Raw genomic sequence first — 70,933 nt, forward strand, 5'->3', positions numbered from 1 at the left:
TTACAGACAATTAAGTACTTCTGAAGTGTGGTCGCTGTTGTAATGTGGAGAAAGTGAGCTGTATATCTTTTGCTTTACATATGAAGGAGGATAGTGAGATTATGCCTGACTGCGAAAAGTCTGCAGCGTTTCTTTCTCTATCTCTAAGTAAAACCAGCCCAATTCATAATTCGCAACGAATATACATTCCCTTGAGGAATAAAAACGCCACGGGGAAAAATGGTCCAACCGTGGCTAACAAGAGAAGTTAAAGACAGTGTTAGATGAAAGGAAGAGGCTTATAATGTTGCCAAAAAAGCAGTAAGCCTGAGGATTTTATAATTCAGCAAAGGAGGACCAAGAAATTGATAAAGAAAGGGATAATAGAATATGAGAATAAACTAGCAAGAGACATAAAAACAGACTGTAAAAGTTTCTATAGGTATTGTATAAAAAGGAAAAGGTCAGCGAAAGTAAATGTGGGTCCCTTACAGGCAGAGACAGGAGAAACTATAATGGGGAATAAAGAATTGGCAGAAAAATTAAACGAATACATCGGCCGCAGTATTACCTGAGGAGGGGCGTTGGGGGTGGGACTGCTGGTTTCCGGATTCTAGTCCCATCCCCAGCGACGTCTGATGACCCTACGCTATTTTCCCCTGATTGGCCTTGTTACGCCCGCCAATTAAGGGAAAGCCGGCGTCACATGAAGTCAGTGCATGACGTTTCATCTGCCGGTTTTGTTAAAGTGACAGGCACCATCCTTTTTTGACAGATGAATTGTCAGTGTTTGACAGCATTGAGGTGCTGTCAAACACTGACAATCGCTGTCCAAAGGTGAGCCCTTGCACCCAGGCTCACCAATGACTCTCTCCTTAGGAGAAAACAGATGGCAGCTGCATGTGAGATTGCAGAAGCCACCTGTCAATTCTCCCGATCAGATGAGGCTTCACAGAAACATCAAATCTTATCACCTGCATATACATATGAACAGAATAAAAATATTTCCCACTTCATTCTTTCACCTGTCATACTTACCTGTGCACCATTGCACCCATCACACTACCTCTGCAGCTGTCAATTGCACACAATACTGGAAAGTGTGAGGTTATGCACTTTGGCAGGAAAAATCGTAGAGCAAGTTATTATCTTAATGGCAAGGAACTGGAAAGCACTGAAGTACAAGGGGATCTGGGGGTCCTGGTGCACGAAACTCAAAAAGTTAGTCTGCAGGTGCAGCAAGTGATCAAGAAGGCCAATGGAATGTTCGCTTTTATTGCTAGGGGGATGGAATATAAAAACAGGGAGGTATTGCTTCAGTTGTACAAGGTATTGGTGAGACCGCACCTGGAATACTGCATACAGTTTTGGTGTCCATACTTAAGAAAGGACATACTTGCTCTCGAGTCAGTACAAAGAAGGTTCACTCGGTTAATCCTGGGGATGAGGGGGTGGTCATATGAGGAGAGGTTGAGTAGATTGGGACTCTACTCATTGGAGTTCAGAAGAATGAGAGGCGATCTTATCAAAACATATAAGATTGTGAAGGGGTTGGATCGGGTGGATGCGGTGAGGATGTTCCCAATGATGGGTGAAACTAGAACTAGGGGGCATAATCTTAGAATAAGGGGCTGTTCTTTCAAAACTGAGATGAGGAGAAACTTCTTCACTCAGAGGGTGGTAGGTTTGTGGAATTTGCTGCCCCAGAAAGCTGTGGAAGCTACATCATTAAATAAATTTAAAACAGAAATAGATAGTTTCCTAGAAGTAAAGGGAATTAAGGGTTACGGGGAGCGGGCAGGAATTTGGACATGAGTCTAGGTTCGGAATGGTCATGGCCCTGTGGGTAGTGGAGCGGGCCCAGGGGCCGTGTAGCCTGATCCTGCTCCTACTTCTTGTGTTCTAATTCTGTGTTAGATTTCAGGAGATGGTTCTATTCCTGTTCCTGGCTGGGGTGGAGATCGCCTTTACAGAAAGTAAGTACTGTAGAAAATATAGGGACAGAGTGATCTCCTGGACGAGTTTCGAGCGCCTAGAGGGGTTGGAGAGGAATTTCCCAGATTTTTTCTCCCAAATTGTTCATTGGGTTTTTTATCTGGTTTTTCGCCTCTCCCGGGAGATCACATGGGTTCGGGTGGGATGGAGAGTGATAGAAGATTTGAGGTTAGGATCAGATCAGCCATGATCTTATTGAATGGTGGAGCAGGCTCGAGGGGCCGATTGGCCTACTCCTGCTCCTATTTCTTATGTTCTTACACCGCAGCAGACCCACAGCTCGCCTCGCTGACCCTGGCGGGGTTTCCCGACATCGGGAAGGCCGCAACAGCAGGCTGAAAATGGGGGAAAAGCCTCTAATCCCCTTCCCGTCGCTAGGAGTTGGACCAGCCTCCCGGGAAGATGGTTCGGAGGTCGGTTGGAAGCGGGGTTGGGACCCGCTCCCAATTTTTCCCATTTTCCCAGCAGTCCCACCTCCAAATCCACCTCCTCAGGGCTGGTAAAATCCAGCCCTTTGTATCGGTCTTCACGGACGACACAAAAAACATTCCGGAAATAGTGGAGAACCAAGGGTCTAGCGAGAATGGTAACACAAAGAATTCGACCCAACACAATCGTCGCTAAGCAAAAGGAAAAATACCTGTCATACTGGGCAGAAACAACAAAAACCCAAAGCAAACTCAATTGCTACTTGGCCCTAAACAGACAATACAACATAGCTGATTACCTGACCATGGTAAAGGATAACAAACTGAGAAGAACCTTGACAAGGTACAGACTTAGCGAACATAGCCTAGCGATCGAAAAAGGCAGACACAGGCAGACCAGGCTGCCAAGAGAAGACAGGATATGCTCTCACTGCAGTCAGGGAGTAGTGGAGACAGAGATGCACTTCCTCACAGCCTGTGGAAAATATCAGGGCATCAGGGAGAATTTCTACCAAAAATTCTCACAAATATGCCCTGAATTCAGAAATCTGAATGACAACCAAAAACTCCCATTCCTACTGGGGGAGGAGAGAAGCTGTGTAACACTGGCGGCACACTATGTTACAGCTTGCCATGAACAGCGGGACAACCAGTAAACTAAGACAAGAATATATATAAACAAGGCGAATGTATATTTATAAACTCAGGGATATACCTGTTTATACACTGTATGAATAGAACTGCATTTATGTGCTAAACCATAAATGTATTTTGATGCTTTGGCAACATAAGATGTACCTTATCATGCCAATAAAGCGATTTGTATTGTATTGTATTGTATTGGATGAGGAACTGAAAGATATTAGTATTAGTAAGGAAATCGTACTGGAGAAATTAATGGGACTGAAAGCCGATAAATCCCCTGGACCTGATGGCCTACATCCTAGGGTTTTGAAAGAGTTGGATATAGAGATGGTGGATACATTGGTTGTCATCTTCCAAAATTCCATAGATTCTAGAATGGTTCATGTGGATTGAAAGGTAACAAATGTAACCCCACTATCTAAGAAAGGAGGGAGAGAGAAAACGGGGAACTACAGACCAGTTAGCCTGACATCAGTAGTAGGGAAAATGCTAGAATCTATTATTAAGGACGTGGTAACAGGGCACTTAGAAAATAATAATAGGACTGGTCAGAGTAAACACGGATTTATGAAAGAGAAATCATGTTTGATGAATCTGTGAGAGTTTTTGAGGTTGTAACTAGCAGAATAGATAAGGGGGAACCAGTAGATGTGGTGTATCTGGATTTTCAGAAGGCATTCGCTAAGGTGCAACACAAGAGGTTATTAAACAAAATTAGGGCTCTTGGGATTGGAGGTAATATACTGGCATGGATTGAGGATTGGTTAACAGACAGAAAACAGAGAGTAGGAATAAACGGGTCATTTTTGGGTTGGCAGGCTGTAACTAGTGGGGTACCGCAAGGATCAGTGCTTGGGCCTCAGCTATTCACAATCTACATCAATGATTTGGATGAGGGGACCAAATGTAATATATCCAAGTTTGCTGATGATACAAAGCTGGGTGGGAATGTAAGTTGTGAGGAGGATGCAAGGAGGCTTCAAGGGGATATAGACAGGCTCAGTGAGTGGGCAAGGACATGACAAATGGAATATAATGTGGAGAAATGTGAAGTTATCCACTTTGGTAGGAAAACTAGAAAAGCAGAGTATTTTTTAAATGGTGAGAGATTCGGAAATGTTGGTGTTCAGAGGAACCTGGATGTCCTTGTACACGAATCACTGAAAGTTAACATGCAGGTACAGCAAGCAATTAGGAAAGCACCCCTTCCCCTCCCTTCCAGAACCACGATAGGGTTCCCCTTTCACCCCACCAGCCTCCACATTCAACGGATCATCCTCCGCCATTTCTGCCACCGCCAGCGTGATCCCACCACCAAACGCATCTTCCCCTCACCTCCCCTTTCAGCATTCCGTAGGGACCGCTCCCTCCAAGACACCCTGGTCCACTCCTCTATCACCCCCAACATCCCTTCCCCTTCGCCAGGCACCTTCCCGTGCAAGCGCAGGAGATGCAACACCTGTCCCTATACCTCCCCCCTTCCCACTGTCCAGGGCCCCAAACACCCCTTCCAGGTGGAAACAGCGATTTACTTGTACTTCTTGCAATCTAGTATACTGTATTCACTGCTCACGATGCGGTCTCCTCTACATTGGGGAGACCAAACGCAGATTGGGCGACCGCTTTGCGGAACACCTCCGTTCAGTCCGTAAGGGTGACCCCGAGCTTCCGGTCGCCTGTCGCTTTAATTCTCCGCTTCACTCCCACTCTGATCTCTCTCTGTCCTCGGCCTATTGCATTGTTCCAATGAAGCTCAGCGTAAACTCGAAGAACAGCACCTCATCTTCCGATTAGGCACTTTAAAGCCTTCCGGACTCAATATCGAGTTCAACAATTTCAGATCATAACCTCGGCCCCTATCATACATATATATATTTTTTATCTGCATTTTTTGTTTGTGTCTTTTTTTTCCCTCCCACTCAGCTGTCTTTCATTCTGCCAGCGCATTCACACCTCATCTAGAGCCATCTTTTGTTTCTTAACCTGCCCCATTACCATCTCGTCTCGCCTTCAATATCTCTTAATGTCACTTTTGTGACTCCAGTACGATTTGGACAGGTTGGGTGATTGGGCAGAAACATGGCAAATGCAGTATAATGTGGATAAATGTGAGGTTATCCACTTTGGTGGCAAAAACAGGAAGGCAGATTATTATTTGAATGGCAATAGATTGGGAGAAGGGGAAGTGCAACGAGACCTGGGTGTTCTTGTGCACCAGCCGCTGAAGGTAAGCATGCAGGTGCAGCAGGTGGTTAAGAAGGCAAATGGTATGTTGGCCTTCGTAGCAAGAGGGTTCGAGTACAGGAACAAGGATGTTTTGCGACAGTTGTACAGGGCCTTGGTGAGACCGCACCTTGAGTATTGTGTGCAGTTTTGGTCACCTTACCTGAGGAAGGACGTTCTTGCCATGGAGGGAGTGCAGCGAAGATTCACCAGGCTGATACCTGGGATGGCAGGAATGACATATGAGGAGAGATTGGGTCAATTGGGCTTATACTCACTGGAGTTTAGAAGATTGAGAGGGGATCTCATCGAAACCTATAAAATTCTGTCAGGTCTGGACAGACTAGATGCAGAAAGGATGTTTCTGATGGCCGGGGAGTCCAGAACCAGGGGTCATAGTCTAAGGATAAGGGGTAAGCAATTTAGGACTGAAATGAGGAGGAATTTCTTCACCCAGAGAGTGGTGAACCTGTGGAATTCTCTGCCACAGAGGGCGGTAGAGGCCAATTCATTAAATATAATTCAAGAAGGAGTTAGAAATATTTCTTAAGGCTAAAGGGATCAAGGGATATGGGGAGAAAGCAGGGACAGGGTACTGAATTTGGATGATCAGCCATGATCGCATTGAATGGCGGAGCAGGCTCGAGGGGCCGAATGGCCTACTCCTGCTCCTATCTTCTATGTTTCTATGTTTACTTCTCCTGCCTTCCATCCTATCACAGACCTTCCCTATTGTTCTTTCATCCCCTCCCCCATTTCCCAGCCCCTAAAACCTGCTTTTTTCTCAGTTCTGACGAAGGGTCTTCGACCTGAAACGTTAACTCTGTTTCTCTCTCCGCGGATGCTGTCCTGGCCTGCTGAGTTTTTCCAGTGTTTTCTGTTTTTATTTCAGATTTCCAGCATCCGCAGTATTTTGCTATTGTAGGAAAGCAAATGGTATGTTGGCCTTTATTACAGGAGGATTTGAGTATAAGAGTAAAGACGTCTTACTGCAATTATATAGGGCCCTGGTGAGACCACACCTGGAGTATTGTGTACAATTTTGGTCTCCTTACCTAAGGAAGGATATACTTGCTAAAGAGGGAGTGCAGCGAAGGTTCACCAGACTGATTCCTGGGATGAGGTGAGATTGAGTAGACTAGGCCTATACTCTCCAGAGTTTAGAAGAATGAGAGATGATCTCATTGAAACAGGGTAGATGCAGGGAGGATATTTTCCCCTGGGTGGGGAGTCCAGAACCAGGGGTCACAGTCTCAGGATAAGGGGTCGGCCATTTAGGACTGAGATGAGGAGGAATTTCTTCACTCAGAGGGTGGTGAATCTTTGGAATTCTCTGCCCCAGAGGGCTGTGGAGGCTCCGTCGTTGAGTATATTCAATAGAAACACGGAAGATAGGAGCAGGAGTAGGCCATTCGGCCCCTTGAGCTGGCTCCGCCATTCAACAAGATCACGGCTGATCTTAGAGTTATACAGCACAGAAAGAGGCCCTTCGGCCCATCGTGTCTGCACTGGCCATCAAGCCCTGTCTATTCTAATCCCACTTTCCAGCACTTGGTTCGTAGCCTTGTATGCTATGGCGTTTCAAGTGCTCATCTAAATGCTTCTTGAATGTTGTGAGGGTTACATAGAAACATAGAAGATAGGAGCAGGAGTTGGCCATTCGGCCCCTCGAGCCTGCTCCGCCATTCAATGAGATCATGGCTGATCATCCAAACTCAGTACCCTGTCCCTGCCTTCTCCCCATATCCCTTGATCCCTTTAGCCTTAAGAAAGTCCAGCAGCGCCTATATTTCCTAAGGAGGCTGAAGGGATGTAACCTGTCACCCCTGATCCTCTCTAACTTTTACCGCTGCACAATAGAGAGCATCCTGACGAACTGTATCACAGTATGGTATGGCAGCTGTAGCTACTATGACCGGAAAGCCCTGCAGCGGGTAGTCAAAACTGCCCAATGCATTACCGGCACCCGGCTACCGACCATGGAGCACATATACCAGAAACGCTGTTTACGGAGGTCACGGTCCATCATCAAAGACCCTACCCACCCCAGCCACAGTCTGTTCGCCCTCCTGCCATCTGGGAGACGCTACAGATGCATTCGCACCCGTACGACCAGATTTAGGAACAGCTTCTTTCCCAGGGCTGTCATCCTACTGAACTCCACAAATAAACTCTAAAGCCTGCACATCTGCCAATGCACTTTATTATGGTTATGTTTATGTTAATGTATTACAAGCCAAATGTATGTTGAATGTTTAAATGTCTTAATCTAAATGTACACTCTCGGGAGCCGCAAGCCTACATTTCGTTGTACTGCACTTGTGCACTAACAATGACAATAAAAGTTGATTTGATTTGATTTGATTTTGATTTTGATCCCCTCTCATTCTTCTAAACTCCAGCGAGTATAAGCCCAATCGACCCAATCTCTCCTCATACGTCATTCCTGCCATCCCAGGTATCAGCCTGGTGAAACTTCGCTGCACTCCCTCCATGGCAAGAACATCCTTCCTCAGATAAGGCGACCAAAACTGCAGACAATACTCAAGGTGTGGTCTCACCAAGGCCCTGTACAACTGCAGCAAGACATCCTTGTTCCTGTACTCGAACCCTCTCGCTACGAAGGCCAACATACCATTTGCTTTCTTAACCGCCTGCTGCACCTGCATGCTTACCTTCAGCGACTGGTGCACAAGGACACCCAGGTCTCGTTGCACTTCCCCTTCTCCCAATCTATTGCCATTCAGATAATAATCTGCCTTCTTGTTTTTGACACCCAAGTGTTTATAAGTAGGGATTACGGGGATCGGGTGGGATATGTGTCGGTGCAGGCTCGATGGGCCGAAATGGCCTCTATCTGCACTGTGGGGTTTCTGTGAATGCTGTGAAAAAGTTCTCTCTACCACCTTTTTTAAATAGTGGGGATACATTGAATTTAAGAAAAAAAAAAATTTTTAAATTTTTTTTTGAATTTTCTTTTTGAATTTTTTGAAATTTTTTGAATTTTTTTTTGAATTTTTTTTCTGTCCTGGCGGTTGTTGATGTTGGGATGTTCCATTCGGTTTTGGGGGGGGTGTGTGGGAGCTGATTCCTCCTCCTCCCACAGCCGATGTGGTTCCCCCAGGGAGGGGCGGTGACCGGGTGATAAATTAGATTCAATCCCCTCCTCCAGGCTCTCTCTCTCGGGCTCTCTCTCTTTGGTTAGTGCCGGAGGATTTCAGGCCCATTGTGGATCCCCCCCACCGGGCCGGAGATGGTCGGGTCTGGGCGAGTCCAAGTGCCGGGAGTGGGGGGGGGGGAACCCGGGGATTTGAATCCTCTCAATGGGAGCGGGGAGGGGAGAGTCAGCTCCTGGCCCTGTTAGTGCGGTGCCGGGTGTGAGGCGGTGGGTGGGTGGTGTCCTGCCAGGCCCGCTGTCTCTCTCTCTCTCTCTGTGTAGTTTATTATCTCCCCTTCCCCCCCCCCTCTCTCTGGGGCAGTGGTGCGGTCCGGGGGAGGGGGGCGGGGCCCGGGCGGGCCGGGGTCAGGGTTGAGCGGGTCAGGGGTCAGCCCGCTCTCTGCCGCCGCCATGTCGCCGAGCGGCCGCTGGTTGTAAATAAGGAGCCCGGAGCGGGAGAGCGGGGCCTGGGGAGAGAGAGAGGGGGAGGAGCCTGAGGCCGGGGACACTGAGACAGAGCGGGGCCGGGGACAGTGAGAGAGCCCGCGGGGAGCCGGAGCCGCCATGGAGGCCACTTGGAGCAGCTTCATCTTCCAGGTGAGAGAAAGATCCGGGGCCTGAGACTGGGGGGCGGGGCTAGTGAGACTGGGGCGGGGCTAGTGAGACTGGGGGCGGGGCTAGTGAGACTGGGGGCGGGGCTAGAGAGACTGGGGGCGGGGCTAGAGAGACTGGGGCGGGGCTAGTGAGACTGGGGCGGGGCTAGTGAGACTGGGGGCGGGGCTAGTGAGACTGGGGGCGGGGCTAGAGAGACTGGGGGCGGGGCTAGAGAGACTGGGGGCGGGGCTAGAGAGACTGGGGGCGGGGCTAGAGAGACTGGGGCGGGGCTAGTGAGACTGGGGCGGGGCTAGTGAGACTGGGGCGGGGCTAGAGAGACTGGGGGCGGGGCTAGAGAGACTGGGGGCGGGGCTAGTGAGACTGGGGGCGGGGCTAGAGAGACTGGGGCGGGGCTAGAGAGACTGGGGGCGGGGCTAGTGAGACTGGGGCAGGGCTAGTGAGACTGGGGGCGAGGCTAGAGAGACTGGGGCGGGGCTAGTGAGACTGCAGGGCGGGGCTAGTGAGACTGGGGCGGGGCTAGTGAGACTGGGGGCGGGGCTAGTGAGACTGCAGGGCGGGGCTAGTGAGACTGGGGGCGGGGCTAGAGACTGGGGGCGGGGCTAGTGAGACTGCAGGGCGGGGCTAGTGAGACTGGGGGCGGGGCTAGTGAGACTGGGGGCAGGGCTAGTGAGACTGGGGGCGAGGCTAGAGAGACTGGGGCGGGGCTAGTGAGACTGCAGGGCGGGGCTAGAGAGACTGGGGCGGGGCTAGAGAGACTGGGGGCGGGGCTAGTGAGACTGGGGGCAGGGCTAGTGAGACTGGGGGCGAGGCTAGAGAGACTGGGGCGGGGCTAGTGAGACTGCAGGGCGGGGCTAGTGAGACTGGGGCGGGGCTAGTGAGACTGGGGGCGGGGCTAGTGAGACTGCAGGGCGGGGCTAGTGAGACTGGGGGCGGGGCTAGAGACTGGGGGCGGGGCTAGTGAGACTGCAGGGCGGGGCTAGTGAGACTGGGGGCGGGGCTAGTGAAACTGGGGGCGGGGCTAGAGAGACGGGGCGTGGCTAGTGAGACTGGGGGTGGGGCTAGTGAGACTGCAGGGCGGGGCTAGTGAGACGGGGCAGGCTAGTGAGACTGGGGGCGTGGCTAGTGAGACTGGGGGCGGGGCTAGTGAGACTGGGGGCGTGGCTAGTGAGACGGGGCGGGGCTAGTGAGACTGGGGGCGGGGCTAGTGAGACTGGGGGTCGGGGCTAGTGAGACTGGGGGCGGGGCTAGTGAGACTGGGGCGGGGCTAGAGAGACTGGGGCGGGGCTAGTGAGACTGGGGGCGGGGCTAGTGAGACTGCAGGGCGGGGCTAGTGAGACGGGGCGTGGCTAGTGAGACGGGGCGGGGCTAGTGAGACTGGGGGCGGGGCTAGTGAGACTGGGGGCAGGGCCTGAGACTGGGGGCAGGGCTAGTGAGACTGAGGGCGGGGCCTCGGGACAATGAGGCAGGGCCAAAGATACTGGAGGCGGGGCATGGAGAATGGGGGCGGAGCGTCGGGCGGTGGGGGCGGAGCGGTGGGGGCGGAGTGTCGGGCGGTGGGGGCGGAGCGTCAGGCGTTGGGGGCGGAGCGTTGGGGAGCGTTGTGCGGTGGGGGCGGAGCGCCGGGCAGCGGGGGCGGAGTGTTGGGCGGCGGTTGGTGGAGTGTTGGGCAGCGGGTGGCGGAGCATTGGTTGGCGGGAGCGGAGCGTGGGGGCGGGGCGGTGGGCGCAGCGGTGGTGGCGGAGCATTTGAAATAAGAAATAGGAGCAGGAGTCGGCCATTCGGCCCTTCAAGCTTGCTCTGCCATTCACTGCGATCATGACTGATCATCTCCCTCATCTCCACTTTCCTGAACTATCTCCATCTCCCTTGATTTCTTTAATATTGAAAAATCTGAGGTGGGGTCACAAGGGGTAAAATGTTGCAGGTGCTGGGGTCTGTATGAAAAACAAAAAACAGACAAAAAACATTTTTTTTGCTGGAAATCATAGCATGTCCGGCTGCATCTGTGTAGAGAGAACAAACCAACGACGACTTGAGTCTGGATGATCCTACGTCAGGTGGGGTTACATGTAGCGTGACATGAACCCAAGATCCCGGTTGAGGCCGTCCTCATGAGTGCAGAACTTGGCTATCAGTTTCTGCTCTACGATTTTGCGTTGTGTGTCTCGAAGGCCGCCTTGGAGAATGCTGACTTGAAGATCGGAGGCTGAATGTCCGACCACACCCTTCAACCAGACGAAATTGAAGTTCTCAGCCGAGGGCTCAATTTCTGCCCCACCACCAAAATGGACCCCATCGGTCTCGCGGCAGACACAGAGGAATTCATCAGGAGAATGAGGCTCCGGGAATTCTTCCACAAATCCCAAGATGTCAGCAGCGAACCCAATGAGACAACCAATGATCCGGAACAGCAGACAGAGGGATCCGCAGTGCAGCAACCGAAGAGGAAAGAGTCAAATTGGACCCCTCCGGAGGGTCGCTGCCCTAAGCTTGACATGTACGCTCAAGCTGTCAGGAGATGCATCAACGCCAGATTCATCAGCCGCACTCACAAGACAGTCCAGAATGTCACCCGAGCACAACGCAACGCCATCCACGCTCTCAAGACCAACCGCAACATCGTCATCAAACCAGCAGACGAAGGAGGCGCCATCGTCATACAGAACAGAACGGACTATTGCAAAGAAGCATACCGACAACTGGACAACCAGGAACACTACCGACAGTTACCCGCAGATCCGACCAAAGAACACACCCGCCAACTCAACAGACTGATCAAGACCTTCGATCCAGACCTTCAAAGCATCCTACGCGCTCTCATCCCACGTACTCCCCGCGTGGGAGACTTCTACTGCCTCCCAAAGATACACAAAGCCAACACACCCGGACGTCCTATCGTATCAGGCAACGGAACCCTGTGTGAGAACCTCTCTGGATACGTCGAGGGCATCCTGAAACCCATCGTACAGGGAACCCCCAGCTTCTGTCGCAACACTACAGACTTCTTACAGAAACTCAGCACCCACGGACCAGTTGAACCAGGAACACTCCTCGCCACGATGGCCGTCTCGGCACTCTACACCAGTATCCCCCACGATGACGGCATCGCTGCGACAGCCTCAGTACTCAACACCAACAACAGCCAATCTCCAGACTCCATCCTACAACTCATCCGCTTCATCCTTGACCACAATGTCTTCACCTTCGACAACCAGTTCTTTACCCAAACACACGGAACAGCCACGGGGACCAAATTCGCACCCCAATACGCCAACATCTTCATGCACAAGTTCGAGCAAGACTTCTTCGCTGCACAGGACCTCCAACCAACGCTATACACCAGATACATCGACGACATTTTCTTCCTATGGACCCACGGCGAAGAATCACTGAAAAGACTACACGATAACATCAACAAGTTCCATCCCACCATCAAACTCACCATGGACTACTCCTCAGAATCGGTTTCATTCTTGGACACACGAATCTCCATCAAAGACGAACACCTCAGCACTTCACTCTACCGCAAGCCCACGGACAACCTCACGATGCAACCATCAGAGTACCCTTCGTCGTCCAGTACTTCCCCGGAGCGGCGAAACTACGCCATGTTCTTCACAGCCTTCAACATGTCATAGATGACGACGAACACCTCGCTAAGGCCATTCCCACGCCTCCACTACTTGCCTTCAAACAGCCGCCTAACCTCAAACAGACCATCGTTCACAGCAAATTACCCAGCTTTCAGAACAGCGACCACGACACCACACAACCCTGCCACGGCAACCTCTGCAAGACATGCCAGATCATCAACACAGATACCATCATCACACGTGAGGACACCACCCACCAGGTACATGGTACATACTCATGTGACTCGGCCAACGTTGTCTACCTCATACGTTGCAGGAAAGGATGCCCCGGAGCACGGTACATCGGCGAGACCATGCAGACACTGCGACAACGGATGAACGGACACCGCGCAACTATCACCAGGCAGGAGTGTTCCCTCCCAGTCGGGGAACACTTCAGCAGTCAAGGACATTCAGCCTCCGATCTTCGGGTAAGCATTCTCCAAGGTGGCCTTCGAGACACACGACAACGCAAAATCGTCGAGCAGAAACTGATAGCCAAGTTCTGCACTCATGAGGACGGCCTCAACCGGGATCTTGGGGTCATGTCACGCTACATGTAACCCCACCTGACGTAGGGTCATCCAGACTCGAGTCGACATTGGCTTGTTCTCGCTACACAGATGCGGCCGGACCTGCTGTGATTTCCAGCAAAGAAAATGTTTTTTGTCTGTTTTTTGTTTTTCATACAGACCCCAGCATCTGCAACATTTGACCCCTTGTGACCCCACCTCATTGTTCTCTGATGTAATGTTTTCCTGACTGACCTGTTTGGACACCATTCACACCTTTGACTGCTGTGATTATCTCTCTGCCGAGGTGTGATAAATGGCAGTTAGAAAGATTACCTGTAAACATCTGACATGATTCTCTGACTATATAAGCTGTGTCTTTATGCATCTCTCCACTTCACCTGACGAAGGAGCAGCGCTCCGAAAGCTTGTGATTTCAAATAAAACTGTTAGACTATAACCTGGTGTTGTGTGACTTCTTACATTTGTTTTCATTAGCGCAAAGGAGGTTGAGGGGTGATTTGATAGAGGTGTACAAGATTATGACGGGTTTGGACAGGCTAGACGGGGAAAGGCTGTTCCCACTAGTTGATGGTACAAGGACTAGGGGACACAGAGTTAAGGTTTTGGGCAAGAGATACAGGGGGGATGTGAGGGAAAAACTTTTTTACGCAGCGAGTGGTGAGGACCTGGAACTCGCTGCCGACGGAAGTGGTGGAAGCGGAGACACTCAATGTTTTCAAGGGGCGACTGGATAGTCACTTGAGGGAAATAAACGTGCAGGGCTACAGGGATAGAGCGGGGGAATGGGACTGACTGGATTGTTCTACAGAGAGCCGGCACGGACACCATGGGCCGAATGGCCTCCTTCTGTGCCGTTATGATTCTATGAAGAAATTTCTCCTCATCTCAGTCTTAAATGGCCGACCCCTTATTCTGAGACTGTGACCCCTGGGTCTAGACTCCCAGCCAGGGGAAACATCCTCCCTGCATCTACCCTGTCGAGCCCTGTAAGAATTTTGTATGTTTCAATCCGATCACCTCTCATTCTTCTAAACTCTAGAGAATATAGGCCCAGTCTACTCAATCTGTTCTAACATAGATACATAGAAGATTGGAGCAGGAGTAGGCCATTCGGCCCCTCGAGCCTGCTCCGCCATTTAATGAGATCACGGCTGATCATCCAAATTCAGTACCCTGTCCCTGCTTTCTCCCCATATCCCTTGATCCCTTTAGCCTTAAGAAATATATCCAACTCCTTCTTGAATATATTTAATGAACTGGCCTCCACTGCCTTCTGTGGTAGAGAATTCCACAGGTTCACCACTCTCTGGGTGAAGAAATTCCTCCTCATTTCTGTCCAAAATGGCTTACCCCTTATCCTTAGACTTTGACCCCTGGTTTTGGACTCCCCGGCCATCGGGAACATCCTTCCTGCATCTAGTCTGTCTAGTCCTGTTAGAATTTTATAAGTTTCAATGAGATCCCCTCGGCGAGTATAAGCCCAATTGACCCAATCTCTCCTCATACGTCATTCCTGCAATCCCAGGTATCAGTCTGGTGAACCTTCGTCGCACTCCCTCTATGGCAAGTATATCCTTCCTTAGGTGAGGAGACCAAAACTGTACACAATACTCCAGGTGTGGTTTCACCAGGGCCCGATATAATTGCAGTAAGACGTCTTTGGACAGTGGGGGGCGGAGCCTCTGGGGCAGTGTTGAAGGGACGATTGTGGCAATGGGGATTATAGAGGGACACACTGACACTAACTCCCGTCTCTCTCTCTCTCTCTGCAGACGGCTGGTGCTGACCAGACTCCGGGCGTCCAGGCCGACCTCCTGCCCATGCTCACCACCGCCTCCGTGTCTCAGGAAGCCGCCCGGCCGCCCTCGACCCCCGGGGCCGCGGAGGGGCCGCCGGAGAGGCCCAAGAACCCGCAGCCCCAGGCCCGGCCCGGCCTGGAACCGGACAAGAGCAAGCCCAAGAGCAAGGGGCCCTTCGTCTGCCGGCTCTGCTCGAAGGAGTTCAAGAACAACTACAACCTGCGAAGGCACCAGGGCACCCACTCCGGGGGGGGCGGCCGCAGCCAGCTCCCTGCCAGCGCCAACCCCCCCACCATGGTGCCCATCGCCCTGCTTAGCATGACCATGGCCGCCGTGGGCGGGGCAGGGGGGCCGCTCGGGTCGGCCGAGTCCCTCCCCCCGCCGGCGGGCAGCGGCCTGTCCCCTGCCCCATCGCCCTCGCCCGCCCGGCGGGTGCGCAAGAACCACAGCTGCGAGCTGTGCGGCAAGGCCTTCCGCGACGTCTACCATCTCAACCGCCACAAGCTCTCGCACTCCGACGAGAAGCCCTTCGAGTGTCCCGTCTGCCAGCAGCGCTTCAAGCGCAAGGACCGCATGAGCTACCACGTGCGCTCCCACGAGGGCGGCGTCAACAAGCCCTACATCTGCAGCCACTGCGGGAAGGGCTTCTCCAGGTAGAGCAACAGGCGGAGTCCCCCTTAACACAGGCTCTCCCACCGTCTCGGGACATCCCCTAGGACCTACCGCCCCCTGGCGACGTCCCCTAGGCCCCACCGCCCCCTGGTGACGTCCCCTAGGCCCCACCGCCCCCTGGTGACGTCCCCTAGGCCCCACCGCCCCCTGGTGACGTCCCCTAGGCCCCACCGCCCCCTGGTGACGTCCCCTAGGCCCCACCGCCCCCTGGTGACGTCCCCTAGGCCCCACCGCCCCCTGGTGACGTCCCCTAGGCCCCACCGCCCCCTGGTGACGTCCCCTAGGCCCCACCGCCCCCTGGTGACGTCCCCTAGGCCCCACCGCCCCCTGGTGACGTCCCCTAGGCCCCACCGCCCCCTGGTGACGTCCCCTAGGCCCCACCGCCCCCTGGTGACGTCCCCTAGGCCCCACCGCCCCCTGGTGACGTCCCCTAGGCCCCACCGCCCCCTGGTGACGTCCCCGAGGCCCCACCGCCCCCTGGTGACGTCCCCTAGGCCCCACCGCCCCCTGGTGACGTCCCCTAGGCCCCACCGCCCCCTGGTGACGTCCCCTAGGCCCCACCGCCCCCTGGTGACGTCCCCTAGGCCCTACTGCCCCCTGGTGACGTCCCAAAACCCCTTTCACCACCTCAGGACGTCCCAAAGCCCCTTTCACCACCTCAGGACGTCCCAAAGCCCCTTTCACCACCTCAGGACGTCCCAAAGCCCCTTTCACCATCTCAGGACGTCCCAAAGCCATATAGAGGGAGCTTTACTATTTGTCTAAACGGTGCTGCACCTACCCTGTGGATGCTTTATGTGGTGGTTTCAAGAGAGCTTTACTCTGTATCGATCCTGTGCTGTATTTGTGCTGGTAGTGTTTGATGGGACAGTGTAGAGGGAGCCTTACTCTCTATCTAACACCGTGCTGTACCTGCCCTGGGAGTGTTTGATGGGACAGTGTAGAGGGAGCTTTACTCTCTATCTAACACCGTGCTGTACCTGCCCTGGGAGTGTTTGATGGGACAGTGTAGAGGGAGCTTTACTCTGTATCTAACCTGTGCTGTACCTGCCCTGGGAGTGTTTGATGGGACAGTGTAGAGGGAGCTTTACTCTGTATCTAACCTGTGCTACCTGCCCTGGGAGTGTTTGATGGGACAGTGTAAAGGGAGCTTTACTCTGTACCTAACCCGTGCTGTACCTGCCCTGGGAGAGTTTGATGGGGACAGTGTAGAGGGAGCTTTACTCTGTATCTAACCCGTGCTGTACCTGCCCTGGGAGTGTTTGATGGGACAGTGTAGAGGGAGCTTTACTCTGTATCTAAACCGTGCTGTACCTGCCCTGGGAGTGTTTGATGGGACAGTGTAGAGGGAGCTTTACTTTGTATCTAACCCGTGCTGTACCTGCCCTGGGAGTGTTTGATGGGGACAGTGTAGAGGGAGGTTTACTCTGTATCTGACCCGTGCTGTACCTGCCCTGGGAGTGTTTGATGGGACAGTGTAGAGGGAGCTTTACTCTGTATCTAACCCGTGCTGTACCTGCCCTGGGAGTGTTTGATGGGGCAGTGTAGAGGGAGCTTTACTCTGTATCTAACCCGTGCTGTACCTGCCCTGGGAGTGTTTGATGGGACAGTGTAGAGGGAGGTTTACTCTGTATCTAACCCGTGCTGTACCTGCCCTGGGAGTGTTTGATGGGACAGTGTAGAGGGAGCTTTACTCTGTATCTAACCCGTGCTGTACCTGCCCTGGGAGTGTTTGATGGGGACAGTGTAGAGGGAGGTTTACTCTGTATCTGACCCGTGCTGTACCTGCCCTGGGAGTGTTTGATGGGACAGTGTAGAGGGAGCTTTACTCTGTATCTAACCCGTGCTGTACCTGCCCTGGGAGTGTTTGATGGGGCAGTGTAGAGGGAGCTTTACTCTGTATCTAACCCGTGCTGTACCTGCCCTGGGAGTGTTTGATGGGACAGTGTAGAGGGAGCTTTACTCTGTATCTAACCCGTGCTGTACCTGCCCTGGGAGTGTTTGATGGGACATTGTAGAGGGAGCTTTACTCTGTATCTAACCCGTGCAGTACCTGCCCTGGGAGTGTTTGATGGGACAGTGTAGAGGGAGCTTTACCCTGTATCTAACCCGTGCTGTACCTGCCCTGGGAGTGTTTGATGGGACAGTGTAGAGGGAGCTTTACTCTGTACCTAACCCCGTGCTGTACCTGCCCTGGGAGTGTTTGATGGGACAGTGTAGAGGGAGCTTTACTCTGCATCTAACCCGTGCTGTACCTGCCCTGGGAATGTTTGATGGGACAGTGTAGAGGGAGCTTTACTCTGTATCTAACCCCGTGCTCTACCTGCCCTGGGAGTGTTTGATGGGACAGTGTAGAGGGAGCTTTACTCTGTATCTACCCCGTGCTGTACCTGCCCTGGGAGTGTTTGATGGGACAGTGTAGAGGGAGCTTTACTCTATATCTAACCCGTGCTGTACCTGCCCTGGGAGTGTTTGATGGGACAGTGTCGAGGGAGCTTTACTCTGTATCTAACTCGTGCTGTACCTGCCCTGGGAGTGTTTGATGGGACAGTGTAGAGGGAGCTTTACTCTGTATCTAACCTGTGCTGTACCTGCCCTGGGAGTGTTTGATGGGACAGTGTAGAGGGAGCTTTACTCTGTATCTAACCCGTGCTGTACCTGCCCTGGGAGAGTTTGATGGGGACAGTGTAGAGGGAGCTTTACTCTGTATCTAACCTGTGCTGTACCTGCCCTGAGAGTGTTTGATGGGACAGTGTAGAGGGAGCTTTACTCTGTATCTAACCCGTGTTGTACCTGTCCTGGGAGTGTTTGATGGGACTGTATAGAGGAGCTTTACTCTGTATCTAACCCTGTGCTGTTCCTGCCCTGGGAGTGTTTGATGGGGCAGTGTAGAGGGAGCTTTACTCTGTATCTAACCCGTGCTGTCCCTGCCCTGGGAGTGTTTGATGGGACAGTGTAGAGGGAGCTTTATTCTGTATCTAACCCGTGCTGTTCCTGCCCTGGGAGTGTTTGATGGGGACAGTGTAGTGGGAGGTTTACTCTGTATCTGACCCGTGCTGTACCTGCCCTGGGAGTGTTTGATGGGGCAGTGTAGAGGGAGCTTTACTCTGTATCTAACCTGTGCTGTACCTGCCCTGGGAGTGTTTGATGGGACAGTGTAGAGGGAGCTTTACTCTGCATCTAACCCGTGCTGTACCTGCCCTGGGAGTGTTTGCTGGGACAGTGTAGAGGGAGCTTTACTCTGTATCTACCCCGTGCTGTACCTGCCCTGGGAGTGTTTGATGGGACAGTGTGGAGGGAGCTTTACTCTGTATCTAACCCGTGCTGTACCTGCCCTGGGAGAGTTTGATGGGGACAGTGTAGAGGGAGCTTTACTCTGTATCTAACCTGTGCTGTACCTGCCCTGAGAGTGTTTGATGGGACAGTGTAGAGGGAGCTATACTCTGTATCTAACCCGTGCTGTTCCTGCCCTGGGAGTGTTTGTTGGGGCAGTGTAGAGGGAGCTTTACTCTGTATCTAACCCGTGCTGTCCATGCCCTGGGAGTGTTTGATGGGACAGTGTAGAGCGAGCTTTATTCTGTATCTAACCCGTGCTGTTCCTGCCCTGGGAGTGTTTGATGGGGACAGTGTAGTGGGAGGTTTACTCTGTATCTGACCCGTGCTGTACCTGCCCTGGGAGTGTTTGATGGGGCAGTGTAGAGGGAGCTTTACTCTGTATCTAACCTGTGCTGTACCTGCCCTGGGAGTGTTTGATGGGACAGTGTAGAGGGAGCTTTACCCTGTATCTAACCCGTGCTGCACCTGCCCTGGGAGTGTTTGATGGGACAGTGTAGAGGGAGCTTTACTCTGTACCTGCCCTGGGAGTGTTTGATGGGACAGTGTCGAGGGAGCTTTACTCTGCATCTAACCCGTGCTGTACCTGCCCTGGGAGTGTTTGATGGGACAGTGTAGAGGGAGCTTTACTGTGTATCTAACCCGTGCTGTACCTGCCCTGGGAGTGTTTGATGGGACAGTGTAGAGGGAGCTTTACTCTGTATCTAACCCGTGCTGTACCTGCCCTGGGAGTGTTTGATGGGACAGTGTAGAGGGAGCTTTACTCTGTATCTAACCCGCGCTGTACCTGCCCTGGGAGTGTTTGATGGGACAGTGTAGAGGGAGCTTTACTGTGTATCTAACCCGTGCTGTACCTGCCCTGGGAGTGTTTGATGGGGACAGTGTAGAGGGAGCTTTACTCTGTATCTAACCCGTGCTGTACCTGCCCTGGGAGTGTTTGATGGGACAGTGTCGAGGGAGCTTTACTCTGTATCTAACCCGCGCTGTACCTGCCCTGGGAGTGTTTGATGGGACAGTGTAGAGGGAGCTTTACTCTGTATCTAACCCATGCTGTACCTGCCCTGGGAGTGTTTGATGGGACAGTGTAGAGGGAGCTTTACTCTGTATCTAACCCATGCTGTACCTGCCCTGGGATTGTTTGATGGGGACAGTGTAGAGGGAGCTTTACTCTGTATCTAACCCATGCTGTACCTGCCCTGGGAGTGTTTGATGGGACAGTGTAGAGGGAGCTTTACTCTGTATCTAACCCATGCTGTACCTGCCCTGGGATTGTTTGATGGGGACAGTGTAGAGGGAGCTTTACTCTGTATCTAACCCATGCTGTACCTGCCCTGGGAGTGTTTGATGGGACAGTGTAGAGGGAGCTTTACTGTGTATCTAACCTGTGCTGTACCTGCCCTGGGAGTGTTTGATGGGACAGTGTAGAGGGAGCTTTACTCTGTATCTAACCCATGCTGTACCTGCCCTGGGATTGTTTGATGGGGACAGTGTAGAGGGAGCTTTACTCTGTATCTAACCCGTGCTGTACCTGCCCTGGGAGTGTTTGATGGGACAGTGTAGAGGGAGCTTAACTCTGTATCTAACCCGTGCTGTACCTGCCCTGGGAGTGTTTGATGGGACAGTGTAGAGGGAGCTTTACTCTGTATCTAACCCCGTGCTGTACCTGCCCTGGGAGAGTTTGATGGGCAGTGTAGAGGGAGCTTTACTCTGTATCTTACCCTGTGCTGTACCTGCCCTGGGAGTGTTTGATGGGACAGTGTAGAGGGAGCTTAACTCTGTATCTAACCCGTGCTGTACCTGCCCTGGGAGTGTTTGATGGGACAGTGTAGAGGGAGCTTTACTCTGTATCTAACCCGTGCTGTACCTGCCCTGGGAGTGTTTGATGGGACAGTGTAGAGGGAGCTTTACTCTGTATCTAACCCGTGCTGTACCTGCCCTGGGAGTGTTTGATGGGACAGTGTAGAGGGAGCTTTACTCTGTATCTAACCCCGTGCTCTACCTGCCCTGGGAGTGTTTGATGGGACAGTGTAGACGGAGCTTTACACTGTATCTAACCCGTGCTGTACCTGCCCTGGGAGTGTTTGATGGGACAGTGTAGAGGGAGATTTACTCTTTATCTAACCCGTGCTGTACCTGTCCTGGGAGTGTTTGATGGGACAGTGTAGAGGGAGCTTTACTCTGTATCTAACCCGTGCTGTACCTGCCCTGGGAGTGTTTGATGGGACAGTGTACAGGGACCTTTACTCTGTATCTAACCCGTGCTGTACCTGCCCTGGGAGTGTTTGATGGGACAGTGTAGAGGGAGCTTTACTCTGTATCTAACCCGCGCTGTACCTGCCCTGGGAGTGTTTGATGGGACAACGTAAACAGGGAGTTCTGGGACCAATGTCCTCATGGGGAGGACATAATGGTGCCTCATAATAGACTTGTTAGCAAAATTGAAGCTCATGGGATTAAACAAGCAGTCGCCAAGTGATTACATCATTTATTGAGAGAGAGCGAAAGCAGAGAGCAGTGTGAACGCTTGTTTATCGGACTGGAGGGAGGGATACAGTGGTGTTCCCCAGGGGTCGGTGTTAGCACCATTGCTCTTTTTGATATATATATATTGTTGACCTGGACTTGGGTATAGAAGCATAGAATCATAGAAAGTTACAGCACAGAAGGAGGCCATTCGGCCCATCGTGTCTGTGCCGGCCGACAAAGAGCCCTCCACCCTAATCCCACTTTCCAGCTCTTGGTCCGTAGCCCTGTAGGTTACGTCACTTCAGGTGCATATCCAAGTACTTTTTAAATGTGATGAGGGTTTCTGCCTCTCCCACCCTTTCAGGCAGTGAGTTCCAGACCCCCACCACCCTCTTGGTGAAAAATTTCTCCTCAAATCCCCTCTAAACTTCAGACCAATTACTTTAAACCTGTGCCCCCTGGTTATCGACCCTTCTGCTAAGGGAAATAGGTCCTTCCTGTCCACTCTATCTGGGCCCCTCATAATTTTATACACCTCAATCAAGTCTCCCCTCAGCCTCCTCTGTTCCAAACAACCCCAGCCTATCCAATCTTTTCTCATAGCTAAAATTCCCCAGCCCAGGCAACATCCTTGTAAATCTCCTCTGCACCCTCTCTAGTGCAATCACATCCTTCCTGTAATGTGGTGACCAGAACTGCACACAGTATTCTAGCTGAGGCCTAAGTATAGTGTTTTATACAGTTCAAACATAACCTTGCTCTTATATTCAATGCTTCGGCTAATAAAGGCAAGTATCCCGTATGCCTTCTCAACCACCTTATCGACCTGTCCTGCTACCTTCAGGAATCTGTGGACATGCACTCCAAGGTCCCTCTGATCCTCTACACTACTCAGTGTCTTACCATGTATAGTGTATTTCCTTGACTGTAAAAGCTTTTATAGATACGTGAAGAGAAAAAGATTGGTCAAGTCAAGCGTAGGTCCCTTGCAGTCAGAATCAGGGGAATTTATAATGGGGAACAAAGAAATGGCAGACCAATTAAATACATATTTTGGTTCAGTTCACAAAGGAGGACACAAATAACCTCCCAGAGATGTCGGGGAACATGGGGTCTAATAAGAGGGAGGAACTGAATGAAATCAGTATTTGTAGGGAAATGGTGTTAGGGAAATTGACGGGATTGAAGGCCGATAAATCCCCAGGGCCTGATAATCTACATCCTAGGGTACTTAAGGAAGTGGCCCTAGAAATAGTAAATGCATTGCTGGTCATCTTCCAAAATTCGATAGACTCTGGCACAGTTCCCATGGATTGGAGGGTAGCTAATGTAACCCCACTATTTAAAAAAGGTGGTAGAGAAAAAACGGGGAATTATAGACCGGTAAGCCTGACATCGGTAGTGGGGAAAATGCTAGAGTCCAGGATTAATTAAAAATGTCCTAGTAAAGGATCCCCTTGGAATGAGTGACCATAACATGGTTGAATTCCATATTCAATTAGAGGGTGAGAAGGTTGGATCTCAAACAAGTGTGCTAAGCTTGAATAAAGGAGACTATGAAGGTATGAGAGCGGAATTGAGTAGAGTGGATTGGGAAAATAGATTAAAGGGTAAGACGATACATGATCAGTGCTGTACATTTAAGGAGTTATTTTACAACTTCCAAAAAATATATATTCCACTGAGAAGAAAAGGGTGTAAAAGAAAAGACAGCCATCCGTGGCGAAGTAAAGAAATTAAGGATAGTATTCGACTAAAAACAAGGGCATATAAGGTAGCCAAATCTAGTGGGAGGATAGAGGATTGGGAAAACTTTAAAAGACAGCAAAAAATAACAAAAAGATTGATTAAGAAAGGGAAGATAGATTATGAAAGTAAATTAGCAAAAAATATAAAAACAGATAGTAAGAGTTTTTATAGTTATATAAAAAGAAAAAGGGTGGCTAAAGTAAATGTTGGTCCCTTAGAGGATGAGACCGGGAAATTAATGGTGGGAAATATAGAGATGGCAAAAACACTGAATGAATATTTTGTATCAGTCTTTACAGTAGAGGACACTAAGAATATCCCAACACTGGACAAACAGGGGGCTAAAGGGGGGGAGGAGCTAAACACGATCAAAATCACGAAGGAAGTGGTACTCGGTAAAATAATGGGACTCAAGGCGGATAAATCACCTGGACCTGATGGCTTACATCCTAGGGTCTTGAGGGAAGTGGCGGTAGGGATTGTGGATGCATTGGTAATAATTTTCCAAAACTCCCTGGACTCAGCAAAGGTCCCGGCAGACTGGAAAACTGCTAATGTAACACCCTTATTTAAAAAGGGCAGTAGACAGAAGGCTGGAAACTATAGACCGGTTAGCCTAACATCTGTGGTAGGTAAAATTTTGGAGTCCATTATTAAGGAGACAGTAACAGGACATTTGGATAATCATAATTTAATAGGACAAAGTCAGCATGGTTTTATGAAGGGGAAGTCATGTTTGATAAATTTGCTGGAGTTCTTTGAGGAAGTAACATATAGGGTGGATCAAGGGGAACCAGTGGACGTAGTGTATTTAGACTTCCAAAAGGCATTTGACAAGGTGCCACACAAAAGATTATTGCTTAAGATAAAAAATCACGGGATTGGGGGTAATATTCTGGCATGGATAGAGGAGAGGATTGGCTATCTAACAGAAGGCAGAGAGTTGGGATAAATGGTTCATTCTCAGACTGGCAATCAGTAACTAGTGGTGTTCCGCAGGGGTCAGTGCTGGGTCCCCAACTCTTTACAATCTATATTAACGATTTGGAGGAGGGGACCGAGTGTAACATATCAAAGTTTGCAGATGATACTAAGATGGGAGGGAAAGTAGTGAGTGAGGAGGACATAAAAAACCTGCAAGGGGACATAGACAGGCTAAGTAAGTGGGCAGAGATTTGGCAGATGGAATACAATACTGGAAAGTGTGAGGTTATGCACTTTGGCAGGAAAAATCGTAGAGCAAGTTATTATCTTAATGGCAAGAAACTGGAAAGTACTGAAGTACAAAGGGATCTGGGGGCCCTGGTGCACGAAACTCAAAAGGTTAGTATGCAGGTGCAGCAAGTGATTAAGAAGGCCAATGGAATGTTGGCTTTCATTGCTAGGGGGATAGAATATAAAAATAGGGAGGTATTGCTTCAGTTGTACAAGGTATTGGTGAGACCGCACCTGGAATACTGCGTACAGTTTTGGTGTCCATACTTAAGAAAGGACATACTTGCTCTCGAGTCAGTACAAAGAAGGTTCACTCGGTTAATCCCGGGGATGAGGGGATGGACATATGAGGAGAGGTTGAGTAGATTGGGACTCTACTCATTGGAGTTCAGAAGAATGAGAGGCGATCTTATTGAAACATATAAGATTGTGAAGGGGTTGGATCGGGTGGATGCGGGGAGGATGTTCCCGATGATGGGTGAAACTAGAACTAGGGGGCATAGTCTTAGAATAAGGGGCTGCTCTTTCAAAACTGAGATGAGGAGGAACTACTTCACTCAGAGGGTGGTAGGTCCATGGAATATGCTGCCCCAAAAAGCTGTAGAAGCTACATCATTACATAAATTTAAAACAGAAATAGACAGTTTCCTAGAAGTAAAGGGAATTAAGGGTTATGGGGAGCGGGCAGGAATTTGGACATGAGTCTAGGTTCGGATCGGTCATGGCCCTGTGGGTAGCGGAGCGGGCCCAGGGACCGTGTAGCCTGATCCTGCTCCTATTTCGTGTGTCTAATTCTGTTAGATTCAGGAGATGGTTCTGTGATAGTAGATTGGCGGTTAGGATCAGATCAGCCATGATCTTATTGAATGGCGGAGCAGGCTCGAGGGGCCGATTGGCCTACTCCTGCTCCTATTTCTTACGTTCTTATAAAAAATGTAATAGCAGAGCACTTGGAAAACAGTGACAGGATCGGACAAAGTCAGCATGGATTTACAAAAGGTAAATCGTGCTTGACTAATCTACTGGAATTTTTTGAGGATGTAACTGGTAGAATAGATAAGTGAGAACCAGTGGATGTGGTGTATTTGGACTTTGAGGCTTTCGATAAGGTCCCGCATAAGAGATTAGCGTGCAAAGGTAAAGCACATGGGATTGGGGGTAAGGTACTGACTTGGATAGAGAACTGATTGGCAGACAGGAAGCAAAGAGTTGGAATAAACGGGTCTTTTTCCGAGTGGCAGGCAGTGACTAGTTGGGTACCGCAGGGATCGGTGCTAGGACCCCAGCTATTCACAATATATATTAATGATCTAGACGAGGGAACTAGATGTAATATCTCCAAGTTTGCAGACGACACAAAGCTGGGTGGGCGTGTGTGCTGTGAGGAGGATGCCGAGAAACTCCAGTATGATTTGGACAGGTTGGGTGATATGGCAGATGCAGTATAATGTGGATAAATGCGAGGTTATCCACTTTGGTGGCAAAAACAGGAAGGCAGATTATTATCTGAACGGCAATAGATTGGGAGAATGGGAAGTGCAACAAGACCTGGGTGTCCTTGTGCATCAGCCGCTGAAGGTAAGCATGCAGGTGCAGCAGGCGGTTAAGAAAGCAAATGGTATGTTGGCCTTCATAGCGAGAGGATTCAAGTACAGGAACAAGGATGTCTTGCTGCAGTTGTAGAGGGCCTTGGTGAGACCACACCTTGAGTATTGTGTGCAGTTTTGGTCGCCTTATCTGAGGAAGGATGTTCTTGCCATGGAGGGAGTGCAGCGAAGATTCACCAGGCTGATACCTGGGATGGCAGGAATGACGTATGAGGAGAGATTGGGCCGATTGGGCTTATATTCGCTAGAGTTTAGACGAATGAGAGGGGATCTCATTGAAACCTATAAAATTCTAACAGGACTAGACAGACTAGATGCAGGAAGGATGTTCCCGATGGTCGGGGAGTCCAGAACCAGGTGTCACAGTCTAAGGATAAGGGGTAAGCCATTTAGGACAGAGATGAGGAGGAATTTCTTCACCCAGAGAGTGGTGAACCTGTGGAATTCTCTACCACACAAGGCAGTTGAGGCCAGTTCATTAAATATATTCAAGAAGGAGTCAGATATATTTCTTAAGGCTAAAGGGATCAAGGGATAAGGGACAGGGTACTGAATTTGGATGATCAGCCATGATCTCATTGAATGGCAGAGCACGCTTGAGGGGCCGAATGGCCTACTCCTGCTCCTATCTTCTATGTTTCTATGTTTACCTCTATTTGCGCAGCTAATTCATCCACCTTATTACAAATGCTCCTCGCATTAAGACACAAAGCCTGCAGGCTTGTTTTTTTAACGCTCTTAGACCTATTAGAATTATTATTTACTGTGGCCATGTTTGATTTAAACCGTTGATTTCTCTGACTGCCACTTTTGTTTTTCTCCTTCCTATCTTTTGCTTTTATACTTGTTTCCCTTTCCTCTGTCTCCCTGCTCAGGTTCCCAACCCCCTGCCATTTTAGTTTAAACCCTCCCCCAGAGCACTAGCAAACACTCCCCCTAGGACATCGGTCCCGGCCCTGCCCAGGTGCAAACCGTCCGGTTTGAACTGGTCCCACCTCCCCCAGAACCGGTTCCAATGTCCCAGGAATTTGAATCCCTCCCCCTCACACCATTCCTCTAGCCACGTATTCATCTGAAATATCCTTCTATTTCTACTCTGACTAGCACATGGCACTGGTAGCAATCCTGAGATTACTACCTTTGAGGTCCTATTTTTTAATTTACCTCCTAACTCCCTATATTCAGCTTTTAGGACCTCATCCCGTTTTTTACCTATATCGTTGGTACCTATATGCACCACGACAACTGGCTGTTCACCCTCCCCCTCCAGAATGTCCTGCAGCCGCTCAGAGACATCCTTGACCCTTGCACCAGGGAGGCAACACACCATCCTGGAGTCTCGTTTGCGGCCGCAGAAACACCTATCTATTCCCTTTACAATAAAATCCCCTATTACGATAGCTCTACCCCTCTTTTTCCTCCTGTCCTGTGCAGCAGAGCCACCCCTGGTGCCAGGAAGTTGGCTGCTGCTGCCTTCCTCTGATAAGCCATCCCCCCCAACAGTACTCAAAGTGGTGTATCTGTTTGAGAGGGGGATGTCCACAGGGGACCCCTGCACTACCTGCCTGCACCTAGTACTCTGTCTGTTGGTCACCCCTTCCCTTTCTGCCTGTCCAACCTTTGCCTGCGGTGTGACCAACTGATTAAACGTGCTATTCACGACGTCCTCAGCATTGCAAATGGTCCAGTATGTATCCAATCGCAGCTCCAGCGCCGCAATGCGGTCTGCCAGTAGCTGCAGCTGGATACACTTCCTGCACACATAGTTGAGTTCCCACATATCGCAGGAGGAGCATACCACGTGGCCGGGCTGTCCTGCCATGACTTACCCTTTAATTAATTGAAATTAAATTAAATCAAATCAATCCCACCAATTACACTACAGTTAAATGGTATATTTAAGGGCCCTGGTTTACCAAGTCCCCGCTGCACCACAGAGAGCTTAGAAACTATAAACCAGAGAGTTTAAGTTAAAAAAGAGAGAAATACTCACCAACCAATCACTTACCTGCTTTCTGGTGACGTCGCACTTCGATTACTTTTTACTTCTCTCCCTCTCTCTGAGATTGGAGATTAGTACGCTCTGAGGCCTACCTGGTCTCTTGGAGCCTCTTTTATAGTCACTCCGCTGCTCCTAGATTCCCGCCACCGCTCGCGCCGCCCTGAGGCCTACCTGGTCTCTTGGAGCCTCTTTTATACTAACTCCGCCGCTCCGAGATTCCCACCGCCGCTCGCGCCGCTCTGAGGCCTACCTGGTCTCTTGGAGCCTCTTTTATACTCACTCCACTGCGCCAAGATTCCCGTCGCCACTCGCGCCGCTCTGAGGCCTACTAGGGGAATTTATAATGGGGAACAAAGAAATGGCAGACCAATTAAATACATATTTTGGTTCTGTCTTCACAACGGAGGACACAAATAACCTCCCAGAGATGTCGGGGAACATAGGGACTAATGAGAGGGCAGCACGGTGGCATAGTGGTTAGCACTGTTGCCTCACAGCGCCAGGGACCCGGGTTCGAATCCAGCCTCGGGCGACTGTCTGTGTGGAGTTTGCACGTTCTCCCCGTGTTTGCGTGGGTTTACTCCGGGTGCTCCGGTTTCCTCCCACAGTCCAAAGATGTGCGGGTTATGTTGATTGGCTATGATAAATTGACCCTTAGTGTTAGGGGGATTAAATACGTGGGGTTACGGGGATAGGGTGGGATATGTGTTGGTGTAGGGGTTACGGGGATCGGGTGGGATGTGTGTCGGTGAAGGCTCGATGGGCCGAGATGGCCTCTGTCTGCACTGTGTGGTTTCTGTGATTTCTGTGAACTGAAATAAATCAGTATTTGTAGGGAAATGGTGTTGGAGAAGTTGATGGGATTGAAGGCCGATAAATCCTCAGGGCCTGATAATCTACATCCTAGGGTACTTAAGGAAGTGGCCCTAGAGATAGATGCATTGCTGGTCATCTTCCAGAACCTGATAGACTCTGGAACAGTACCCATGGATTGGAGGGTAGCTAATGTTACCCCACTATTCAAAAAAGGTGGTCGAGAAAAAGCGGGGAATTATAAGCCTGACATCGGTAGTGGGGAAAATGCTAGAGCCCATTATAAAAGATGTAACAGCAGAGCACTTGGAAAGCAGTGACAGGATCGGACAAAGTCAACATGGTCGTGCTTGACTAATCTACTGGAATTTTTTGAGGATGTAACTGGTAGAATAGATAAAGGAGAACCAGTGGATGTGGTGTATTTGGACTTTCAGAAAGCTTTCGATAAGGTCCCGCATAAGAGATTAGCTTGCAAAATTAAGGGACATGGGATTGGGGGCAAAGTATTGACTTGAATAGAGAACTGGTTGGCAGATAGAAAGCAAAGAGTTGGAATAAACGGGTCGTTTTCCGAGTGGCAGGCAGTGACTAGCGGGGTACCGCAAGGATCGGTCCTAGGACCCCAGCTGTTCACAATATATATTAATGATCTGGACGAGGGAATTGAATGTAATATCTCCAAATTTGCAGACGACACAAAGTTGGGTGGGCGTGTGCTGTGAGGAGGATGTCGTGAAACTCCAGTACGATTTGGACAGGTTGGGTGATTGGGCAGGAACATGGCAAATGCAGTATAATGTGGATAAATGTGAGGTTATCCACTTTGGTGGCAAAAACAGGAAGGCAGATTATTATTTGAATGGCAATAGATTGGGAGAAGGGGAAGTGCAAAGAGACCTGGGTGATCTTGTGCACCAGTCGCTGAAGGTAAGCATGCAGGTGCAGCAGGCGGTTAAGAAGGCAAATGGTATGTTGGCCTTCGTAGCAAGAGGGTTCGAGTACAGGAACAAGGATGTCTTGCTGCAGTTGTACAAGGCCTTGGTGAGACCACACCTTGAGTATTGTGTGCAGTTTTGGTCGCCTTATCTGAGGAAGGATGTTCTTGCCATGGAAGGAGTGCAGCGAAGATTCACCAGGCTGATACCTGGGATGGCAGGAATGACGTATGAGGAGAGATTGGGTCGATTGGGCTTATACTCGCTGGAGTTTAGAAGAATGAGAGGGGATCTCATTGAAACTTATAAAATTCTGACAGGACTGGACAGACTAGATGCAGGAAGGATGTTCCCGATGGCCGGGGAGTCCAGAACCAGGGGTCACAGTCTAAGGATAAGGGGTAAGCCATTTAGGACAGAGATGAGGAGGAATTTCTTCACCCAGAGAGTGGTGAACCTGTGGAATTCTCTGCCACAGAGGGCGGTGGAGGCCAATTCATTAAATATATTCAAGAAGGAGTTAGATATATTTCTTAAGGCTAAAGGGATCAAGGGATATGGGGAGAAGGCAGGGACAGGGTACTGAATTTGGATGATCAGCCATGATCGCATTGAATGGCGGAGCAGGCTCGAGGGGCCAAATGGCTTACTCCTGCTCCTATCTTCTATGTTCCTATGTTTGCCTTGTTAGCCTTCCCCAAATGCATTACCTCACACTTCTCTGGATTGAATTCCATTTGCCACTGTTCTGCCCACCTGACCGGTCCATTGATATCTTCCTGCAGTCTACAGCTCCCTGCCTCACTATCAACCACACGGCCAATTTTAATATCATCTGCAAACTTCTTAATCATGCTTCCTACATTCAAGTCCAAATCATTGATATGTATCACAAAAAGCAAGGGACCTAGTACTGAGCCCTGCGGAACCCCACTGGAAACAACCTTCCAGTCACAAAAACACCCATCAACCATTACCCTCTGCTTCCTGTCTCCGAGCCCGTTTTGAATCCAACTTGACACTTTGCCCTGGATCCCAGGGGCTTTTAACTTCGTGACCAGTCTGCCATGTGGAACCTTATCAAAAGCCTTGCTAAAGTCCATATACACTGCATCAAACGCACTACCCTCGTCTACCCTCCTTGTTACCTCCTCAAAAAATTCAATCAAGTTAATCAGACACGACCTCCCCTTAACAAATCCATGCTGACTATCCCTGATTAATCCGTGCCTTTCTAAATGAAGATTTATCCTGTCCTTCAGAATTCTTTCCAATAATTTTCCCACCACCGAGGTTAGGCCTGTAATCACTCAGTCTATCCGTTACTCCCTTTTTAAACAACGGTACCACGTTAACAGTCCTCCAGTCCTCTGGCACCGCACCTGTAGCCAGAGAGGATTGGAAAATGATGGTCAGAGCCTCTGCTATTTCCTCTCTCACTTCTCTTAACAGTCTGGGATACATTTCATCCGGGCCTGGGGATTTATCCACTTTCAAAGATGCTAAACCCCTTAATACTTCCTCTCTCACTATGTTTATTTCATCTAATATTTCATAGAATCAGAGAAAGTTACAGCACGGAAGGAGGCCATTTCGGCCCATCGTGTCCGCGCCGGACAACAAAGAGTTATCCGGCCTAATCCCACTCCCCAGCTCTTGGTCCGTAGCCCTGCAGGTTACAGCATCCCAAGTGCACATCCAAGTACTGTTTAAATGTGGTTCGGGTTCCTGCCTCTACCACCCTTTCAGGCAGTGAGTTCCAGACCCCCACAACCCTCTGGGTGAAGACATTTCCTCTCAAATCCCCTCTAAACCTTCCCCCAATTACTTTAAATCTGTGCCCCCTGATTTTTGACCCCTCTGCTAAGGGAAATAGGTCCTTTCTATCCACTTTATCTAGGCCCCTCATAATTTTATACACCTCAATAAGGTCTCTCCTCAGCCTCCTCTGTTCCAAGGAAAACAGACCCAGCCTATCCAGTCTTTCCTCATAGCTAAGATTCTCTACTCCCGGTAACATCCTTGTAAATCTCCTCTGTACCATCTCTAGTGCAGTCACATCTTTCCTGTATTGTGGTGACCAGAACTGCACGCAGTACTCTAGCTGAGGCCTAACCAGTGTTTTATACTGTTGAAGCATAACCCCCCCAGCTCTTATATTCTATGCCACGGCTAATAAAGGCAAGCATTCCGTATACCTTCTCAATCACCTTATCTACCTGGCCTGCTACCTTCGGGGATCTGTGGACATACACTCCAAGGTCCCTTTGTTCCTCTACACTACTCAGTGTCCTACCATTTAATGTGTATTCCCTTTCCTTGTTAGCCCTCCCCAAATGCATTAATTCACACTTCTCCGGATTGAATTCCATTTGTTACTGTTCTGCCCACCTGACCAATTTATTGATATCTTCCTGCAGTCTACAGCTTCCTTCTTCAGTATCAACCACACAGTCGATTTTAGTATCATCTGCAAACTTCTTAATCATACCCCCTATATTGAAGTCAAGATCGTTGATATATACCACAAAAAGCAAGGGCCCTAGTACTGAGCCCTGCGGAACCCCACTGGAAACAGCCTTCCAGTCACAAAAACACCCATCAACCATTACCCTCTGCTTCCTGTCTCCGAGCCAGTTTTGAATCCAACTTGACACTTTGCCCTGGATCCCATGGGCTTTTAACTTCGTGACCAGTCTGCCATGTGGAACCTTATCAAAAGCCTTGCTAAAGTCCTTATACACTACATCAAACGCACTACCCTTATCTACCCTCCTTGTTACCTCCTCAAAAAATTCAATCAAGTTATTTCCCGCACTTCTGCCCTCACCCCTGCCCCTCCCTCCCAGAACCACGATAGGGTTCTCCTTGTCCTCACCTTTCACCCCACCAGCCTCCACATTCAACGGATCATCCTCCGCCATTTCCGCCACCTCCAGTGTGATCCCACCACCAAACGCATCTTCCCCTCACCTCCCCTTTCAGCATTCCGAAGGGACCGCTCCCTCCGCGACACCCTGGTCCACTCCTCTATCACCCCCAACAGCCCTGCTCCTTCACCTGGCACCTTCCCGTGCAAGCGCAGGAGATGCAACACCTGCCCTTTTACCTCCTCCCTTCCCACTGTCCAGGGCCCCAAATACCCCTTCCAGGTGAAACAGCGATTTACTTGTACTTCTTGCAATTTAATATACTGTATTCGCTGCTCACGATGTGGTCTCCTCTACATTGGGGAGACCAAACACAGATTGGGTGACCGCTTTGCGGAACACCTCCGTTCAGTCCGTACGGGTGACCCTGAGCTTCCGGTCGCCTGTCACTTTAATTCACCGCTTCACTCCCACTCTGATCTCTCTGTCCTCGGCCTATTACATTGTTCCAATGAAGCTCAACGTAAGCTCGAGGAACAGCACCTCATCTTTCGATTGGGCACTTTGCAGCCTGCCGGACTCAACATTGAGTTCAACAATTTCAGATAATTATCCCTGCCCCCATTTTTCATGCTGTATGATTTTTGCCATTCCCATTTGTAACATTTTATCTTTCCTGCCTCTTACAAAAGTACAGGAGGTTCTTTCAATTCCCTCCTCCCCTCCTAACCCCCCCCCCCCCCGTCTCTGCACCGGCTTAATATCTGTTACATCTCCAGCTTTTTCCAGTTCTGATGAAGGGTCCCAGACCTGAAACGTTAACTCTGTTTCTCTCTCCACGGATGCTGCCTGGCCTGCTGAGTGTTTCCAGCAGTTTCTGTTGTTTTGTCAGACACGACCTTCCCTTAACAAATCCGTGCTGACTGTCCTTGATTAATCCGTGTCTTTCTAAACGAAGATTTATCCTGTCCTTCAGAATTCTTTCCAATAATTTTCCCACCACCAAGGTTAGGCTGACTGGCCTGTAATTACTCGGTCTATCCCTTTCTCCCTTTTCACACTCCTTCTCCCTGATTGCAATGTCTGCATCGTCCCTCTCTTTTGTGAAAACAGACGCCAACTATTCATTAAGAACCATACCCATGTCTTCCGCCTCCACCCACAGGTTACCTTGATGGTCCCTAATAGGCCCCACTCTTACTTTAGTTATCCTCTTGCTCTCAATGTATTTATAAAACATCTTTGGGTTTTCCTTGCCAATATTTTTTCATGCCCTCTCTTTGCTTTCCGAATTTCCTTTTTAATTTCACCCCTGCACTTTCTATACTCTCGGCTTTCTGCAGTATTGAGTCCTCGGTATCTGTCATAAGCTTCCCTTTTTTTCTTTATCCTACTCTGTGCGCCCCTTGACATCCAGGGAGCTCTAGATTTGTTAGTCCCACCCTTTTTCTTTAAGGGAACATACATGCTCTGAACCCTCACTATCTCCTCCTTGAATGCCTCCCACTGCTCTGACACTGATTTACCTCCAGGTTTCTGTCTCCAGTCCACTTTGGCTAAATCACCTCTCGGCTTAGTAAAATCAGCTTTTCCCCGATTGAGAACTTTTATTCCTGGTCTATCCTTGTCCTTTTCCATAACTACCCTAAATCTAACTGAATTATGATTTGGACAGGTTGGGTGATTGGGCAGAAACATGGCAAATGTACTATAATGTGGATAAATGTGAGGTTATCCACTTTGGTGGCAAAAACAGGAAGGCAGATTATTATTTGAATGGCAATAGATTGGGAGAAGGGGAAGTGCAACGAGACCTGGGTGTCCTTGTGCACCAGTCGCTGAAGGTAAGCATGCAGGTGCAGCAGGCGGTTAAGAAGGCAAATGGTATGTTGGCCTTCGTAGCGAGAGGGTTCGAGTACAGGAACAAGGATGTCTTGCTGCAGTTGTACAGGGCCTTGGTGAGACCACACCTTGAGTATTGTGTGCAGTTTTGGTCGCCTTACCTGAGGAAGGACGTTCTTGCCATGGAAGGAGTGCAGCGAAGATTCACCAGGCTGATACCTGGGATGGCAGGAATGACGTATGAGGAGAGATTGGGCCGATTGGGCTTGTACTCGCTGGAGTTTAGAAGATTGAGAGGGGATCTCATCGAAACCTATAAAATTCTGTCAGGCCTGGACAGATTAGATGCAGGAAGGATGTTTCTGATGGCGGGGGAGTCCAGAACCAGGGGTCACAGTCTAAGGATAAGGGGTAGGACATTTAGGACAGAAATGAGGAGGAATTTCTTCACCCAAAGAGTGGTGAACCTGTGGAATTCTCTACCACAGAGGGCGGTGGAGGCCAGTTCATTAAATATATTCAAGAAAGAGTTGGATATATTTCTTAAGGCTAAAGGGATCAAGGGATATGGGGAGAAAGCAGGGACAGGGTACTGAATTTGGATGATCAGCCATGATCTCGGTGAATGGCGGAGCAGGCTCGAGGGGCCGAATGGCCTACTCCTGCTCCTATCTTCTATGTTTCTATGTTTCTGTGATCACTACCACCAATATGCTCTCCCACTGATACCCTTTCCACCTGCCCAGCTTCATTCCCTAAATCTAGGTCCAGAACCGCTCCCTCTCTAGTTGGGCTTGCTACGTACTGGCTAAAAAAGGTATAGAGCCATGGAGGAAAAATTCAGTATCGCCCCGTTTGGGGCGCCATTATCGGCCGTGCGCAAAGTTTAGCGCCTGGCGCTAATTATCGCCTCCGACGGCAAACTTGGCTTTTATCGCCCCTGGAGGTGATTGGAGCGCTAAATCAGGCGCTTCACACCTCTCTTAAGGCGCAAAGGCCGAGGAGCGAGGCGCTACCTCAGAGCGCTGGCGAAGCAAGGAAGGGCAAATCAAAATGAACCTGCAAAGTGCTGCTCGGTACTCAAAACTCCTTCACACAGCGTTGAATCTCTCCAGAAGTCTCTCTCTCTCTCTCAGAATGCGTGGTGCAAACATGTCACCAACAAAAAAAGGCAGGAAGCGGTCGCCTTTAAATAGCGCTCCCCCAGTCCCTTTCTGACTGCATAACACTCCCCTCAACCTGTCGTTGCTAGCGGCAGGCGGTAAGGTAGGGGGCGCCACTCAATATCCGGTCCGGGGCGTTGCGCACTCGACTGACGTCACAATCTGCCAGCGCAGGAGATCGTGACGGTAGTATTTAGCGCCGCCGCAAAATGTCTAGTTAATTTTGCGAGCGGCGCAGATATCGCCGCGCCCAGGCGCTAGTTGCTTTGCGCCCCATTAGCGCCCTCAAGGTTCCTATGAGTAACTGATCCCAGTCCACTTTGGCCAGATCCTGCCTTATACTAAAATCGGCCTTCACCCCCAGTTTAGAACCTTTATTTCCGGGCCGTCTTTGTCCTTTTCCATGACTACCTTAAATCTCACCGAATTATGGTCACTGTCAACAAAATGCTCTCCTGACACTTCTACCACTTGCCTGGCTACATTCCTTAGAATTAGGTCCAGTACCGCCCCCTCTCTTGTAGGACTTTCTACATGCTGGCTCAAAAAGCTCTCCTGGATGCACTTTAAGAATTCCGCACCCTCTAAGCCTTTCACACTCTGACTATCCCAATTTATATTGGGGAAGTTGAAATCCCCCACTATTATCACCCTATTATTTCTACACTTGTCTGAGATTTGCCTACATATCTGTTCCTCTATCTCCCCCTGACTGTTTGGGGGCCTATAGTACACTCCCAGCAAAGTGCTTGCCCCTTTTTGTTTTTAAGTTATACCCATATGGCCTCATTAGAGGAACCTGCTAAGATATCATCCCTCCTTACAGCAGTAATTGACTCCTTGATTAATATTGCAACACCCCCTCCTCTTTTACACCCCCCTCTGTCTCGCCTGAAGATTCTATACCCCGGAATATTGAGCTGCCAGTCTTGCCCCTCCCTCAACCATGTCTCTTGTGATAGCAACAATATCGTACTCCCGTGTTCATCAACACCTTCAATTCATCTGCCTTACTCGCAAGACTCCGTGCATTAAAATAAATGCCATCCAGCCTTGCCATACTCCCTTGTGCCGTTACATATTTGCTCTGCCTTCCAGGCTGTCTTGTTTTTTCCTCTATATTTGGCTGTGCATCATCCCCTACTATAGCTCCATTCCGTATCCCATCCCCCTGCCAAGTTAGTTTAAACCCCCCGCCCCCCCCAACAGTACTAGCAAACCTCCCCGCAAGGATGTTGGTCCGGTTCAGGTGCAACCCGTCCGACTTGTGCAGGTCCCACCTTTATAAATACAGCCATATAAATACTGTGGCTACAAGAGCAGGCCAGAGGCTGGGAATTCTGCGGCGAGTGTCTCACCTCCTGACTCCCCAAAGCCTTTCCACCATCTACAAGGCACAAGTCAGGAGTGTGATGGAATACTCCCCACTTGCCTGGATGAGTGCAGCTCCAACAACACTCAAGAAGCTCGACACCATTCAGGATAAAGCAGCCCGCTTGATTGGCACTCCATCCACCACCTTCAACATTCACTCCCTCCACCACCGGCGCACTGTGGCTGCAGTGTGTACCATCTACAAGATGCACTGCAGCAACTCGCCAAAGCTCCTTCAACAGCACCTTCCAAACCCGCGACCTCTACCACTTAGAAGGACAAGGGCAGCAGACGCATGGTAACATCACCACCTACAAGTTCCCCTCCAAGTCACACACCATCCTGACTTGGACCTGTATCGCCGTTCCTTCACTGTCGCTGGGCCAAAATCCTGGAACTTCCTAACAGCATTGTGGGTGTACCTACACCGTATGGACTGCAGCGGTTCAAGAAGGCGGCTCACCACCATCTTCTCAAGGGCAATTAGGGATGGGCACTAAATGCAGGCCTAGCCAGCGACGCCCACATCCCATCAGTGAATAAAAAAAAAAGCAGACCCAGTGATCCAGGAAACTAAAGCCCTCCCTCCTGCACCAACTCTTCCGCCACGCATTCATCTGCTCTATCCTCCTATCCCTATATTCATTAGCACGTGGCACCGGGAGTAATCCAGAGATTACAATCTTTGAGGTCCTGCTTTTTAATCTGCTACCTAGCTCCCTAAATTCTTGCTGCAGGACCTCATCCCTCTTTCTACCCATGTCGTTGGTACCGATATGGACCACGACCTCTGGCTGTTCACCCTCCCCCCTCAGAGTGTCCTGCAGCCGTTCAGTGACATCCTTGACCCTGGCACCAGGGAGGCAACATACCATCCTGGAGTCACGTCTACGGCCGCAGAAACGCCAATCTATTCCCCTAACTATCGAATCCCCTACCACTATTGCTCTCCCACTCTTCTTCCTCCCCATCTGTGCAGCTGAGCCACCTGTGGTGCCGTGGACTTTGCTCTGGCTGCACTTCCCAGAGGAACCGTCGCTCTCACCAGTATTTACTGGTTAGCAAGCGAGATGCACTCAGGGGACTCCTGCACGACCCGTCTGGTCCTCCTCTTCTGTCTGGCGGTCACCCATTCCCTCTCTGCCTTCACACTCTTAAGCTCCACCTCCAGAAACGTGCTATCCAGGGCAGCACGGTGGCATAGTGGTTAGCACTGTTGCCTCACAGCACCAGGGACCCGGGTTCGAATCCGGCCTCGGGTGACTGTCTGTGTGGAGTTTGCACATTCTCCCCGTGTTTGCGTGGGTTTCCTCCGGGTGCTCCGGTTCCTCCCACAGGCCAAAGATGTGCGGGTTAGGTTGATTGGCTATGATAAATTGACCCTTAGTGTTAGGGGGATTAAATACGTGGGGTTACGGGGATAGGGTGGGATATGTGTTGATGTAGGGGTTATGGGGATCGGGTGGGATATGTGTCGGTGCAGGCTCGATGGGCCGAAATGGCCTCTATCTGCACTGTGGGGTTGCTGTGATTCTTGCTGTGATTCTAACTCTCAGCCTCGCAGATGAACTGCAGTGACTCCAGCCGCCGCTCAAACTCCGAACTGGAGCTGCTGTAGCTGGCGACACATCCCGCACACGTGGTCGTCCAGGCGGAGAATGGTTGGATGAAAGTGAGTGTGTGAGAGAGTGAGCCTTGTGAGTGAGTGTGGGATTGGGATGTGGATTTCGGTGAAGTGTGAGATTGGAATGACCTCACTGTTTCTCTCTGTTGCAGGCCTGACCACCTGAACAGTCACGTCCGACAGGTTCATTCCACAGAACGACCCTTCAAGTGTCAGGTACGTTTCCCGGGGGAGGGGGACTGACTGGTCACAGGCAAACCGGTGCCCAGGGGTCACGGGCTGACGGGTGCCCAGGGGTCACAGGCTGACCGGTGCCCAGGGGTCACGGGCTGACCGTTGCCTAGCGGTCACGAGCTGACCCAGGTTTGAGCGGTTCTTTGCCAGTTTCAAAGGACAGGCGAGAGGGGCAGTGATTCTGAGACAGACGCTGGAGCGGGGAGTGAAGGTGGTGAGGTTTCAGCGGTGCTCGAAACTGCGATCTCGGCGGGGTGGGGGGGGGCGGCGGTGGCGATCTCGGGGGCGGGGGCGATCTCGGGGCGGCGGCGACCTCGGGACAGTGATCTCAGGGGCGATCTCGGGGCGAGGGGCGGCGGGGTTGATGACTGGTTGGTTACGTGATGATGTGGTTAATTCCTCTATCTTGGGGACCCCTTGCAATCCCCTGAGACCCTGGCGGCGATCTCGGGGCGGCGGCGCCGATCTTGGGGGCAACCACGATCTCGTAGCGGCGGCGATCTTGGGGGCGACCACGATCTCGGGGGCGGGGGCGATCTCGGGGCGGCGGCGACCTCGGGACAGTGATCTCGGGAGCGGGGGCGATTTCGGGGCGAGGGGCGACGATCTCAGGGCGGCGGGGTTGATGACTGGTTGGTTACGTGATGATGTGGTTAATTCCTCTATCTTGGGGACCCCTCACAATCCCCTGAGACCCTGGCGGCGATCTCGGGGCGGCGGCGATCTCGGGGCGGCAGCGATGTCGGGGGTGGGTGGCGGCGCCGATCTTGGGGGCGACCACGATCTCGGGGTGGCGGCGATCTCGGGGCAGCGGCGATCACGAGCCGACCCCGATCTCAGGGCGGCGGCAATCTCAGGGTGGCGCCGATCTCGAGGGGGGCGGGGTTGATGACGGGTTGGTTACGTGATGATGTGGTGAATTGCTCTATCTCGGGGACCCCTCGCAATCCCGAGACACTGGTGTGCAGTCTCTAACCTGCTCTCCTTCCTCTCCGCCCAGACCTGCGAGGCTGCCTTCGCCACCAAGGACCGACTGCGCGCCCACATGATCCGACACGAGGAGAAGGTGCCATGCCACGTGTGCGGGAAGCTGCTGAGTGCCGCCTACATCACCGATCACATGAAGGTCCACAGTGAGGGTCCAAACCACACCTGCGACATCTGCAGCAAGGGTGAGCGGGGCGAGGGAACTGAGAGGCGTTGTCCTTACTCTGGGACAGTGTAGAGGGAGCTTTATTCTGTATCTAACCCGTGCTGTACCTGCCCTGGGAGTGTGTGATGGGACAGTGTAGAGGGAGCTTTACTCTGTATCTAACCCGTGCTGTACCTGCCCTGGGAGTGTGTGATGGGACAGTGTAGAGGGAGCTTTACTCTGTATCTAACATGTGCTGTACCTGCCCTGGGAGTGTTTGATGGGACAGTGCAGAGGGAGCTTTACTCTGTATCTAACCCGTGATGTACCTGTCCTGGGAGTGTTTGATGGGATAGTGTAGTGGGAGCTTTACTCTGTATCTAACCTGTGCTGTACCTGCCCTGGGAGTGTTTGATGGGACAGTGCAGAGGGAGATTTACTCTGTATCTAACCCGTGCTGTACCTGCCCTGGGAGTGTTTGATGGGACAGTGTAGAGGGAGCGTTACTCTGTATCTAACCCGTGCTGTACCTGCCCTGGGAGTGTTTGATGGGACAGTGCAGAGGGAGCTTTACTCTGTATCTAACCCGTGCTGTACCTGCCCTGGGAGTGTGTGATGGGACAGTGTAGAGGGAGCTTTACTCTGTATCTAACCCGTGCTGTACCTGCCCTGGGAGTGTTTGATGGGACAGTGTAGAGGGAGCTTTACTCTGTATCTAACCCGTGCTGTACCTGCCCTGGGAGTGTTTGATGGGACAGTGTAGAGGGAGCTTTACTCTGTATCTAACCCGTGCTGTACCTGCCCTGGGAGTGTTTGATGGGACAGTGTAGAGGGAGCTTTACTCTGTATCTAACCCGTGCTGTACCTGCCCTGGGAGTGTTTGATGGGACAGTGTAGAGGGAGCTTTACTCTGTATCTAACCCGTGCTGTACCTGCCCTGGGAGTGTTTGATGGGACAGTGCAGAGGGAGCTTTACTCTGTATCTAACCCGTGATGTACCTGCCCTGGGAGTGTTTGATGGGATAGTGTAGTGGGAGCTTTACTCTGTATCTAACCTGTGCTGTACCTGCCCTGGGAGTGTTTGATGGGGCAGTGTAGAGGGAGCTTTACTCTGTATCTAACCCGTGCTGTACCTGCCCTGGGAGTGTTTGATGGGATAGTGTAGTGGGAGCTTTACTCTGTATCTAACCTGTGCTGTACCTGCCCTGGGAGTGTTTGATGGGACAGTGTAGTGGGAGCTTTACTCTGTATCTAACCCGTGCTGTACCTGCCCTGGGAGTGTTTGATGGGACAGTGTAGAGGGAGCTTTACTCTGTATCTAACCCGTGATGTACCTGCCCTGGGAGTGTTTGATGGGATAGTGTAGTGGGAGCTTTACTCTGTATCTAACCTGTGCTGTACCTGCCCTGGGAGTGTTTGATGGGGCAGTGTAGAGGGAGCTTTACTCTGTATCTAACCCGTGCTGTACCTGCCCTGGGAGTGTTTGATGGGATAGTGTAGTGGGAGCTTTACTCTGTATCTAACCTGTGCTGTACCTGCCCTGGGAGTGTTTGATGGGACAGTGTAGTGGGAGCTTTACTCTGTATCTAACCCGTGCTGTACCTGCCGTGGGAGTGTTTGATGGGACAGTGCAGAGGGAGCTTTACTCTGTATATAACCCGTGCTGTACCTGCCCTGGTAGTGTTTGATGGGACAGTTTAGAGGGAGCTTTACTCTGTATTAAGCCTCTGCTGCACCTGCCCTGGGAGTGTTTAGTGTGTTAATTCTATATCTGCACAAACACACAAAGTAATACCGTAATATCTGTGCATTAATTGGTGTCTCTCAGGAGCAGGAACCCTGGCTGATTTCCCTCTCTCTCTAACCCAGGGGTCACTGGACAGTGATCAGGAGCAGGAACCCTGGCTGATTTCCCCTCTCTCTAACCCAGGGGTCACTGGGCAGTGATCAGGAGCAGGAACCCTGGCTGATTTCCCTCTCTCTCTAACCCAGGGGTCACTGGACAGTGATCAGGAGCAGGAACCCTGACTGATTTCCCCTCTCTCTAACCCAGGGGTCACTGGACAATGATCAGGAGCAGGAACCCTGGCTGATTTCCCCTCTCTCTAACCCAGGGGTCACTGGGCAGTGATCAGGAGCAGGAACCCTGGCAGATTTCCCCTCTCTCTCTAACCCAGGGGTCACTGGGCAGTGATCAGGAGCAGGAACCCTGGCTGATTTCCCCTCTCTCTAACCCAGGGGTCACTGGACAATGATCAGGAGCAGGAACCCTGGCTGATTTCCCCTCTCTCTAACCCAGGGGTCACTGGACAGTGATCAGGAGCAGGAACCCTGACTGATTTCCCCTCTCTCTAACCCAGGGGTCACTGGACAATGATCAGGAGCAGGAACCCTGGCTGATTTCCCCTCTCTCTAACCCAGGGGTCACTGGGCAGTGATCAGGAGCAGGAACCCTGGCTGATTTCCCCTCTCTCTAACCCAGGGGTCACTGGACAGAGATCAGGAGCAGGAACCCTGGCTGATTTCCCCTCTCTCTAACCCAGGGGTCACTGGACAGTGATCAGGAGCAGGAACCCTGGCTGATTTCCTCTCTCTCTAACCCAGGGGTCACTGGACAGAGATCAGGAGCAGGAACCCTGGCTGATTTCCCCTCTCTCTAACCCAGGGGTCACTGGACAGAGATCAGGAGCAGGAACCCTGGCTGATTTCCCCTCTCTCTAACCCAGGGGTCACTGGACAGAGATCAGGAGCAGGAACCCTGGCTGATTTCCCCTCTCTCTAACCCAGGGGTCACTGGACAATGATCAGGAGCAGGAACCCTGGCTGATTTCCCCTCTCTCTAACCCAGGGGTCACTGGGCAGTGATCAGGAGCAGGAACCCTGGCAGATTTCCCCTCTCTCTCTAACCCAGGGGTCACTGGGCAGTGATCAGGAGCAGGAACCCTGGCTGATTTCCCCTCTCTCTAACCCAGGGGTCACTGGACAATGATCAGGAGCAGGAACCCTGGCTGATTTCCCCTCTCTCTAACCCAGGGGTCACTGGACAGTGATCAGGAGCAGGAACCCTGACTGATTTCCCCTCTCTCTAACCCAGGGGTCACTGGACAATGATCAGGAGCAGGAACCCTGGCTGATTTCCCCTCTCTCTAACCCAGGGGTCACTGGGCAGTGATCAGGAGCAGGAACCCTGGCTGATTTCCCCTCTCTCTAACCCAGGGGTCACTGGACAGAGATCAGGAGCAGGAACCCTGGCTGATTTCCCCTCTCTCTAACCCAGGGGTCACTGGACAGTGATCAGGAGCAGGAACCCTGGCTGATTTCCTCTCTCTCTAACCCAGGGGTCACTGGACAGAGATCAGGAGCAGGAACCCTGGCTGATTTCCCCTCTCTCTAACCCAGGGGTCACTGGACAGAGATCAGGAGCAGGAACCCTGGCTGATTTCCCCTCTCTCTAACCCAGGGGTCACTGGACAGAGATCAGGAGCAGGAACCCTGGCTGATTTCCCCTCTCTCTAACCCAGGGGTCACTGGACAGTGATCAGGAGCAGGAACCCTGACTGATTTCCCCTCTCTCTAACCCAGGGGTCACTGGACAGTGATCAGGAGCAGGAACCCTGGCTGATTTCCTCTCTCTCTAACCCAGGGGTCACTGGACAGTGATCAGGAGCAGGAACCCTGGCTGATTTCCCCTCTCTCTCTAACCCAGGGGTCACTGGACAGTGATCAGGAGCAGGAACCCTGGCTGATTTCCCCTCTCTCTAACCCAGGGGTCACTGGGCAGTGATCAGGAGCAGGAACCCAGGCTGATTTCCCCTCTCTCTCTAACCCAGAAGTCATAAGAACATAAGAAATAAGAGCAGGAGTGGGCCATACGGCCCCTCGAGCCTGCTCCGCCATTCAATAAGATCACGGCTGATCTTCGATCTCAACTCCACTTTCCCGCCCGATCTCCATATCCCTCGATTCCCCTCGAGTCCAAAAATCTATCGATCTCAGCCTTGAATATACTCAACGACTGAGCCTCCACAGCCCTCTGGGGCAGAGAATTCCAAAGATTCACCGCCCTCTGAGTGAAGAAATTCCTCCTCATCTCAGTCCTAAATGACCGACCCCTTATCCTGAGACTGTGACCCCTGGTTCTAGACTCCCCAGCCAGGGGGAAACAACCTCTCAGCATCGACCCTGTCAATCCCCCTCAGAACCTGTGATGACTAACCTCCAACAACCACTTTCCTTTGTGCTTGGTGTAACTCCAGCCACTGAAGGATTCCCCACCCTTGATCCCCATTGACTTTAGTTTTACTGTGGCTCCTTGGTGCCATATAGGTCAAACACTGTCTTGATGTCAAGGGCAGTCACTTTCTCCACACCGTTGGAATTCAGATCTGGTATCCATGTTTCACACAGAATCACAGAAACCCCACAGTGCAGATAGAGGCCATTTCGGCCCATCGAGCCTGCACCGACACACATCCCACCCGATCCCCGTAACCCCTACACCGACACATATCCCACCCGATCCCCGTAACCCCTACACCGACACATATCCCACCCAATCCCCGTAACCCCTACACCAACACATATCCCACCCTATCCCCGTAACCCCACGTATTTAATCCCCTAACACTAAGGGTCAATTTATCATAGCCAATCATCCTAACCCGCACATCTTTGGACTGTGGGAGGAAACCGGAGCACCCGGAGGAAACCCACGCAAACACGGGGAGAATGTGCAAACTCCACACAGACAGTCGCCCGAGGCCGGATTCGAACCCGGGTCCCTGGCGCTGTGAGGCAACAGTGCTAACCACTATGCCACCGTTTGGACCAACCTATAATGCGGTCTGGAGCCGAGTAGTCCTGGTGGAACCCAAACTGAACATTAGTGAGCAGGTTACTGGTGAGTAAGTGCCGCTTGATAGCACTGTTGACAGCTCCTTACATCACTTTGCTGATGATTGGGAATAGGCTGATAGGGCGGTAATTGGTCAGGTTGGATTTGTCCTTTATGTGCAAGGGATATACCTGGGTAATTTTCGACATCATAGGGTAGATACCAGTGTTGTAGCTATCCAGCAACAGCTTGGCTAGAGTCGTGGTTAGTTCTGGAGCATGGGTCTTCATCACTACAGCCGGGATGTTGTTGGGGCCCACAGCCTTTGCTCTATCTGGTACACTTAGCCATTTCATAGAAACATAGAAGATAGGAGCAGGAGTAGGCCATTCAGCCCCTCGAGCCTGCTCCGCCATTCAATGAGATCATGGCTGATCATCCAAATTCAGTACCCTGTCCCTGCTTTCTCCCCATATCCCTTGATCCCTTTAGCCTTAAGAAATATATCTAACTCCTTCTTGAATATATTTAATGAATTGGCCTCCACTGCCTTCTGTGGTAGAGAATTCCACAGGTTCACCACTCTCTGGGTGAAGAAATTCCTCCTCATCTCTGTCCTAAATGGCTTACCCCTTATCCTTAGACTGTGACCCCTGGTTCTGGACTCCCTGGCCATCGGGAACATCCTTCCTGCATCTAGTCTGTCTAGTCCTGTTAGAATTTTATAAGTTTCAATGAGATCCCCTCTCATTCTTCTAAACTCCAGCGAGTACAAGCCCAATCGACCCAATCTCTCCTCATACGTCATTCCTGCCATCCCAGGTATCAACCTGGTGAATCTTCGCTGCACTCCCTCCATGGCAAGAACATCCTTCCTCAGATAAGGCGACCAAAACTGCACACAGTACTCAAGGTGCGGTCTCACCAAGGCCCTGTACAACTGCAGCAAGACATCCTTGTTCCTGTACTCGAACCCTCTCGCTACGAAGGCCAACATACCATTTGCCTCCTTAACTGCCTGCTGCACCTGCATGCTTACCTTCAGCGACTGGTGCACAAGGACACCCAGGTCTCGTTGCACTTCCCCTTCTCCCAATCTATTGCCGTTCAGATAATAATCAGCCTTCCTGTTTTTGACGCCAAAGTGGCATTACTTAATGTCAAATGGTGTGAATCAAATTGGCTGAAATCTGACAACTGGGATGGTGGCACCTCAGGAAGAAGCTGAGAAAGATCATCCATTTAGCATACAATCATAGAAATGTATGACACAGAAGGAGGCCATTCGGCCCATCGTGTCCATGCCGGCCGAAAATGAGCTCTCCACCCTAATCCCACTTTCCAGCTCTTGGCCCGTAGCCCTGTAGGTTACGGCACTTCAAGTGCATATCCAAGTACTTTTTAAATGTGATGAGGGTTTCTGCCTCTCCCACCCTTTCAGGCAGTGAGTTCCAGACCCTCACCACCCTCTGGGTGAAAATATTTCTCCTCAACTCCCCTCTAAACCTCCGACCAATTACTTTAAACCTCTGCCCCCTGGTTATTGACCTCTCTGCTAAGGGAAATAGGTCCTTCCTATCCATTCTATCTAGGCCCCTCATAATTTTATACACCTCAATTAAACCTCCCCTCAGCCTCCTCTGTTACATAGAAACATAGAAGATAGGAGCAGGAGTAGGCCATTCGGCCCCTCGAGCCTGCTCCGCCATTCAATGAGATCATGGCTGATCATCCAAATTCAGTAACCTGTCCCTGCCTTCTCCCCATATCCCTTGATCCCTTTAGCCTTAAGAAATATATCCAACTCCTTCTTGAATATATTTAATGAATTGGCCTCAACTGCCTTCTGTGGTAGAGAATTCCACAGGTTCACCACTCACTGGGTGAAGAAATTCCTCCTCATCTCTGTCCTAAATGGCTTACCCCTTATCCTTAGACTGTGACCCCTGGTTCTGGACTCCCCGACCATCGGGAACATCCTTCCTGCATCTAGTCTGTCCAGTCCTGTTAGAATTTTATAAGATTCAATGAGATCCCCTCTCATTCTTCTAAACTCCAGTGAGTATAAGCCCAATCGACCCAATCTCTCCTCATACGTCATTCCTGCCATCCCAGGTATCAGTCTGGTGAATCTTCGCTGCACTCCCTCCATGGCAAGAACATCCTTCCTCAGATAAGGCGACCAAAACTGCACGCTTTACTCAAGGTGTGGTCTCACCAAGGCCCTGTATAACTGCAGCAAGACATCCTTGCTCCTGTACTCGAATCCTCTCGCTATGAAGGCCAACATACCATTTGCCTTCTTAACCACCTTAGACAGTGATCAGGAGCAGGAACACTGGCTGATTTCCCCTCTCTAACCCAGGGGTCAAGTGGACAGTGATCAGGAGCAGGAACCCTGGTTGATTTCCTCTCTCTAACCCAGGGGTCACTGGACAGTGATCAGGAGCAGGAACCCTGGCTGATTTCCCCTCTCTAACCCAGGGGGCCACTGGGCAGTGATCAGGAGCAGGAACCCTGGCTGATTTCACCTCTAACCCAGGGGTCACTGGGCAGTGATCAGGAGCAGGAACCCAGGCTGATTTCCCCTCTCTCTCTAACCCAGGGGTCACTGGGCAGTGATCAGGAGCAGGAACCCTGGCTGATTTCCCCTCTCTCTCTAATCCAGGGGTCACTGGGCAGTGATCAGGAGCAGGAACCCTGGCTGATTTCCCCTCTCTCTAACCCAGGGCTCACTGGGCAGTGATCAGGTGCAGGAACCCTGGCTGATTTCCCCTCTCTCTAACCCAGGGGTCAAGTGGACAGTGATCAGGAGCAGGAACCCTGGCTGATTTCCCCTCTCTCTCTAACCCAGGGGTCACTGGGCAGTGATCAGGAGCAGGAACCCTGGCTGATTTCACCTCTCTAACCCAGGGGTCACTGGACAGTGATCAGGAGCAGGAACCCTGGCTGATTTCCCCCCTCTCTCTAACCCAGGGGTCACTGGACAGTGATCAGGAGCAGGAACCCTGGCTGATTTCCCCTCTCTCTAACCCAGGGGTCACTGGGCAGTGATCAGGAGCAGGAACCCTGGCTGATTTCCCCTCTCTCTAACCCAGGGGTCAAGTGGACAGTGATCAGGAGCAGGAACCCTGGCTGATTTCCCCTCTCTCTAACCCAGGGGTCACTGGGCAGTGATCAGGAGCAGGAACCCTGGCTGATTTCCCCTCTCTCTAACCCAGGGGTCAAGTGGACAGTGATCAGGAGCAGGAACCCTGGCTGATTTCCCCTCTCTCTCTAACCCAGGGGTCACTGGGCAGTGATCAGGAGCAGGAACCCTGGCTGATTTCCCCTCTCTCTCTCTAACCCAGGGCTCACTGGGCAGTGATCAGGAGCAGGAACCCTGGCTGATTTCCCCTGGGCCTTTCCTGCTCTATGTGTGAGTCTCAGTTCTAGGCCGTGCGGTGATCCCCCTGAGCTCCCCCTCTCCCGCCCCCCCCCCCACCCCTGCCTCGCCTGGGTTTCAAACTCTGGTTTGTTTCTCTCGCTCTGCCTGCAGGTTTCACCACCGCGGCCTATCTCCGAGTCCACGCCCGGAAACACCACGGTATCACCTTGCTGCAGCCATACCGCTTCGTGTGTGAGCAGTGCGGCGTATACTGTCACACCCAGGTGCAGCTCAACGGTCACAAGGGGACGCACGAGAGGCCGGCAGAGGCGGGGGGTCTCGGCCTGACCTACACCAACAACTCCCAGCCCCAGCTACTGCTGTGAGAAGGCAAGGATCCCGTCCTTACTGTATGTAAAGGGGCAGGGCGGTGAGGGGGGGGGCGGCGGGCGCAGACGTCAGGAAAGGCCCCCTAGCTCCGTCCCCGAGTTAGGGAGGGCGAGAAGAAATAGATCGGCCTCTGTGACTCCCGGATTAGAGAGAGGGGAAATCAGCCAGGGTTCCTGCTCCTGATCACTGCCCAGTGACCCCTGGGTTAGAGAGAGGGGAAATCAGCCAGGGTTCCTGCTCCTGATCATTGTCCAGTGACCCCTGGGTTAGAGCGAGTGAGGAAATCAGCCAGGGTTCCTGCTCCTGATCACTGTCCAGTGACCCCTGGGTTAGAGAGGGGAAGTCAGCTAGGGTTCCTGCTCCTGATCACTGTCCAGTGACCCCTGGGTTAGAGAGAGGGGAAGTCAGCCGGGGTTCCTGCTCCTGATCACTGTCCAGTGACCCCTGGGTTAGAGAGAGAGAGGAAATCAGCCAGGGTTCCTGCTCCTGATCACTGTCCAGTGACCCCTGGGTTTGAGAGAGGGGAAATCAGCCAGGGTTCCTGCTCCTGATCACTGTCCGGTGAGCCCTGGGTTAGAGAGAGGGGAAATCAGCCAGGGTTCCTGCTCCTGATCATTGTCCAGTGACCCCTGGGTTAGAGCGAGTGAGGAAATCAGCCGGGGTTCCTGCTCCTGATCACTGTCCAGTGACCCCTGGGTTAGAGAGAGGGGAAGTCAGCCGGGGTTCCTGCTCCTGATCACTGTCCAGTGACCCCTGGGTTAGAGATAGAGGGGAAATCAGCCGGGGTTCCTGCTCCTGATCACTGTCCAGTGACCCCTGGGTTAGAGAGAGAGAGGAAATCAGCCAGGGTTCCTGCTCCTGATCACTGTCCAGTGACCCCTGGGTTAGAGAGAGGGGAAATCAGCCAGGGTTCCTGCTCCTGATCACTGTCCGGTGAGCCCTGGGTTAGAGAGAGGGGAAATCAGCCAGGGTTCCTGCTCCTGATCATTGTCCAGTGACCCCTGGGTTAGAGCGAGTGAGGAAATCAGCCAGGGTTCCTGCTCCTGATCACTGTCCAGTGACCCCTGGGTTAGAGAGGGGAAGTCAGCTCGGGTTCCTGCTCCTGATCACTGTCCAGTGACCCCTGGGTTAGAGAGAGGGGAAGTCAGCCGGGGTTCCTGCTCCTGATCACTGTCCAGTGACCCCTGGGTTAGAGATAGAGGGGAAATCAGCCGGGGTTCCTGCTCCTGATCACTGTCCAGTGACCCCTGGGTTAGAGAGAGAGAGGAAATCAGCCAGGGTTCCTGCTCCTGATCACTGTCCAGTGACCCCTGGGTTAGAGAGAGGGGAAATCAGCGAGGGTTCCTGCTCCTGATCACTGTCCAGTGATCCCTGGGTTAGAGAGAGGGGAAATCAGCTATGGTTCCTGCTCCTTATCACTGCCCAGTGACCCCTGGGTTAGAGAGAGGGGAAATCAGCCAGGGTTCCTGCTCCTGATCACTGTCCAGTGACCCCTGGGTTAGAGAGAGGGGAAATCAGCGAGGGTTCCTGCTCCTGATCACTGTCCAGTGATCCCTGGGTTAGAGAGAGGGGAAATCAGCCGGGGTTCCTGCTCCTGATCACTGTCCAGTGACCCCTGGGTTAGAGAGAGGGGAAGTCAGCCGGGGTTCCTGCTCCTGATCACTGTCCAGTGATCCCTGGGTTAGAGAGAGGGGAAATCAGCCATGGTTCCTGCTCCTGATCACTGCCCAGTGACCCCTTGGTTAGAGAGCAGGGAAATCAGCCAGGGTTCCTGCTCCTGATCACTGTCCAGTGACCCCTGGGTTAGAGAGAGGGGAAATCAGCCAGGGTTCCTGCTCCTGATCACTGTCCAGTGACCCCTGGGTTAGAGAGAGGGGAAATCAGCCAGGGTTCCTGCTCCTGATCACTGTCCAGTGACCCCTGGGTTAGAGAGAGGGGAAATCAGCCGGGGTTCCTGCTCCTGATCATTGTCCAGTGACCCCTGGGTTAGAGAGAGGGGAAATCAGCCAGGGCTCCTGCTCCTGGTCACTGCCCAGTGACCCCTGGGTTAGAGAGAGGGGAAATCAGCCAGGGTTCCTGCTCCTGATCACTGCCCAGTGACCCCTGGGTTAGAGAGAGTGGGGAAATCAGCCGGGGTTCCTGCTCCTGATCACTGCCCAGTAACCCCTGGGTTAGAGAGAGGGGAAATCAGCCAGGGTTCCTGCTCCTGATCACTGCCCAGTGACCCCTGGGTTAGAGAGAGGGGAAATCAGCCAGGGTTCCTTCTCCTGATCGCTGTCCAGTGACCCCTGGGTTAGAGAGAGGGGAAATCAGCCAGGGTTCCTGCTCCTGATCACTGTCCAGTGATCCCTGGGTTAGAGAGAGGGGAAATCAGCCAGGGTTCCTACTCCTGATCACTGCCCAGTGACCCCTGGGTTAGAGAGAGAGGGGAAATCAGCCAAGGTTCCTGCTCCTGATCTCTGTCCAGTGACCCCTGGGTTAGAGAGAGGGGAAATCAGCCAGGGGTCCTGCTTCTGATCACTGTCCAGTGACCCCTGGGTTAGAGAGAGGGGAAATCAGCCAGGGTTCCTGCTCCTGATCACTGTCCAGTGATCCCTGGGTTAGAGAGATGGGAAATCAGCCAGGGTTCCTGCTGCTGATCACTGCCCAGTGGCCCCTGGGATAGAGAGAGAGGGGAAATCAGCCAGGGTTCCTGCTCCTGATCACTGACCAGTGACCCCTGGGTTAGAGAGAGGGGAAATAAGCCAGGGTTCCTGCTCCTGACCACTGTCCAGTGACCCCTGGGTTAGAGAGAGGGGAAATCAGCCAGGGTTCCTGCTCCTGATCACTGTCCAGTGACCCCTGGGTTATAGAGAGGGGAAATCAGCCAGGGTTCCTGCTCCTGATCACTGCCCAGTGAGCCCTGGGTTAGAGAGTGAGGAAATCAGCCAGAGCCGATGCACATGGAGACCCGTACCCCGGGGAGAGTCTGTGCCTGCGGGAACCCGTACCCTGGGGAGGGTCAGCGCCCACGGGGAGAATCGGTGCCCGTGGGGACCCGTACCCTGGGGAGAGTCAGTGCCCGTACCCCGGGGAGAGTCGGTGCCCGATGGGGACCCGTACCCCAGGGAGAGTCGGAGCCCGCGGGTCCCGTACCCCGGGGAGAGTCGGTGCCCGTGGGGACCCGTGCCCCGGGGAGAGTCGGTGCCCGCGGGGACCCGTACCCCGGGGAGAGTCTGGACTAATCAAATTGGGCATGGCAGCCTTGAGGAAGAGTTCATAGAGTGTATTAGGGACGGGTTCCTTGAGCAGTATGCAGCTGAACCAACCAGGGGGCAGGCAATCTTAGATCTGGTCCTGTGTAATGAGACAGGATGAATAAAAAATGTCGTAGTAAAGGATCCCCTTGGAATGAGTGACCATAATATGGTTGAATTCCAAATTCAGTTTGAGGATGAGAGAGTTGGATCTCAAACCAGCGTACTGAGCTTAAATAAAGGAGACTATGAAGGTATGAGAGGAGAATTGACTAAAGTGGACTGGGAAAACAGATTAAAGTGTAAGACGGTACAACAGCAGTGGTCTACATTCAAGGAGATATTTCACATCTTTCAAGATAAATATATTCCACTGAGGAAAAAGGGGAATAAAAGAAAAGACAGCCATCTGTGGCTTAGTAAAGTTAAAAAGGATAGTATCCGACTGAAAACAAGGGCATATAAAGTAGCCAAATCTAGTGGGAGGATAGAAGATTGGGAAGCATTTAAAAGCCAGCAAACAATAACTAAAAGATTAATTAAGAAAGGGAAGATAGATTATGAAAGTAAACTAGCAAAAAATATAAAAACAGATAGCAAGACAGCTATATAAAAAGAAAAAGGGTGGCTAAAGTGAACGTTGGTCCCTTAGAGGATGGGACCGGGAAACTAGTGGTGGGGAACATGGAGATGGCAAAGACGCTGAACAAATATTTTGTATCAGTCTTTACAGTAGAGGACACTAAAAATATCCCAACACTGGACAAACAGGGGGCGAGGAGCTAAACACGATTAAAATCACTAAGGAGATGGTACTCGGTAAAATAATGGGACTTAAGGCGGATAAATCCCCCGGACCTGATGGCTTACATCCTAGGGTCTTGAGAGAAGTGGCGGTAGGGATTGTGGATGCATTGGTGATTATTTTCCAAAACTCCATGGACTCAGGAAAGGTCCCGGCAGATTGGAAAACTGCTAATGTAACACCCTTATTTAAGAAGGGAAGTAGACAAAAAGCTGGAAACTATAGACCAGTTAGCCTAACATCTGTGGTTGGTAAAATGTTGGAGTCCATTATTAAGGAAACAGTAACAGAGCATTTGGATAAACATAATTTAATAGGACAGAGTCAGCATGGTTTTATGAAGGGGAAGTCATGTTTGACAAATTTGCTCGAATTTTTTGAGGACGTAACATACAGGGTGGATAAAGGGGAACCAGTGGATGTAGTGTATCTGGACTTCCAAAAGGCATTTGACAAGGTTCCACACAAAAGATTACTGATCAAGATAAAAAAATCATGGGATTGGGGGTAATATACTGGCATGGGTGGAAGATTGGCTATCTAACAGAAAACAAAGAGTTGGGATAAATGGTTCATTCTCAGACTGGCAATCAGTAACTAGTGGTGTTCCGCAGGGGTCAGTGCTGGGTCCCCAACTCTTTACAATCTATATTAACGATTTGGAGGAAGGGACCGAGTGCAACATATCCAAGTTTGCCGACGATACAAAGATGGGAGGGAAAGCAATGAGTGAGGAGGACATAAAAAACCTGCAAAAGGACATAGACAGGCTAAGTGAGTGGGCAGAGATTTGGCAGATGCAATATAAGAACATAAGAAATAGGAGCAGGAGTAGGCCAATCGGCCCCTCGAGCCTGCTCCGCCATTCAATAAGATCATGGCTGATCTGATCCTAACCGCCAATCCACTATCACAGAACCATCTCCTGAATCTAACAGAATTAGACACACGAAATAGGAGCAGGATCAGGCTACACGACCCCTGGGCCCGCTCCGCTACCCACAGGGCCATGACCGATCCGAACCTAGACTCATGTCCAAATTCCTGCCCGCTCCCCATAACCCTTAATTCCCTTTACTTCTAGGAAACTGTCTATTTCTGTTTTAAATTTATGTAATGATGTAGCTTCTACAGCTTTTTGGGGCAGCATATTCCACGGACCTACCACCCTCTGAGTGAAGTAGTTCCTCCTCATCTCAGTTTTGAAAGAGCAGCCCCTTATTCTAAGACTATGCCCCCTAGTTCTAGTTTCACCCATCATCGGGAACATCCTCCCCGCATCCACCCGATCCAACCCCTTCACAATCTTATATGTTTCAATAAGATCGCCTCTCATTCTTCTGAACTCCAATGAGTAGAGTCCCAATCTACTCAACCTCTCCTCATATGTCCATCCCCTCATCCCCGGGATTAACCGAGTGAACCTTCTTTGTACTGACTCGAGAGCAAGTATGTCTTTTCTTAAGTATGGACACCAAAACTGTACGCAGTATTCCAGGTGCGGTCTCACCAATACCTTGTACAACTGAAGCAATACCTCCCTATTTTTATATTCTATCTCCCTAGCAATGAAAGCCAACATTCCATTGGCCTTCTTAATCACTTGCTGCACCTGCACACTAACCTTTTGAGTTTCGTGCACCAGGACCCCCAGATCCCTTTGTACTTCAGTACTTTCCAGTTTCTTGCCATTAAGATAATAACTTGCTCTACGATTATTCTTGCCAAAGTGCATAACCTCACACTTTCCAGTATTGTATTCCATCTGCCAAATCTCTGCCCACTTACTTAGCCTGTCTATGTCCCCTTGCAGGTTTTTTATGTCCTCCTCACTCACTGCTTTCCCTCCCATCTTAGTATCATCTGCAAACTTTGATATGTTACATATAATGTTGGAAAGTGTGAGGTTATGCACTTTGGCAGAAAAAAATCAAAGAGCAAGTTATTATCTAAATGGAGAGATACTGCAAAGTGCTACAGTACAAAGGGATCTGGGGGTCCTGGTGCATGAAACACAAAAGGTTAGTATGCAGATGCAGCAGGTGATCAGGAAGGCCAATGGAATCTTGGCTTTTATTGCAAGGGGGATGGAGTATAAAAACAGGGAGGTCTTGCTGCAGTTATACAGGGTATTGGTGAGGCCACACCTGGAATACTGCGTGCAGTTTTGGTTTCCCTATTTAAGAAAAGATATACTTGCTCTCGAGGCGGTTCAGAGAAGGTTCACTCGGTTGATTCCGGAGATGAGGGGGTTGACGTATGAGGAAAGGTTGAATAGGTTGGGCCTCTACTCATTGGAGTTCAGAAGAATGAGAGGCGATCTTATCGAAACATATAAGATTGTGAGGGGGCTTGATCGGGTGGATGCGGTGAGGATGTTTCCACTGATGGGTGAGACTAGAACTAGGGGGCATAATCTTAGAATAAGGTGCTGCCCTTTCAAAACTGAGATGAGGAGAAACTTCTTCACTCAGAGGGTAGTAAATCTATGGAATTTGCTACCCCAGAGAGCTGTGGAAGCTGCGACATTAAATAAATTTAAAATGGAGATAGACAGTTTCCTAGCAGATAAGGGAATTAGGGGTTACGGGGAGAGGGCAGGGAAGTGGACGTGAGTCTAGATTCGGATCAGCCATGATCCTATTGAATGGTGGAGCAGGCCCAAGGGGCCGTATGGCCTACTCCTGCTCCTAATTCTTATGTTCTTATAACCCGTACCCCGGGGAGAGTCTGTGCCCGTGGGGACCCGTACCCCGGGGAGAGTCGGTGCCCGCAGGGACCCGTACCCCGGGGAGAGTCTGTGCCCGTGGGGACCCGTACCCCGGGGAGAGTCGGTGCCCGCAGGGACCCGTACCCCGGGGAGAGTCTGTGCACGCGGGGACCCGTACCCCGGGGAGAGTCGGTGCCCGCAGGGACCCGTACCCCGGGGAGAGTCTGTGCCCGCGGGGACCCGTACCCCGGGGAGAGTCTGTGCCTGTGGGGACCCGTACCCCGGGGAGAGTCGGTGCCCGCGGGGACCCGTACCCCGGGGAGAGTCTGTGCCCGTGGGGACCCGTACCCCGGGGAGAGTCGGTGCCCGCGGGGACCCGTACCCCGGGGAGAGTCTGTGCCCGTGGGGACCCGTACCCCAGGGAGAGTCGGTGCCCGCAGGGACCCGTACCCCAGGGAGAGTCTGTGCCCGTGGGGACCCGTACCCCGGGGAGAGTCTGTGCCTGTAGGGACCCGTACCCCGGGGAGAGTCGGTGCCCGCGGGGACCCGTACCCCGGGGAGAGTCTGTGCCCGTGGGGACCCGTACCCCGGGGAGAGTCGGTGCCCGCGGGGACCCGTACCCCGGGGAGAGTCGGTGCCTGTGGGGACCCGTACCCCGGGGAGAGTCTGTGCCTGTGGGGACCCGTATCTCGAGGAGAGTCGGTGCCTGTGGGGACCCGTATCTCGAGGAGAGTCGGTGCCTGTGGGGACCCGTACCCCGGGGAGAGTCTGTGCCTGTGGGGACCCCGGAGAGAGCTGGTCAGTTGGCGGGGTGGGGGGTGGGGGTTTATACTGTAATGTTGTGGATCTTTCATCGCTCTGACCACCTTCTCCTGTTCCTTCCCGTGTCTCCCGCAGGTTCCGGTGAATCCTGTCCGCTGGCTGCAGCCGTCGCTCCCGTGACTGCGACCCCCAGACCGGCCGAGGGTGTGGCCTTCCTGAACCAGGCTCTGTCCTCACCGCCCTGGTGAACAGGAGCATCCGTAGACTCCCCAGATCAACCATGCTGCTGGGGGGGTGCGGGGGGGAGAGAGAGAGCGGAGAGCAGGAGAGCGAGGGGTAGAGAGCGAGGGAAGGTGAGGTGGGGAGGGAGAATGCGGGAGAGAGCGAGGGAGGGGGGGAAGGGGAAAGTGAGTCAGGAGGAGGAGACAGAGAGCGAGGGGGAGAAATAACTCACTTTCCCCTTTTCCCCTCTCCTTCCGCTCCTCTCCCCTATAGACGGAGGGATCCTATAGATAAGAGGAAGACCATATAGAGGACTCTATAGACGGAAGGGGAGCCCTATAGACTGAGCCAAAGTATAGACAGAGGGACCCGAACAGCATCAGTGATGGACATTCTCTGTGAATCCGCTCTTTCGACACACCGAAGACTCAGATTTGCAAAGCCCGTGTATCTGGAGATGGGTTCCTGGTTTTTAGTTCCTGTGTCTGTTTTTGTAATTAATCACTTGTGACTGTGCTTGTCCAGATATCACTGATGTGCTGAGTGTTACAGGGAATGCCCCAGACTGTAGTCTGCTCCCTGCCTGGCCCTCTGTACCAGCAGACAGCACCCCGGGGAGAGTCGGTGCCCGCGGGGAGAGTCGGGGCCCGCGGGGACCCGTACCCCGGGGAGAGTCGGTGCCCGCGGGGACCCGTACCCCGGGGAGAGTCGGGGCCCGCGGGGACCCGTACCCCGGGGAGAGTCGGTGCCCGTGGGGACCCGTACCCCGGGGAGAGTCGGGGCCCGCGGGCACCCGTACCCCGGGGAGAGTCAGTGCCCGCGGGGACCCGTACCCTGGGGAGAGGCGGTGCCCGCAGGGACCCGTACCCTGGGGAGAGGCGGTGCCCGCAGGGACCCATACCCCGGGGAGAGTCACCGCCCGTGGGGGACCCGTACCCCGGGGGAGAGTCGGTGCTCACGGGGACCCATACCCCGGGGAGAGTCACCGCCCGTGGGGGACCTGTACCCCGGGGAGAGTCGGTGCTCATGGGGACCCATACCCCGGGGAGAGTCGGAGCCCGCGGGGATCTGCACCCCGCAGGTCAGGGAATGGTGGTGGGCTCCCCGTGCCTGGTCCAGGTTGGAGCCCATCGGTCCTGTATCCCGGGCTGATGTGCCAGTCAGGGTGAGGCGGAGGAGTGTGACGGGAGTCGGGGCAGCGGGCAGCACCTGATCTAGTGTTATATTTGGGGTTTTAGTGTGCTGGATTGTACTGTGTGCAGAATATGGGTTGGGGGGGAGGGGGAGGGGGGCTGTACTGTGTGCAGGATAACCGGCGGGTGAGGGGAGGGAGGGGAGGGGCTGAGGTTCCACTCTCCATTGATTATGTGTTCCTTGTAGTAATTGCTTCAAAACTGGGATTTTTTAAAATAAAATTTTCTGCTGATCCGTGTGTCAATGTGAGAATCCTTTTAAACGGAAATCAGAGACTTCAAGTTTCTAGACTATCGCCACACTCTCTCTCCCCGTCCCCCTCTCCCCGTCCCCCTCTCCCTCTCCCCGTCCCCCTCTCCCCGTCCCCCTCTCCCTCTCCCCGTCCCCCTCTCCCCGTCCCCCTCTCCCTCTCCCCGTCCCCCTCTCCCTATCCCCGTCCCCCTCTCCCCGTCCCCCTCTCCCTCTCCCCGTCCCCCTCTCCCTCTCCCCGTCCCCCTCTCCCCGTCCCCCTCTCCCTCTCCCCGTCCCCCTCTCCCCGTCCCCCTCTCCCTCTCCCCGTCCCCCTCTCCCTCTCCCCGTCCCCCTCTCCCCGTCCCCCTCTCCCTCTCCCCGTCCCCCTCTCCCCGTCCCCCTCTCCCTCTCCCCGTCCCCCTCTCCCTCTCCCCGTCCCCCTCTCCCTCTCCCCGTCCCCCTCTCTCTCTCCCCGTCCCCCTCTCCCCGTCCCCCTCTCCCCGTCCCCCTCTCCCTCTCCCCGTCCCCCTCTCCCTCTCCCCGTCCCCCTCTCCCCGTCCCCCTCTCCCTCTCCCCGTCCCCCTCTCCCTCTCCCCGTCCCCCTCTCCCCGTCCCCCTCTCCCTCTCCCCGTCCCCCTCTCCCCGTCCCCATCTCCCTCTCCCCGTCCCCCTCTCCCTCTCCCTCTCCCCGTCCCCCTCTCCCTCTCCCCGTCCCCCTCTCCCTCTCCCTCTCCCCGTCCCCCTCTCCCTCTCCCCGTCTCCCTCTCCCCGTCCCCCTCTCCCTCTCCCCGTCCCGCTCTCCCTCTCCCCGTCCCGCTCTCCCTCTCCCCGTCCCCCTCTCCCTCTCCCTGTCCCCCTCTCCCTCTCCCCGTCCCCCTCTCCCTCTCCCCGTCCCCCTCTGCCTCTCCCCGTCCCCCTCTCCCTCTCCCCGTCCCCCTCTCCCTCTCCCTCTCCCCGTTCTCCCTCTCCCCGTCCCGTTCTCCCTCTCCCCGTCCCTCTCCCTCTCCCCGTCCCCCTCTCCCCGTCCCGCTCTCCCTCTCCCCGCCCCGTTCTCCCTCTCCCCGTCCCCCTCTCCCTCTCCCTCTCCCCGTCCCCCTCTCCCTCTCCCCCTCTCCCTCTCCCCGTCCCCCTGTCCCTCTCCCCGTCCCCCTGTCCCTCTCCCCGTCCCGCTCTCCCTCTCCCCGTCCCCCTCTCCCTCTCCCCGTCCCGCTCTCCCTCTCCCCGTCCCCCTCTCCCTCTCCCCGTCCCGCTCTCCCTCTCCCCGCCCCCCTCTCCCTCTCCCTGTCCCTCTCCCCGTCCCCCTCTCCCCGTCCCCCTCTCCCTCTCCCCGTCCTGCTCTCCCTCTCCCCGTCCCGCTCTCCCTCTCCCCGTCCCTCTCCCTCTCCCCGTCTCCCTCTCCCCTTCCCGCTCTCCCTCTCCCCATCCCGGGCTCCCTCTCCCATTCTCCCCCTCTGTCTCTCTCTGTCTCTCTATTTCTCTGTGTCTGTCTCGCTATGTCTGTCTGTCTCTCTGTATCTGTCTCTCTGTTTCTCTCGGTCTGTCTCGCTATGTCTGTCTGTCTATCTGTGTCTGTCTCTCTCTGCCTCCCGCTGTTTCCTCTGATGGGAGTAGGATGTGAGGTGAACCATTTGAGCTAATTGATGGCCGAGAGCGTCCCATCCATTTCCCTCGAATCACTTCATTGCCTCGGTCGGTGACCCCGGTGACCCCTGCCAGCAGGTATCTGCACCGTGAGGTCTCTGCTGTAAATCAGCCCAGTTAATAAAATCCCCGGGTCCCAGGTCACCCATCCCCCTCCTGTACAATCTGCGGGGACTCTGGCTACCCGGGACAGGCCTCGCTCACCCTGAACACCCGCAGGGGAAAAGCCCCTGCCTCAGATAGGACCCAGGCTGCATCTCCAGTCCCACAGAGCAGGAAAGGCCCAGGCTGCCTCTCCGGTCCCACAGAGCAGGAAAGGCCCAGGCTCATTCCCCAGACCCACAGAGCAGGAAAGGCCCAGGCTCATTCCCCGGGCCCACAGAGCAGGAAAGGCCCAGGCTCATTCCCCGGGCTCACAGAGCAGGAAAGTCCCAGGCTCATTCCCCGGGCCCACAGAGCAGGAAAGGCCCAGGCTCATTCCCCGGGCTCACAGAGCAGGAAAGGCCCAGGCTCATTCCCCAGTCCCACAGAGCAGGAAAGGCCCAGGCTCATTCCCCGGGCCCACAGAGCAGGAAAGGCCCAGGCTCATTCCCCGGGCCCACAGAGCAGGAAAGGCCCAGGCTCATTCCCTGGGCCCACAGAGCAGGAAAGGCCCAGGCTCATTCCCCGGGCCCACAGAGCAGGAAAGGCCCAGGCTCATTCCCTGGGCCCACAGAGCAGGAAAGGCCCAGGCTCATTCCCCGGGCCCACAGAGCAGGAAAGGCCCAGGCTCATTCCCCGGGCCCACAGAGCAGGAAAGGCCCAGGCTCATTCCCCAGTCCCACAGAGCAGGAAAGGCCCAGGCTCATTCCCCGGGCCCACAGAGCAGGAAAGGCCCAGGCTCATTCCCCGGGCCCACAGAGCAGGAAAGGCCCAGGCTCATTCCCTGGGCCCACAGATCAGGAAAGGCCCAGGCTCATTCCCCGGGCCCACAGAGCAGGAAAGGCCCAGGCTGCTCCCGTGGCCTGTGTAGGGGGTTTTGTTAACGTTATTTTGACCCCAGGCTGAGGTGGGCTGGGTTGCGAGAGCAGGCGGAGTCCACCCGGTTCTTGTAACGGGGCCTATGAAATTACACAATGTACAGCCCAGAAACAGGCCATTCGGCCCAACTGGTCTGTGTCGGTGTTTGTGCTTCACACGAGCCTCCTCCCACCCTTCACCTTAATGGCACAGTTTTACAGAGTGTGCATGGACAGAGGGACCTGGGAGTTAATGTGGCGGGACATATTGAGAGAGTGGTTAGCAAAGCATATGGGATCTTGGGCTTCATAAATAGAGGTATTGAGTACAAAAGCAGAGAAGTTATGCTGAACCTTTATAAAGCGCTGGTTAGGCCACAACTGGAGTATTGCGTCCAGTTCTGGTCACCACACTTTAGGAAGGATGAGAAGGCCCTTGAGAGGGTGCAGAGGAGATTTACCAGAATGGTTCCGGGGATGGGGGAATCTTGGCTACAAGGACAGGTTGGAGAAGCTGGATTTGTTTTCATTAGAGCAAAGGAGGTTGAGGGGTGATTTGATAGAGGTGAACAAGATTACGACGGGTTTGGATAGGCTAGACAGGGAAAAGGCTGTTCCCACTAGTTGATGGTACAAGGACTGGTGTTTAGCTTCCCGTTAGGGTTAGGATTAGGTTTAGAAGAATGAGAGGGGAACTCATTGAAACTTATAAAATTCTAACAGGACTGGACAGACTAGATGCAGGAGGGATGTTCCCGATGGCCGGGGAGTCCAGAACCAGGGGTCACAGTCTAAGGATAAAAGGGGTAAGCCATTTAGGACAGAGATGAGGAGAAATTTCTTCACCCAGAGAGTGGTGAACCTGTGGAATTCTCTACCACAGAAGGCAGTTGAGGCCAATTCATTAAATATATTCAAGAAGGAGTTAGATATATTTCTTAAGGCTAAAGGGATCAAGGGATATGGGGAGAAGGCAGGGACAGGGTACTGAGTTTGGATGATCAGCCATGATCTCATTGAATGGCGGAGCAGGCTCGAGGGGCCGAATGGCCGACTCCTGCTCCTATCTTCTATGTTTCTATGCATCTCTGCTATGGGCCTCAACCACATTCTCATCACTCTTTGGGTAAAGAAGTTTCTCCTGAATTCCCTATTGGATTTATTTGTGACTATCTTATACTCCCTCAGTACTGCCCCTGCGACAGTGCAGCGCTCCCTCAGTACTGCCCCTCCGACACTGAGGTGCACCCTCAGTACTGCCCCTCCGACAGTGCAGCGCTCCCTCAGTACTGCCCCTCCGACAGTGAGGTGCTCCCTCAGTACTGCCCCTCCGACAGTGCGGCGCTCCCTCAGTACTGCCCCTCCGACAGTGAGGTGCTCCCTCAGTACTGCCCCTCCGACAGTGCAGCGCTCCCTCAGTACTGCCCCTCCGACAGTGAGGTGCTCCCTCAGTACTGCCCCTCCGACAGTGCGGCGCTCCCTCATCACTGCTCCTCCAACAGTGCGGTGCTCCCTCAGTACTGCCCCTCCGACAGTGCGGCGCTCCCTCAGTGCTGCCCTCCGACAGTGCGGCGATCCCTCAGTACTACCCCTCCGACAGTGCTGCGCTCCCTCAGTACTGCCACTCCAACAGTGCGGCGCTCCCTCAGTACTGCCCCTCCAACAGTGCGGCGCTCCCTCAGTACTGCCCCTCCAACAGTGCGGTGCTCCCTCAGTACTGCCCCTCCGACAGTGCAGCGCTCCCTCAGTACTGCCCCTCCGACAGTGAGGTGCTCCCTCAGTACTGCCCCTCCGACAGTGCGGTGCTCCCTCAGTACTGCCCCTCCGACCGTGCGGCGCTCCCTCAGTACTGTCCCTCCGACAGCGCGGTGCTCCCTCAGTACTGCCCCTCCAACGGTGCGGCACTCCCGCAGTACTGCCCCTCCAACAGTGCGGCGCTCCCTCAGTACTGTCCCTCCGACAGTGCGGTGCTCCCTCAGTACTGCCCCTCCAACGGTGCGGCACTCCCTCAGTACTGCCCCTCCGACAGTGTGGCGCTCCCTCTGTACGATGGTCTGCTGAGCGAGTTGGGTAGGATTGATTGGGGAATGTCACTCAAAGGGTTGACGGTGGATAGGCAATGGCAAATATTCAAAGACCGAATGGATGAACTACAGAATTTGTTCATCCCAGTTTGGCATAAAAATAAAACAAAAACGGTGACTCAACCATGGCTAACAAGGGCAATTAGGGATAGCATAAGATCCAAGGAGAGGACATATAAATTGGCCAGAAAAAGCAATAATCCTGAGGATTGGGAGCAGTTTAGGATTCAACAAAGGAGGACAAAGGGATTAATTAAGAAGGGGAAAATAGAATATGAGAGTAAGCTTTCAGGGAACATAAAAACTGACTGTAAAATCTTTTATAGATATGTGAAGAGAAAAAGATTGGTGAAGTCAAGCGTAGGTCCCTTGCAGTCAGAATCAGGGGAATTTATAATGGGGAACAAAGAAATGGAAGACCAACTAAATACATACTTTGGTTCTGTCTTCACAAAGGAGGACACAAATAACCTACCAGAGATGCCGGAGAACATAGGGTCTGATGAAAGGGAGGAACTGATAGAAATCAGTATTTGTAGGGAAATGGTGTTAGGGAAATTGATGGGATTGAAGGCCGATAAATCCCCAGGGCCTGATAATCTACATCCTAGGGTACTTAAGGAAGTGGCCCTAGAAATAGTAGATGCATTGCTGGTCATCTTCCAGAACTCAATAGACTCTGGAACAGTACCCATGGATTGGAGGGTAGCTAATGTTACCCCACTATTCAAAAAAGGTGGTAGAGAAAAAGCGGGAAATTATAGACCGGTAAGCCTGACATCGGTAGTGGGGAAAATGCTAGAGTCCATTATAAAAGATGTAATAGCAGAGCACTTGGAAAACAGTGACAGGATTGGACAAAGTCAACATGGATTTACAAAAGGTAAATCGTGCTTGACTAATCTACTGGAATTTTTTGAGGATGTAACTGGTAAAATAGATAAGGGAGAACCAGTGGATGTGGTGTATTTGGACTTTCAGAAGGCTTTTGATAAGGTCCCGCATAAGAGATTAGCGTGCAAAATTAAGGCACCTGGGATTGTGGGCAAGGTATTTGTAGTGTATGTACCTTTAAGGGGAGAACTACTTTTTACAGCTCCTGTATACTGTAGTACCGGCAGTGACCACACCTGTATATAACCCTGAGTAGGGATCTGTACAGTTAGTTTTTAGAGTAACCCTCATCCAGTAAACACCTGTTGATTGTTCTCTGCAGTCTCTTGTCTAGTTATTGAAGGACACACAACATCAAGATACACGGATCTAACAGTATTGACTTGGATAGAGAACTGGTTGGTGGATAGAAAGCAAAGAGTTGGAATAAACGGGTCGTTTTCCAAGTGGCAGGCAGTGACTAGTGGGGTACCACAAGGATCGGTCCTAGGACCCCAGCTGTTCACAATATATATTAATGATCTGGACGAGGGAATTGAATGTAATATCTCCAAATTTGCAGACGACACAAAGCTGGGTGGGAGGGTATGCTGTGAGGAGGATGTCATGAAACTCCAGTACGATTTGGACAGGTTGGGTGATTGGGCAGAAACATGGCAAATGCACTATAATGTGGATAAATGTGAGGTTATCCACTTTGGTGGCAAAAACAGGAAGGCAGATTATTATTTGAATGGCAATAGATTGGGAGAAGGGGAAGTGCAACGAGACCTGGGTGTTCTTGTGCACCAGTCGCTGAAGGTAAGCATGCAGGTGCAGCAGGCGGTTAAGAAGGCAAATGGTATGTTGGCCTTCGTAGCGAGAGGGTTCGAGTACAGCAACAAGGACGTCTTGCTGCAGTTGTACAGGGCCTTGGTGAGACCGCACCTTGAGTATTGTGTGCAGTTTTGGTCGCCTTATCTGAGGAAGGATGTTCTTGCCATGGAAGGAGTGCAGCGAAGATTCACCAGGCTGATACCTGGGATGGCAGGAATGACGTATGAGGAGAGATTGTGTCGATTGGGCTTATACTCACTGGAGTTTAGAAGATTGAGAGGGGATCTCATTGAAACTTATAAAATGCTGTCAGGCCTGGACAGACTAGATGCAGGAAGAATGTTTCTGATGGCCGGGGAGTCCACAGTCGAAGGATAAGGGGAAAGCCATTTAGGACTGAAATGAGGAGGAATTTCTTCACCCAGAGAGTGGTGAACCTGTGGAATTCTCTGCCACAGAGGGCGGTGCAGGCCAGTTCATTAAATATATTCAAGAAGGAGTTAGATATATTTCTTAAGGCTAAAGGGATCAAGGGATACGGGGAGAAAGCAGGGACAGGGTACTGAATTTGGATGATCAGCCATGATCTCATTGAATGGCGGAGCTGGCTCGAGGGGTCGAATGGCCTGCTCCTGCTCCTATCTTCTATGTTTCTATGTACTGCCCCTCCGACAGTGCAGCGCTCCCTCATTACTGCCCCTCCGACAGTGCGGCGCTCCCTCAGTACCGCCCCTCCGACAGTGCGGCGCTCCCTCAGTACCGCCCCCTTCGACAGTGCGGCGCTTCCTCAGTACCGCCCCTCCGACAGTGCGGCGCTCCCTCAGTACCGCCCCTCTGACAGTGCGGAGCTCCCTCAGTACCGCCCCTCCGACAGTGCTGCGCTCCCTCAGTACTGTCCCTCCGACAGTGTGGCGCTCCCTCAGTACTGCCCCTCCGACAGTGCGGCGCTCCCTCAGTACTGCCCCTCCGACAGTGCGCTGCTCCCTCAGTACTGCCCCTCCGACAGTGCGGCGCTCCCTCAGTACTGCCCCTCCGACAGTGCGGCGCTCCCTCAGTACTGCCCCTCCGACAGTGCAGCGCTCCCTCAGTACCGCCCCTCCGACAGTGCGGCGCTCCCTCAGTACTGCCCCTCCGACAGTGCGGCGTTCCCTCAGTACTGCCCCTCCGACAGTGCTGCGCTCCCTCAGCACTGCCCCTCCGACAGTGCAGCGCTCCCTCAGCACTGCCCCTCCGACAGTGCAGCGCTCCCTCAGCACTGCCCCTCCGACAGTGCGGCGCTCCCTCAGTACCGCCCCCCTGACAGTGCGGAGCTCCCTCAGTACTGCCCCTCCGATAGTGCGGCGCTCCCTCAGTACCGCCCCTCCGACAGTGCGGAGCTCCCTCAGTACTGCCCCTCCGACAGTGCGGCGCTCCCTCAGTACTGCCCCTCCGACAGTGCGGCGCTCCCTCAGTACTGCCCCTCCGACAGTGCGGCGCTCCCTCAGTACTGCCCCTCCGACAGGGTTCGCGCTCCCTCAGTACTGCCCCTCCGACAGTGTGGTGCTCCCTCAGTAATGCCCCTCCAACAGTGCAGCGCTCCCTCAGCACTGCACTGGAGTGCCAGCCTCGATTTTTGTGCTCAAGTCTCTGGGGTGGGACTTGAAACCACAACCCCCAGCGGTGAGGGTGCGACCTGACATAAATCGTGCCATTCATGTAAAAATGACTTATGAAATACACTAGGCGGCCTGCTGGTGGCGCTGTCCAGGGTGAGTATAAGTACTCTGGCACGGGCCCAGCTTGCTCAGGGACATTTTGTAAACAGGAACTCGTGAAGGATAATGAGACTTCCATGTTGTGGAACAGTCGATTAAACCCTTGTTTAAAACTCTGACCAAGTGCCTTGTGCTTTTCTTATGTCACTACCCTCTGAGCCAAGGCTGACAGCTTCTCACCCACCTCTCCACAGTTACAGACACCGGGTAGGCTGGGGCTGGTCACTCTGGGTGTGGGGGATTGGAGGGACAGAGAGCTGGGACTGGTCACTCTGGGTCTGTGGATTGTAGGGACAGAGAGCTGCGACTGGTCACTCTGGGTGTGGGGGATTGGAGGGACAGAGAGCTGGGAGTGGTCACTCTGGGTGTGGGGGATTGGAGGGACAGAGAGCTGGGACTGGTCACTCTGGGTCTGGGGATTGTAGGGACAGAGCTGGGACTGGTCACTCTGGGTGTGGGGATTGTAGGGACAGAGAGTTGGGACTGGTCACACTGAGAGTGGGGGATTGGAGGGACAGAGAGCTGGGACTGGTCACTCTGGGTGTGGGGGATTGGAGGGACAGAGAGCTGGGACTGGTCACTCTGGGTGTGGGGGATTGGAGGGACAGAGAGCTGGGACTGGTCACTCTGGGTGTGGGGGATTGGAGGGAGAGAGAGCTGGGACTGGTCACTCTGGGTCTGGGGATTGGAGGGACAGAGAGCTGGGACTGGTCACTCTGGGTGTGGGGGATTGGAGGGAGAGAGAGCTGGGACTGGTCACCCTGGGTCTGGGGATTGGAGGGACAGAGAGCTGGGACTGGTCACTCTGGGTGTGGGGGATTGGAGGGACAGAGCTGGGACTGGTCACTCTGGGTGTGGGGGATTGGAGGGACAGAGAGCTGGGACTTGTCACTCTGGGTGTGGGGGATTGGAGGGACAGAGAGCTGGGACTGGTCACTCTGGGTGTGGGGGATTGGAGGGACAGAGAGCTGGGACTGGTCACTCTGGGTGTGTGGGATTGGAGGGACAGAGAGCTGGGACTGTTCACTCTGCGTGTGGGGGATTGGGGGGTAAGAGAGCTGGGACTGGTCACTCTGGGTGTAGGGGATTGGAGGGACAGAGAGCTGGGACTGGTCACTCTGGGTGTGGGGGATTGGAGGGACAGAGAGCTGGGACTGGTCACTCTGGATGTGGGGGATTGGAGGGTCGGAGAGCTGGGACTGGTCACTCTGGGTGTGGGGGATTGGAGGGACAGAGAGCTGGGACTGGTCACACTGGGAGTGGGGGATTGGAGGGACAGAGAGCTGGGACTTGTCACTCTGGGAGTGGGGGATTGGAGGGACAGAGAGCTGGGACTGGTCACTCTGGGTGTGGGGGATTGGAGGGACAGAGAGCTGGGACTGGTCACACTGGGAGTGGGGGATTGGAGGGACAGAGAGCTGGGACTTGTCACTCTGGGAGTGGGGGATTGGAGGGACAGAGAACTGGGACTGGTCACTCTGCGTGTGGGGGATTGGAGGGACAGAGAGCTGGGACTGGTCACTCGGTGTGGGGGATTGGAGGGACAGAGAGCTGGGACTGGTCACTCTGTGTCTGGGGATTGGAGTTACAGAGAGCTGGGACTGGTCACCCTGGGTCTGGGGATTGGAGGGACAGAGAGCTGGGACTGGTCACTCTGGGTGTGGGGGATTGGAGGGACAGAGCTGGGACTGGTCACTCTGGGTGTGGGGGATTGGAGGGACAGAGAGCTGGGGCTGGTCACTCTGGGTGTGGGGGATTGGAGGAACAGAGCTGGGACTGGTCACTCTGGGTGTGGGGGATTGGAGGGACAGAGAGCTGGGACTGGTCACTCTGGGTGTGGGGGATTGGAGGGACAGAGAGCTGGGACTGGTCACTCTGGGTTTGGGGGATTGGAGGGACAGAGAGCTGGGACTGTTCACTCTGCGCGTGGGGGATTAGGGGGTAAGAGAGCTGGGACTGGTCACTCTGGGTGTAGGGGATTGGAGGGACAGAGAGCTGGGACTGGTCGCTCTGGATGTGGGGGATTGGAGGGACAGAGAGCTGGGACTGGTCACTCTGGGTGTGGGGGATTGGAGGGACAGAGAGCTGGGACTGGTCACTGAATCTGGGGATTGGAGGGACAGAGAGCTGGGACTGGTCACTCTGGGTGTGGGGGATTGGAGGGTCAGAAAGCTGGGACTGGTCACACTGGGAGTGGGGGATTGGAGGGACAGAGAGCTGGGACTTGTCACTCTGGGAGTGGGGGATTGGAGGGACAGAGAGCTGGGACCGGTCACTCTGGGAGTGGGGGATTGGAGGGACAGAGAGCTGGGACTTGTCACTCTGGGAGTGGGGGATTGGAGGGACAGAGAGCTGGGACTGGTCACTCTGGGTCTGGGCATTTGCAGGGACAGAGAGCTGGGACTGGTCACTCTGGGTGTGGGGCATAAGAGGGACAGAGAGCTGGGACTGGTCACTCGGGGTCTGGGCGACGGGAGGGAGAGAGCTGGGACGTGTCACTCTGGGTGTGGGGGATTGGAGGGACAGAGAGCTGGAAGGGTCCCTCTGCGAGTGGGGGATTGGAGGGACAGAGAGCTGGGACTGGTCACTCTGGGTGTGGGGGATTGGAGGGACAGAGAGCTGGGACTGGTTACTCTGGGTGTGGGGGATTGGAGTGACAGAGAGCTGGGACTGGTCACTCTCGGAGTGTGGGATTGGAGGGACAGAGAACTGGGGCTGGTCACTCTGGGTGTGGGGGATTGGGGAGTCAGAGAGCTGGGACTGGTCACCCTGGGTGTGGGGGATTGGGGAGTCAGAGAGCTGGGACTGGACACTCTGGGTTTGGGGCATTAGAGTGACAGAGAGCTGGGATTGGTCACTCTGGGTGTGGGGGATTGCAGGGACAGAGAGCTGGGACTGGTCAAACTGGGTGTGGCGGATTGGAGGGAGAGAGAGCTGGGACTGGTCACTCTGGGAGTGAGGGATTGGAGGGACAGAGAGCTGGGACTGGTCACTCTGGGAGTGGGGAATTGGAGGGACAGAGGGCTGGGACTGCTCACTCTGGGAGTGGGGGATTGGAGGGACAGAGATCTGGGAAGGTCACTCTGGGTGTGGGGGATTCGAGGGACAGAGAGCTGCGACTGGTCACCCTGGATCAGGGGATTGAAAGGACAGATACTAGGGACTGGTCACTCTGGGTGTGGGGATTGGAGGGACAGAGCTGGGACTGGTCACTCTGGGTGTGGGGGATTGGAGGGACAGAGAGCTGGGACTGGTCACTCTGGGTGTGGGGGATTGGAGGGACAGAGATCTGGGACTGGTCACTCTCGGTCTGGGCGATTGCAGGGACAGATAGCTGGGACTGGTCATTCTGTGTCTGGGCGATGGGAGGGACCGAGAGCTGGGACTGGTCACTCTGGGTGTGTGTGTCTGGAAGGACAGAGAGCTGGGACTGGTCACTCGGGGAGTGGGGGATTGGAGGGACAGAGAGCTGGGACTGGTCACTCTGGGTGTGGGGGATTGGAGGGACAGAGAGCTGGGACTGGTGACTCTGGGAGTGGGGGATTGGAGGGACAGAGAGCTGGGACTTGTCACTCTGTGTCTGGGGGATTGGAGGGACAGAGAGCTGGGATTCGTCACTCGGTCTGGGGGATTGGAGGGACAGAGAGCTGGGACTGGTCACTCTGGGTGTGAGGGATTGGAGGGACAGAGAGCTGGGATTCGTCACTCTGGGTCTGGAGGATTGGAGGGACAGAGAGCTGGGACTGGTCACTCTAGGTGTGGGGGATTGGAGGGACAGAAAGCTGGGTCTGGTCACTCTGGGTGTGGTGGATTGGAGGGAAAGAGAGCTGGGACTGGTCACTCTGGATGTGGGGGATTGGAGGGACAGAGAGCTGGGACTGGTCACTCTGTGTGTGGGGAATTGGAGGGACAGAGAGCTGGGACTGGTCACTCTGGATGTGGGGATTGGAGGGACAGAGAGCTGGGACTGGTCACTCTGGGTGTGGGGATTGGAGGGACAGAGAGCTGGGACTGGTCACTCTGGGTGTGGGGCATTGGAGGGACAGAGAGCTGGGACTGGTCACTCTGGGTCTGGGGGATTGGAGGGACAGAGAGCTGGGACTGGTCACTGGGTGTGGGGGATTGGAGGGACAGAGAGCTGGGACTTGTCACTCTGGGTGTGGGGGATTGGAGGGACAGAGAGCTGGGACTGGTCACTCTGCGTGTGGGGGATTGGAGGGACAGAGAGCTGGGACTGGTCACTCTGCGTGTGGGGATTGGAGGGACAGAGAGCTGGGACTGGTCACTCTGGGTGTGGGGGATTGGGGGGTAAGAGAGCTGGGACTGGTCACTCTGGGTGTGGGGGATTGGAGGGACAGAGCTGGGACTGGTCACTCTGGGTGTGGGGGACTGGAGGGACAGAGGTCTGGGACTGGTCACTCGGTGTGGGGGAGTGGAGGGATAGAGAGCTGGGAGTGGTCACTCTGGGTGTGGGGGATAAGAGGGACAGAGAGCTGGGATTGGGCACTCTGGCTCTGTGCGATGGGAGGGACAGAGAGCTGGGACGGGTCCCTCCGGGAGTGTGGGATTGGAGGGAAAGAGAGCTGGGACTGGTCACTCTGGGTGTGGGGGATTGGAGGGACAGAGAGCTGAGACTGGTCACTCTTGGAGTGTGGGATTGGAGCGACAGATAACTGGGGATTGTCACTCTGGGTGTGGGGGATTGGGGAGTCAGAGAGCTGGGACTGGTCACACTGGGTGTGGGGGATTGGGGAGTCAGAGAGCTGAGACTGGTCACACAGGGAGTGGGGGATTGGAGGGACAGAGAGCTGGGACTTGTCACTCTGGGAGTGGGGGATTGGAGGGACAGAGAGCTGGGACTGATCACTTTGTGAGTGGGGGATTGGAGGGACAGAGACCTGGGACTGGTCACTCTGGGTGTGGGGGATTGGAGGGACAGAGACCTGGGACTG

General features: G+C 53.0%; 1 protein-coding gene across 2 annotated transcripts; it reads left to right on the forward strand.

Moving 5' to 3' along the window:
• Positions 1 to 8,793: 8,793 nt before the first annotated feature.
• On the forward strand, positions 8,794 to 57,797 carry LOC147094612 (myc-associated zinc finger protein-like). Of its 2 annotated transcripts, XM_085974446.1 has the most exons (6): positions 8,794 to 9,024; positions 14,983 to 15,662; positions 38,830 to 38,893; positions 39,912 to 40,083; positions 48,416 to 48,634; positions 56,283 to 57,797. In XM_085974446.1, the coding sequence occupies exons 1-5, from the start codon at positions 8,992 to 8,994 to the stop codon at positions 48,628 to 48,630; spliced, it is 1,164 nt and encodes a 387-aa protein (XP_085830572.1). In that variant the 5' UTR covers positions 8,794 to 8,991; the 3' UTR covers positions 48,631 to 48,634; positions 56,283 to 57,797. The 2 variants fall into 2 exon arrangements, with proteins under 2 accessions (XP_085830572.1, XP_085830573.1); XM_085974447.1 differs by lacking the exon at positions 48,416 to 48,634 and having other exon boundaries at positions 8,796 to 9,024.
• The last annotated feature ends 13,136 nt before the right edge of the window (positions 57,798 to 70,933 follow it).

Source organism: Somniosus microcephalus, unplaced genomic scaffold (genome assembly GCF_052327205.1).
Source record: "Somniosus microcephalus isolate GS21.2 unplaced genomic scaffold, FLI_Smic_1.0 unresolved_chr1, whole genome shotgun sequence".
NCBI classification, from domain to species: Eukaryota; Metazoa; Chordata; class Chondrichthyes; order Squaliformes; family Somniosidae; genus Somniosus; species Somniosus microcephalus.

What these genes read in the sequence shown, in the direction of transcription:
- LOC147094612 (XM_085974446.1), top strand. Translation starts at nt 8,992, where the DNA reads ATGGAGGCCACTTGGAGCAGCTTCATCTTCCAG. An exon ending in TGCGGGAAGGGCTTCTCCAG is followed by an intron (nt 15,663 to 38,829) that starts GTAGAGCAACAG and finishes TCTCTGTTGCAG; the next exon opens with GCCTGACCACCTGAACAGTC. An exon ending in AACGACCCTTCAAGTGTCAG is followed by an intron (nt 38,894 to 39,911) that starts GTACGTTTCCCG and finishes CTCTCCGCCCAG; the next exon opens with ACCTGCGAGGCTGCCTTCGC.